Source organism: Emys orbicularis, chromosome 12 (assembly GCF_028017835.1).
Source record: "Emys orbicularis isolate rEmyOrb1 chromosome 12, rEmyOrb1.hap1, whole genome shotgun sequence".
NCBI lineage: Eukaryota > Metazoa > Chordata > Testudines > Emydidae > Emys > Emys orbicularis.
The window spans coordinates 41,589,423-41,661,511 of NC_088694.1; the positions used below are offsets into that span (position 1 = coordinate 41,589,423).

General features: G+C 44.4%; 1 protein-coding gene and 2 pseudogenes across 1 annotated transcript; 2 read left to right on the forward strand and 1 right to left on the reverse strand.

The window, feature by feature from the left end:
* Nucleotides 1-28,603: 28,603 nt before the first annotated feature.
* Nucleotides 28,604-29,355, forward strand: LOC135886207 (olfactory receptor 11A1-like; annotated as a pseudogene).
* Nucleotides 29,356-34,045: 4,690 nt separating this feature from the next.
* Nucleotides 34,046-35,017, reverse strand: LOC135886636 (olfactory receptor 5A1-like). The gene has a single exon (XM_065414412.1). It carries the CDS (start codon nucleotides 35,015-35,017, stop codon nucleotides 34,046-34,048), a length of 972 nt encoding a protein of 323 aa, XP_065270484.1.
* A 23,149-nt stretch (nucleotides 35,018-58,166) lies between these two features.
* Nucleotides 58,167-59,166, forward strand: LOC135886208 (olfactory receptor 10A7-like; annotated as a pseudogene).
* Nucleotides 59,167-72,089: the final 12,923 nt, after the last annotated feature.

Below are 72,089 nucleotides of genomic sequence, written 5' to 3' on the forward strand. Positions count from 1 at the left end.
GGCTAACCCAGTTTGAGTCTCCGGTTTGTTCACATGTCAGTTTCACTGCAATCCATTCCTTCCCCCCCCCACCCAATTTTATAGGGATAATACCGATATTTGGGGCTTTTTTTAATATGGGCTCCTATTACCCCCCACCTCCTGTCCCAAATTTTCACACTTGCTATCTGGTCACCCTATCCCCTAGCTAGCTGAGACTCTGGTGGAATTTATGAATGAAGGGATCACCCTTCACAGGAGCTGGTCAAACTGGCTTGACCCCTTTCACTTTACACAGCAGGGGGCTCCTTGCCATAGGAACTAACCCTCCCCTTCCTTTGTCCAACATTACTCTGTGGCTCTGACTTTCCTTCCTAATCAGCCCCAATGGGACTGCTGCCGCGACCTGCATTTCCCAACAGTGTTTCCATTCTAATGGCCTCCATGGGATCCATTAAAATGATGAGTAACTTTGTTTCTGCCGCTGGCCCTTAATTCCTTGAGAGGTTTGTCAGATCTCCAGACAGTGCCCAGATCTCAGCTGGGCATAACATTTCTCAGAGTGCTGATTAAGACATGAGGAGTTATAATGACCTCAGTGTCCTCCTGCAAATCCCCATAGAGCCACAGGTGCTGCATGGCTAGTTGGGGAGATTTCTCTTTAGTAGCTCTGTGTTGCTAATGGCAGTGATTTTAATGAGCACATAACGAAGCAAGGATTTTTTATTTAATTATTATTTTTATCCTAAGCAAGAGTCAATGAAATTAACATGTTTCAAATGACACTGTTCAGGGTTCCTTCATGCTGGGGATCTGTCACTGCAGATCTGCAATCAGACCTATAGAAACAGCTGCATCCTTAAGGTCAAGCATTTTACACACTATGGACAGACTGTTTATTGCCACTTGTCTGGTCAGCCACCAGGGACTGAGATAGCTCTTGTTACAGTCTATCCTGTTGCCACTGCTGCCCTTAGCAGAGTGTCACAGTCACACTGCAAGCCCCTTGTCAGCTCAAATTCCCATCTGCTTTGCCTGTGACATTAGCTTCCCACAGAGTCAGAAGGAATATCCTTTAGTTACCAAAAATCATGTTATATTTTTAAATTAAATTTAATGTCCATGACTGTGAAAAGTACCCACACAGCAGCCCCTGCCTACGTAAGAACATAAGAACAGCCATACTGGACCAGACAAAGGGTCCATCTAGCCCAGCGTCCTGTCTTCTGACAATGACCGGTGCCAAATGGATCAGAGGGATTGAACAGAACTTAACAATTATTGAATGATCTGTTGTCCAGTCCCAGCTTCTGCAAGTCAGAGACTTAGGGACACCCAGAGCATGGGTTAGCATCCCTGGCCATCTTGGCTAATAGCTACTGATGGCCCTATTCTCCATGAACTGCTCTAATTTTTTTAACCCAGTTATACTTTTGGCCTTCACAAAGTCCCCTGGCAATGAGTACCACTGACTGAGTGTGTGTTGTGTGAGGAAATACTTCCTTTTGTTAATTTTAAACCTGCTGCCTATTAATTTCTTTGGGTGACCCCTGGTTCTTTTTTTATGTGAAGGGGAAAATAACACTTCCTTATTCACTTTCTCTACACCATTCATGATTTTATAAACCTCTATCATGTGCCCTCTAAGTCTTTTTTCCTAGCTGAACAGTCCCAGTATTTTTAATCTCTCCTCATATGGAAGCTGTTCCATACACCTAATCATTTTTATTGAGCTTCTCTGTACTTTTTTCTATTCTAATATATCTTTCTGGAGATGGGACAACTAGAACTGTAATGGTACAGTTAGCTTTTTTGATTGCTGCTGCACATTGAGTTGATGTTTTCAAAGAACTATCCATAATGACTACAAGATCTCCTTCTTGAGTGGTAACAACTAATTTAGACCCCATCATTTTAAATGTATAGTTGGGGTTATGTTTTCCAATGTGCATTACTTTGCATTTATCAACACTGAATTTTATCTGACATTTTGTTGCCCAGTCACCCAATTTAGTGAGATCCCTTTGTAACTCTTTGCAGCCAGCTTTGGACTTAACTATCGTGAATAATTTTGTATCATTTGCAAACTTTGCCATCTTACTGTTTACTCTTTTTACCAAATTGTTTATGAATATGTTGAACAGCACTGGTCCCAGTACAGACCCTGGGGGACCTGCTACTTACCTCTCTCCATTGTGAAAACAGACCACTTATTCCTACCCTTTGTTTCCTGTCTTTTAGCCAGTTACCGATTCATGAGAGTGTGGTTAGATGTTGATAGAGGTTTGGCTGCGCGTGTGTGTTCCCTCTGTTTGCCACCTCAGCCCTGCACAGACAGATGGCATGGCAGACCTTGAGCAAACTGCCCAATGACCACAAGATCCATTAAGGGATGAAGGCACACAGCCAGGTTTATTGTCAAAGAAGTATGGCACTAGTATCCCACAGCCTCTACAGGACCACTAACACATGTATACCCATAACAACGGACCAGCTCAGTGAACAGCGGGACTTTCCATTCCTCCCTAGGCCAGACAACAATACTCCCTCTGAGGTACATTTTTATACCCAATACAGACAAGTTAGTACTGCCCCTCTGACATAGTTAATTACTGCCCCCTGATGTGGCTAGTTATCACTCGTCACCTTGTACATGTGTTTGCGTAAGTACTTTGTAACTAGCACTTCTTAGGAATGTGTATTTCTGCAATATCAGCCCTGTTCTTGCCAAATTCTGTAAACTTGCAAGCAGACAGAGCCTGATGTTTGCTCACAGCCTGACTTTTGTTAACTTTGCTTTATATTAGAAAAGCTTGGCCACTACTTTAACTCAGGCCTTATACCAGGCCTCTGATACAAGGGCATATATCTTAGGCTCTCTTTCTACTACAGAGAGGTCTTATCCCATGACAGCTTACTTTGCTTAAGAGACTTTGGTGAGGGAAGTTGTCAAAGGGTTTCTGAAAATACAAGCACACTATATCCACTGGATCACCCTTGTCTACATGTTTGCTGACCCCTTTAAAGAATTGAAACAGATTGGTGAGGCATGATTTCCATGTACAAAAGCCATGTTGACTCTTCCGAAATAAATCATGTTCATCTCTGTGTCTGATAATTCTGTTCTTTACTGTTTCAACCAATTTGCTTGGTGTTCCAGTTACATTTACTGGCCTGTAATTACCAGGATTGACTGGAGCTGCTTTTTAAAAATTGGCATCACATTAGCTATCCTCCACTGAAGCAGAACTCTGTGTAACCTCAAAAGCTTGTCTCTTACACCGACAGAAGTTGGACCAGTGAAAAATATTACCTTACCAAGTATAGATGGGCAGTTAGACAGATGGATAAATAATTGGGTGGAGAAAAAGCAGGAGGTAAAATGGACAGACATCTTGATGGACAGAGAGCAAGATGGACAATTTGGTGGATTGGCAAATGATTATACAGATGAATAATTAGATGGACAGTTAGACGGACTGATAGATAATTAGAGAGAGCAGTGGGAATACAAGCTCACTTACTCACACATACACACACTCATGCTCCCATCAGGCAATATGTTTCAAAAATGACCCAAAGGAGATAATTTCTATGGGCCAGAACTCAGAAGTTAGTTCACATGCCATGTCTGTCTTCCCTTAATGTGACTTCTGAGCCTACCAGTAAATAGGCCAATTGGCATCATACACAGTATTGTAGTTTTCATGTGGCTTCCTGTCAACTTCTTCTTCTTCTTAGCATATGCGCTACATCCCTTAGGTGGCATGTGATCAGGATTCTTCACCAAATTTGGTCCAGTGGTTGGCTCATTAGCTTCTCCAGCCTGAGGCTGGGTAGTGCAACATGAATGCTGATCCATGCCCCCTCCTGTCAACTCATAACTAGTGATAGATCCGGGCTGTGAAATTCAGTCCTGGGGCCTGGGACACACCACGTATATTGGCATTCTTCAGATCTGAAGTTTTTCTCTTAGATCCTGGAGTCCAGGAAACCTGTTTCTGCTGTGAATTAGACCAGGACCACTAAGCAATTCACAGAGAGGCCAGGACAGAGCTGTAAGATAGTGACACTATCCAGTTGCTGCCAGGGATGCATATGCTCCCACTGATATATCAGGCCGTGGTGCATTTAGCATCAGCAATTTGCAGTGGTGGTACTGTGGAGCACAGTTCTGCCTGGACATCAATGCTCCATGGGACAAACCAGGGAGAAATGTGGAACTTCAGGACACAGCTTCAGCTGGCGAATACGGATGGAACTCAGTTGGCTTCCACAGAGCTACATTCATATCCACCAGCTGAGGACCTGGCTTTAGCTGTCCATGCTACGCAGCAGATCACAGTTCACACACATAGAGCAGGCAAATATATTCACTCTCACACACACGTATTAACCAAAAATTCATTCATTTATGCATATACACACAAACAGGCATGTGCGCACACACACATGGGCACACTGCAAATCCACACAACACATACACTGCAGACCCACATATGGAGGTGCATATGTACAGATTCACACATTGAAATGCATGCACTCAAACACAGCCACACAAATACAGTGCACATACACTATCTCTCTCTCTCTCTAAGGCATAAGCACACGTACAAAGAAAATCATTCTGATACATAAACCATCAAATACACACCTGTCTTTTCACAAAGATATATAAAGGCTGTTTTTTTCCCCCCACACATTCACATTAATTCACATATGTAGTCTTATGATTTAATTCTCCATTCAGATTAGTTTACAAAAGTGTAACAGTAGTCATACCAACAGATTTCCTCCTGATTATGCCAACTAAAGGAAATGCACATAAAGGTATATGCTGTAAACCTAAAAAAACTTCCACACTTGCCTACCTCTCACCCTCTGCTGCCCCTAGTGCCCATTATACACTATAGTCGCCACTTCCCCATCCCCACCCTCTGCTGCCCCTAGTGTCCATTATTAAGTATAGTCCCCAGTTCCCTGCTCCTCGCCCTAGGCTGCCCCTAATGCTCATTATACAGTATAGCCGTCCCTTCCCAACCACCATCTTCTGCTGCCCTTAGTGACCATTATGTAGTACAGCTGCCCCTTCCCCACCTCCACCCTCTGCTGCCCCTAGTGCCCATTATACAGTATAGCCGCCCCTTTCCCACTTCTCACTCTCTGCTGCCCGTAGTGGCCTTTATGCAGTACAGCTGCCCCTTCCCCAACCCCACCCTCTGCTGCCCCTAATGCCCATTATACAGTATAGCAGCCCCTTCCTCACCCCTCACCCTCTGCTGCCCCTGGTGTCCGTTATACAGTATTGTTCCCTGTTAACCGGTCCAAACCCCCTGCTGCCCTTTGTGCTCATTATAATGTATAGCTGCCCCTTCCTCACCCACATTCTCTGCTGTATCCTAGTCACGTTTTATTATAGTAACACCATTCACATCCCTTAGCCTCTGATTCTGTATAGTACCTGCAAACATAGAATCATAGAATCATAGAATATCAGGGTTGGAAGGGACCTCAGGAGGTCATCTAGTCCAACCCCCTGCTGAAAGCAGGACCAATTCCCAACTAAATCATCCCAGCCAGGGCTTTGTCAAGCCGGGCCTTAAAAACCTCCAAGGAAGGAGTTTCCACCATCTCCCTAGGTAAAGCATTCCAGTGCTTCACCACCCTCCTAGTGAAATAGTGTTTCCTACTATCCAACCTAGACCTCCCCCACTGCAACTTGAGACCATTGCTCCTTGTTCTGTCATCTGCCACCACTGAGAACAGCCGAGCCCCATCCTCTTTGAACCCCCCCCCCAGGTAGTTGAAAGCAGCTATCAAATCCCCCCTCGTTCTTCTCTTCTGGAGACTAAACAATCCCAGTTCCCTCAGCCTCTCCTCATAAGTCATGTGCTCCAGACCCCTAATCATTTTTGTTGCCCTCCGCTGGACTCTTTCCAATATTTCCACATCCTTCTTGTAGTGTGGGGCCCAAAACTGGACACAGTACTCCAGATGAGGCCTCACCAATGTCGAATAAAGGGGAAAGATCACGTTCCTCGATCTGCTGGCAATCCCCCTACTAATACAGCCCAAAATGCCATTAGCCTTCTTGGCAACAAGAGCACACTGTTGACTCATATCCAGCTTCTCATCCACTGTGACCCCTAGGTCCTTTTCTGCAGAACTGCTACCTAGCCATTCGGTCCCTAGTCTGTAGCAGTGCATGGGATTCTTCCGTCCTAAGTGCAGGACTCTGCACTTGTCCTTGTTGAACCTCATCAGGTTTTTTTTGGCCCAATCCTCTAATTTGTCTAGGTCCCTCTGTATCTGATCCCTACCCTCCAGTGTATCTACCACGCCTCCCAGTTTAGTGTCATCTGCAAACTTGCTGAGAGTGCAGTCCACACCATCCTCCAGATCATTAAGAAAAATATTAAACAAAACTGGCCCAAGGACCGACCCTTGGGGCACTCCGCTTGAAACCGGCTGCCAACTAGACATGGAGCCATTGATCACTACCCGTTGAGCCCGACGATCTAGCCAGCTTTCTATCCACCTTACAGTCCATTCATCCAGCCCATACTTCTTTAACTTGGCGGCAAGAATACTGTGGGAGACCGTATCAAAAGCTTTGCTAAAGTCAAGGAATAACACATCCACTGCTTTCCCCTCATCCACAGAGCCAGTTATCTCATCATAGAAGGCAATTGGGTTAGTCAGGCACGACTTCCCCTTGGTGAATCCATGCTGACTGTTCCTGATCACTTTCCTCTCCTCTAAGTGTTTCATAATTGATTCCTTGAGGACCTGCTCCATGATTTTTCCAGGGACTGAGGTTTGGCTGACTGGCCTGTAGTTCCCCGGATCCTCCTTCTTCCCTTTTTTAAAGATGGGCACTACATTAGCCTTTTTCCAGTCATCCGGGACCTCCCCCGATCGCCATGAGTTTTCAAAGATGATGGCCAATGGCTCAGCAATCACATCCGCCAACTCCTTTAGCACCCTCAGATGCAGCGCATCCGGCCCCATGGACTTGTGCACGTCCAGTTTTTCTAAATAGTCCCAAACCACTTCTTTCTCCACGGAGGGCTGGTCACCTCCTCCCCATACTGTGCTGCCCAGTGCAGCAGTCTGGGAGCTGACCTTGTTTGTGAAGACAGAGGCAAAAAAAGCGTTGAGTACATTAGCTTTTCCACATCCTCTGTCACTAGGTTGCCTCCCTCATTCAGTAAGGGGCCCACACTTTCCTTGACTTTCTTCTTGTTGCTAACATACCTGAAGAAACCCTTCTTGTTACTCCTAACATCTCTTGCTAGCTGCAACTCCAAGTGCAATTTGGCCTTCCTGATTTCACTCTTGCATGCCTGAGCGATATTTTTATACTCCTCCCTGGTCATTTGTCCAATCTTCCACTTCTTGTAAGCTTCTTTTTTGCGTTTAAGGTCAGCAAGGATTTCACTGTTAAGCCATATATCCCCTGATTTTCAATGGTCTCCCACCTCCTGTTGTCATTTCCATTTGTGATAAATTAGCGCAGAGTGGTTGGGTAACTCTATCAGCTCACTCTTTCCTCCTCATACCAATTATAGCATTGGACAGCCACTTGACATTCCCTTTTCATGATGTAAAACCCAGCCGATGTAAAAAGCAGTTGGCTAATCACCCCCAACATATGACAGTTCTGTAAACTCTTGCAGTGGGAGGCGAACAGAGGTTGAAATATATATACTTAGTTGAAATATACATATTATGGTCTGAAAAGACATTTGCTGTGTCACTAAAGAGAGAAGACAGATCTCCATCTGATGTGAATCAGAAATACTCCACTGAAGTCACTGTTTCAGGTCCCCATCTCGTGCAAATCAGGTTAGCTACACTGATGTTAATGGGCCAGATTCTGAGCAGGGTGTAAATCTGCGTAGCTCTGTTCATATCATTGGAGTCCGATCCTTGAGGGATGTAAATTGACACAGGTCAGATTAAGTCAGTGGAGTTATGCCAATTTACACCAGCTGAGGATCTGGATGTAAGCATCCAGATGAGTGGCTCTGTCATTGTTAGACTAGTGGTTCTTTGCCATTTTTATCCTGAGTGCAACTTAATAAGTAAATGAGCAATAGCGTCTCACAAATCAGTCTCACCTCACAAAGCACTGGTGCCTCTACTGCTGTGTGCAAATTAGTGAATCTCTAACCTATAAAATAGAATATTAGAATATCAGGGTTGGAAGGGACCTCAGGAGGTCATCTAGTCCAACCCTCTGCTCAATGCAGGACCAATTCCCAACTAGATCATCCCAGGCAGGGCTTTGTCAAGCCTGACCTTAAAAACCTCTAAGGAAGGAGATTCCACCATCTCCCTAGGTAACCCATTTGAGTGCTTCACCACCCTCCTAGTAAAAAAGTATTTTCTAATATCCAACCTAAAGCTCCCCCACTGCAACTTAGAATCATAGAATGATAGGGTTGGAAAGGACCTCAGGAGGTCATCTAGTCCAACCCCCTGCTCAAAAGAGGGCCAATCCCCAGAAAGATTTTGCCCTAGGTCCCTAAATGGCTCCCTCAAGGATTGAGCTCACAAGCCTGGGTTTAGGAAACTGATGCTCAAATCACTGAACTATACCTACTCCCTTCCAACACTTGCACCAGGACTTGAGACCATTACTCCTTGTTCTGTCATCAGGTAGTTGAAAGCAGCAATCAAATCCCCCCTCATTCTTCTCTTCTGCAGACTAAACAAGCCCAGTTCCCTCAGCCTCTCCTCATAAGTCATGTGTTCCAGCCCCCTAATCATTTTTGTTGCCCTCTGCTGGACTCTTTCCAATTTTTCCACATCCTTCTTGTAGTGTGGGGCCCAAAACTGGACACAGTACTCCAGATGAGGCCTCACCAATGTCGAATAGAGGGGAATGATCACGTCCCTTGATCTGCTGGCAATGCCCCTACTTATACAGCCCAAAATGCCGTTAGCCTTCTTGGCAACAAGTGCACACTGTCGACTCATATCTAGTTTCTCATCCACTGTAACCCCTAGGTCCTTTTCTGCAGAACTGCTACCTAGCCATTCGTTCCCTAGTCTGTAGCAGTGCATGGGATTCTTCCATCCTAAGTGCAGGACTCAGCACTTCTCCTTGTTGAACCTCATCAGGTTTCTTTTGGCCCAATCATCTAGTTTGTCCAGGAGAGCTCAGTGATTTGGGCATTGGCTTGCTAAACCCAGGCTTGTGAGTTCAATCCTTGAGGGGGCTATCTCCTCCCCATGCTGTGCTGCCCAGTGCAGCAGTCTGGGAGCTGACCTTGTTTGTGAAGACAGAGACAAAAAAATCATTGAGTACATTAGCTTTTTCCACATCCTCTGTCACTACGTTGCCTCCCTCATTCAGTAAGGGGCCCACACTTTCCTTGACCTTCTTCTTGTTGCCAACATACCTGAAGAAACCCTTCTTGTTACTTTTAAAATCTCTTGCTAGCTGGAACTCCAAGTGTGATTTGGTCTTCCTGATTTCACTCCTGCATGCCTGAGCAATATTTTTTATACTCCTCCCTAGTCATTTGTCCAAACTTCCACATCTTGTAAGCTTCTTTTTTGTGTTTAAGATCAGCAAGGATTTCACTGTTAATCCAAGCTGGTCACCTGTCATATTTACTATTCTTTCTACACATCGGGATGGTTTGCTCCTGCAGCCTCAATAAGGATTCTTTAAAATACAGCCAGCTCTCCTGGACTCCTTTGCTCCTCATGTTATTCTTCCGGGGGATCCTGCCCATCAGTTCCCTGAGGGAGTCAAAGTCTGCTTTTCTGAAGTCCATGGTCCATATTCTGCTGCTTTCCTTTCTTCCTTCTGTCAGGATTCTGAACTCGACCATCTCATGGTCACTGCCTCCCAGGTTCCCATCCACTTTTGCTCCTCTACTAATTCATCCCGGTTTGTGAGCAGCATTTCAAGAAGAGCTCTGTCCCTAGTTGGTTCCTCCTGCACTTGCACCAGGAAATTGTCCCCTACACTTCCCAAAAACTTCCTGGATTTTCTGTGCACTGCTGTATTGCTCTCTCAGCAGATATCGGGGTGATTGAAGTCTCCCATGAGAATCAGGGCCTGTGATCTAGTAACTTCTGTTAGTTGCCGGAAGAAAGCCTCATCCCCCTGGTCAGGTGGTCTATAGCAGACTCCCACCACGACATCACCCTCGTTTCTCAACAGTCTCTCCGTCACATTGCGTCTGACGAATGCGTCTGATGAAGTGGGTATTCACCCCACGAAAGCTTATGCTCCAATACGTCTGTTAGTCTGTAAGGTGCCACAGGACTCTTTGTTGCCTTTTACAGATCCAGCCTAATATGGCTACCCCTCTGATTCTCTGGCACATTGTGAATCCTAGCTCCTGGCAAGCAGCAGACTTCTCGGTTTTCCCAGTCGGGGTGACAGATAGATGACTTAGGCCTGGTCTACACTAGGGGGGGGGTGTCGATGTAAGATACGCAACTTCAGCTACGGGAATACCACAGCTGAAGTCAACGTATCTTATTCCGACTTACCTCCCATCCTCACGGTGTGATATCGATGGCCGCGGCCCCCCATCGACTCCGCTACCGCCGCTTGCTCCGGTGGAGTTCTGGAGTCGACAGAGAGCACGTTCGGGGATTGATATATCGCGTCTCGACGAGACGCGATATATCGATCCCCAATAAATTGATCGCTACCCGCCGATATGGCGGGTAGTCTGGATGTACCCTCAGTCCCCCTGAGGAGGGAGTCCCCGACCACCACCACCCACCTCCTTCTCTTGGGAGTGGTGGTTGTGGAACCCCCATCCCTAGGACAGTGCATCTCATGCGTTCCAATAGGTGGAGTCTCCTTCTGCTCCCTCACCTCAGATGTATCATCTAGTCCACTCTCCACATTAGTACCTGTGGAGAGAACATGAAAACAGTTGCTCACCTGTATCTCCATTGCTGGTACATGGACGCTCCTCTTTCTCCTTCTGGAGGTCACATGCTGCCAAATTTCTTCACCGTCCTTCTGTCCCCACTGCACAGCCTGCTATGATTCTTCAGAACGTTGTGCCTGTAGAAGCATATCCTGACGTCTGTCCAGGAAATCTTCATTTTCTCTTACACAACACAGGGTCGATACTTGTTTCTCCAGACCTTGAACCTTCTCTTCCAATATGGAGACCAGCTGGCACTTTGTACAGACAAAGTCGCTTCTGTCCTGTGGACGAAAGACAAACATGGCACAATCTGTGCAGGTTACAGCGGCTGAACACTCACCATCCATATTACCTTCCTTCTAGGAGCTTCCTCAGCTGTTGCAGTAACCACTCAGAGAAGCCCACAAGATGAAAGCCTCAGTGGGCTCTCCCCAGGCAAACTCCCAGGCAAACTCCCTCTGTTAGCTTCTGCTGTTCGCCACTCAGCTGGATCGCTGCTGACTGCCTTTTTATAGCAGTCACTATATAACTATAAATAATAGTAATAATAGAAGTTATAAATGTAACCCAACTAAAGCTTTTTATTTATTGCCCTTTATTTGGATTTGTAAATAATAAAAGTGCAATCATACAAAATCTGTGTGTGCCCTCCTTTAATTTACAAGTGTGTACAAATTATACAGGGGATGCTTTACATTGTTTGTTAGATATCTCTGACAGCAAACGAGAGGGAGATTTAGAGAGAGAGAGAGAGAGAGAGAGAGAGAGAGTGACTGATAGATACATATGGTAGCTCTGTGTAAGCTGAAAGTTTCTCTCTTTCACCAACAGAAGTTGGTCCAATAAAAGATATTACCTCACCCGCCTTGTCTCCCTCCAATACTACAGTATCAGACTCAGCAATGATGTATGCAGAGGTAATACCTCCCACCTATGCCTACCCAGTAATCCCCTGCTTAACAGCTCATCCTCACTTTACATCAGTGATGCCCAACCTTTTTCATCTGGTGGGTGCCCGACGACGAGCCACAGAGGACCGTGGCGACGGACGAGCATCTGCCGAAATGCCACCGACAACTGGCGTCATCCAGAGATGTCACCGCTGAAATGCCGCTGAAAGTCTGAGCTAGGTGCCTGGGCTGTCTATAGAATGTATGGAGAGAGATAGACACCGTACAGCGTGATCCACAAAAGCACTTACAGTAGGTGGGGAGATGCCTAAGCTAAGCGGTGGGAGCGTCCTTAGCCCTGCCCTTAGTCTTTTGGAGATAGCTGGCTGCATGGAGGTGCCTCTCTCTGCTTGAGATTCACAGCCAGGAGCCCCTCTCCTGGTAACAGGCAGCTTGGGCACCCCAGTTGTTTCTTGTGACACTGAGCTAGGTGCCTGCCTCACTACCCACACAATGTCTGGAGCAGGAGGGATGGAGCCGCCGCTCACCTTATAACTTTTAGCCCAGTTGTTAGAACACTGATATGGGATGTGGGGGACCCCCGTTCAATTTCCACCTCTCCCTGAGGGTCAGTCAGGATTTGAAGAGGTCTCTTCCAGCTTCCAGGAGAGTGCGCTAATGGCTAAGCTGTGAGGTACCCTGACAGAGGACTCCCTTGGTCTCAGTCCTGTTGAAGCTATTTCATCATGGATACCTGACTAAATGGGTCTCCACCTCCCAGGGGGTACCCTATGCACCAACCTGCAGAGACATTCTCATCTCTCTCTCTCACCCAATATCTACATATCCATATCCCCATGGTTACGGCACACATCTCAAACACAAGAAACATTCATGCAAATCCTTTCCCCCCTTAGCATGAGAATCATAGAGTCATAGAATATTAGAGTTGAAAGAGACCTCAGGGCCTCATCTAGTCCAACCCCCTGCTCAAAGCAGGACCAACCCTAACTAAATCATCTAAGCCAAGGCTTTGTCAAGCTGGGCCTTAAAAACCTCTAAGGATGGAGATTCCACCACCTTCCTAGGTAACCCATTCCAGTGTTTCACCACCCTCCTAGTGAAAAAGATTTTCCTAATATCCAACCTAGACTTCCCCCACTGCAACTTGAGACCATTGTTCCTTGTTGTGTCATCTGTCACCACTGAGAACAGTTGAGTTCCACCCCCTTTGGAACCTCCCTTCAATTAGTTGAAAGCTGCTATCAAATCCTCCCCCACTCTTCTCTTCTACAGACTAAATAAGCCCTGTTCCCTCAACCTCTCCTCATAAAGCATGTGCCCCAGCCCCCTTATCAGCTTGACAAAGCCCTGGCTGGGAGGATTTAGTTGGTGTTGGTTCTGCTTTGAGCAAGAGGTTGGAGTAGATGACCTCCTGAGGTCTCTTCCAACCCTTATCTTCTATGATTCTATGATTCTATGTTAACAAAACCATCCTCAAGACAGACCCCAGGGGCACTCTGCTTGATACTGGCTGCCAACTAGATTTCGAGCCATTGATCACTACCCACTGATCCCTATGATCTAACCAGCTTTCTATCTACCTTATAGTCCATTAATCCAATCCATACTTTTCTAACATGCTGGCAAGAATACTGTGGGAGACAGTATCAAAAGCTTTGCTAAAGTCAATATATGTCACGTCCATCGCTTTCCCCATATCCACAGAGCCAGTTATCTCATCATAGAAGGCTATCAGGTTGGTCAGGCATGACTTGCCCTTGGTGAATCCATGCTGACCACTCTCCTCTCCTCTAAGTGCTTAAAATGGATTCCTTCAGGACCTGCTCCATGATTTTTCCAGGGACTGAGGTGAGGCTGACCGATCGGTAGTTGCCCAGATTATCCTTCTTCCCCTTTTTAAAAGATAGGCACTACATTAGCTTTTTTCCAATCATCAGGGATCTCCCCCAATTACCATGAGTTTTCAAAGATAATGGCTAATGGCTCTACAATCATATCAGCCAACTTCCTCAGTGCCCTCGGATGCATTAGATCTGGGCCCATGGGCTTATTCATGTCCAGCTTTTCTAAATAGTCCTTAACCTGTTCTTTCACCACCAAGTGCTGATCACCTCCTCCCCATACTGTGTGCCCAGTGCAGCAGTCTGGGAGCTGACCTTGTCTGTGAAGACCGAGGCAAAAAACAGCATTAAGTACTTCAGCTTTTTCAACATCATCTGTCACTAGCTTACCTCCAACATTGAGGGTCCAACACTTTCCCTGACCTTCTTGTTGCTAACATACCTGTAGAAATCCTTCTTGTTACCTTTAACATCCCTTGCTAGCTGCAACTCCAATTGTGCTTTGCCCTTCCTGGTTAAACCCCTCCATGCCTGAGCAATATTTTTATACTCCTCCATAGTCATCTGTCCAAGTTTCCACTTCTTGTAAGCTTCCTTTTTGTGTTTAAGCTCACCAAAGACTTCTCTGTTAAGCCAAGCTGGTTGCCTGCCATATTTGCTATTCTTTCTGCACATCAGGATGATTTGTTCCTGTGGCTTCTGTCAGGGTTCCCTCCCCACTCTGAACTCTAGGGTAAAGATGTGGGTACCCGCATGAAAGACCCCCTAAGCTTATTTATACCAAGGCACAAATTCTTCCTTGTCCTTGGACGGTATCGCTGCCACCACCAAGTGAGTTAGACAAAGATTCAGGAAAAGGACCACTTGGAGTTCCTATTTCCCCAAAATATCCCCCAAGCCTCTTCACCCCCTTTCCTGGGGAGGCTTGAGAATAATATACCAACCAAAAATAGGTAAACAAGGTGTCGGAGAAAAACACAGTTCTCACTCTTTGGTTGGTTGCAGCAAAGTCAGATACTTTATTCTCAAGCAATTGCATAGAGGGAGAGAGTGCACTAGGACACAGGGTTTCCCCCTCCTAGGCAGGTCTCTCTACAGGTAAACAATTGCAGCAAGCATTTATACCTTTTGTTACAGACAATAATGAGCAACAGCTGCATTTTGTTTATACATAGGTCATCCTGATAACTTATTTTTCTCACTTATTTAGACTCTAGTCTATATTCCATCTTATCTACACAAGGTCGCAACAACTTCTCACACAGTTCTCACTTCTACAAGTCTCATGTTATTACGGTTACAGTTAGCCTGACTCTTGCTAACAGAAGAGACTGTTTGCATTGAAATCCCCTTCCAATCCCTGTCAGGCCTTGCTCTACTTCCACAAAGGTGATCACAGACCAGACCCTTGGGCTTTTAGGACACTAAAAACCAAGCAGGTTCTTAAAAACAGAACTTTATTATTAAAGAAAAAGTAAAAGAATCACCTCTGTAAAATTAGGATGGAAGGTAATTTTACAGGGTAATAAGATTTAAAACACAGAGGATTCCCCTCTAGGCAAAACGTTAACGTTACAAAAATCAGAAATAAACCTCCCTCTTAGCAAAGGGAAAATTCACAAGCTAAAACAAAAGATAATCAAATGCAGCACTTAGCGTACCGAGAGGAGGTACGCAAAGTGCTCCATTAGGGGGGCTGTGTTGGTGAGTATCTGAGTGTCTGTTGCTGGGACAGTTTGTCAGTTTGACCGTGTGCTTGATTGCTTGCTTGTTTGTTTGAAAAGTGTGAATTGGGAGTGCTTTGTTCCAGGTGGGCCTTGAGTGGGCCTGACTGGTATATAAGGGCAGTCAGCAGCGAACCAGCTGAGCGGTGAACAGCAGAGGCTAACAGAGGGAGTTTGCCTGGGGAGAGCGCACTGAGGCTTTCATCTGCAGGTTTCTCTGAGTAGTTCTTGCATCAGCTGAGGAACCTCTTAAGAGGAAGGTGATATGGAAGGTGAGCGATCAGCAGTTGTAACCTCACAGGTTGTGCCATGTTTGTCTTTCTTCCACAGGACAGAAGCGACTTTGTCTGTACAAAGTGCAAGCTGGTCTCCATATTGGAAGAGAAGGTTCGAGGTCTGGAGAAACGAGTATCGACTCTGCATTGCATAAGGGAAAATGAAGATTTCCTGGACAGACGTCAGGAGATGCTTCTACGGCCACAATGTTCTGAAGATTCAGAGCAGATGCAGCGGGGACAGACGGATGATGAAGAAGTTTGGCAGCATGTGACCTCCAGAAAGAGAAAGAGGAGCGTCCATGTACCAGCAATGGAGATACAGGTGAGCAATCATTTCCATGTTCTCTCTACAGGTACTAATGCGGAGAGTGGAGTAGATGACCCATCTGAGGGCAGGGAGCAGAAGGAGACTCCACCGATTGGAAGGCAAAAGTTGCACTGTCCTAGGGATGGGGGTTCCACGACCACCACTCCCAAGAGGAGGAGGAGGGTGGTGGTGGTCGGGGACTCCCTCCTCAGGGGGACTGAGTCATCTATCTGCCGCCCCAACCGGGAAAACTGAGAGGTCTGCTGCTTGCCAGGAGCTAGGATACACGATGTGACGGAGAGACTGCCGAGACTCATCAAGCCCTCGGATCGCTACCCCTTCCTGCTTCTCCACGTGGGAACCAATGATACTGCCAAGAATGACCTTGAGCGGATCACTGCAGACTACGTGGCTCTGGGAAGAAGGATAAAGGAGTTTGAGGTGCAAGTGGTGTTCTCGTCCATCCTCCCTGTGCAAGGAAAAGGCCTGGGTAGAGACCGTTGAATTGTGGAAGTCAACAAATGGCTACGCAGGTGGTGTCGGAGAGAAGGCTTTGGATTCTTCGACCATGGGATGGTGTTCCAAGAAGGAGGAGTGTTGGGCAGGGACGGGCTCCACCTAACGAAGAGAGGGAAGAGCATCTTCGCTAGCAGGCTGGCTAACCTAGTGAGGAGGGCTTTAAACTAGGTTCACCGGGGGAAGGAGACCAAAGCCCTGAGGTAAGTGGGGAAATGGGATCCTGGGAGGAAGCACAAGCAGGAAAGCGCAAGAGGGGAGGACTCCTGTCTTATACTGAGAAAGAGGGACGATCAATGAGTTATCTTAAGTGCCTATACAAAAATGCAAGAAGCCTGGGAAACAAGCAGGGAGAACTGGAAGTCCTGGCACAGTCAGGGAACTATGATGCGATTGTAATAACAGAGACTTGGTGGGATAACTCACATGACTGGAGTACTATCGTGGATGGATATAAACTGTTCAGGAAGGACAGGCAGGGCAGAAAAGGTGGGGGAGTTGCATTGTATGTAAGAGAGGAGTATGACTGCTCAGAGCTCCGGTATGAAACTGCAGAAAAGCCTGAGTGTCTCTGGATAAAGTTGAGAAGTGTGAGCAACAAGGGTGATGTCGTGGTCGGAGTCTGCTATAGACCACCAGACCAGGGGGATGAGGTGGACGAGGCTTTCTTCTGGCAACTAGCAGAAGCTCCTAGATCACAGGCCCTGGTTCTCATGGGAGACTTTAATCACCCTGATACCTGCTGGGAGAGCAATACAGCGGTGCACAGACAATCCAGGAAGTTTTTGGAAAGTGTAGGGGACAATTTCCTGGTGCAAGTGCTGCAGGAACCAACTAGGGGCAGAGCTTTTCTTGACCTGCTGCTCACAAACAGGGAAGAATTAGTAGGGGAAGCAAAAGCAGATGGGAATCTGGGAGGCAGTGACCATGAGATGTTCGAGTTCAGGATCCTGACACAAGGAAGAAAGGAGAGCAGCAGAATACGGACCCTGGACTTCAGAAAAGCAGACTTTGACTCCCTCAGGGAACAGATGGGCAGGATCCCCTGGGAGAATAACATGAAGGGCAAAGGGGTCCAGGAGAGCTGGCTGTATTTTAAAGAATCCTTATTGCGGTTGCAGGAACAAACCATCCCAAAGTGTAGAAAGAATAGTAAATATGGCAGGCGACCAGCTTGGCTAAACAGTGAAATCCTTGCTGATCTTAAATGCAAAAAAGAAGCTTACAAGAAATGGAAGATTGGACAAATGACCAGGGAGGAGTATAAAAATATTGCTCAGGCATGCAGGAGTGAAATCAGGAAGACCAAATCACACTTGGAGTTGCAGCTAGCAAGAGATGTTAAGAGTAATGAGAAGGGTTTCTTCAGGTATGTTAGCAACAAGAAGAAAGTCAAGGAAAGTGTGGGCCCCTTACTGAATGAGGGAGGCAACCTAGTGACCGAGGATGTGGAAAAAGCTAATGTACTCAATGATTTTTTTGCCTCTGTCTTCACAAACAAGGTCAGCTCTCAGACCGCTGCACTCGGCAGCACAATATGGGGAGAAGGTGACCAGCCCACTGTGGAGAAAGAAGTGGTTCGGGACTATTTAGAAAAACTGGACATGCACAAGTCCATGGGGCCGGATGCGCTGCATCTGAGGGTGCTAAAGGAGTTGGCGGATGAGATTGCAGAGCCATTAGCCATTATTTTTGAAAACTCATGGCAATCGGGAGAGGTCCCGGATGACTGGAAAAAAGCAAATGTAGTGCCCATCTTTAAAAAAGGGAAGAAGGAGGATCCGGGGAACTACAGGCCAGTCAGTCTCACCTCAGTCCCTGGAAAAATCATGGAGCAGGTCCTCAAGGAATCAATTATGAAACACTTAGAGGAGAGGAAAGTGATCAGGAACAGTCAGCATGGATTCACCAAGGGGAAGTCATGCCTGACTAACCTAATTGCCTTCTATGATGAGATAACTGGCTCTGTGGATGAGGGGAAAGCAGTGGATGTGTTATTCCTTGACTTTAGCAAAGCTTTTGATACGGTCTCCCACAGTATTCTTGCTGCCAAGTTAAAGAAGTATGGGCTGGATGAATGGACTGTAAGGTGGATAGAAAGCTGGCTAGATCGTCGGGCTCAACGGGTAGTGATCAATGGCTCCCTGTCTAGCTGGCAGCCAGTTTCAAGCAGAGTGCCCCAAGGGTCGGTTCTGGGGCCGGTTTTGTTTAATATCTTTATTAATGATCTGGAGGATGGTGTGGACTGCACTCTCAGCAAGTTTGCCGATGACACTAAACTAGGAGGCGTGGTAGATACACTAAGAGGTTAGGGATCGGATACAGAGGGACCTAGACAAATTAGAGGATTGGGCCAAAAGAAACCTGATGAGGTTCAACAAGGACAAGTGCAGAGTCCTGCACTTAGGACGGAAGAATCCCATGCACAGCTACAGACTAGGGACCAAATGGCTAGGTAGCAGTTCTGCAGAAAAGGACCTAAGGGTCACAGTGGATGAGAAGCTGGATATGAGTCAACAGTGTGCTCTTGTTGCCAAGAAGGCTAACGGCTTTTTGGGCTGTATAAGTAGGGGCATTGCCAGCAGATCAAGGGACGTGATCGTTCCCCTTTATTCGACATTGGTGAGGCCTCATCTGGAGTACTGTGTCCAGTTTTGGGCCCCACACTACAAGAAGGATGTGGAAAAATTGGAAAGAGTCCAGCGGCGGTCAACAAAAATGATTAGGGGTCTGGAGCGCATGACTTATGAGGAGAGGCTGAGGGAACTGGGATTGTTTAGTCTCCAGAAGAGAAGAATGAGGGGGGATTTGATAGCAGCCTTCAACTACCTGAAGGGGGGTTCCAAAGAGGATGGAGCTCGGCTGTTCTCAGTGGTGGCAGATGACAGAACAAGGAGCAATGGTCTCAAGTTGCAGTGGGGGAGGTCTAGGTTGGATATTAGGAAACACTATTTCACTAGGAGGGTGGTGAAACACTGGAATGCGTTACCTGGGGAGGTGGTGGAGTCTCCTTCCTTGGAGGTTTTTAAGGCCCGGCTTGACAAAGCCCTGGCTGGGATGATTTAGTTGGGAATTGGTCCTGCTTTGAGCAGGGGGTTGGACTAGATGACCTCCTGAGGTCCCTTCCAACCCTGATATTCTATGATTCTATGATTTCCTTGCTATTACTTACGATTTGTAATCTTTGATGCTTATTTCAGATATGGTTTTAGGAGATGTGTTTTTCCTGCCCTGGTCTCTGTCTGTCCTAGAGAGAACAACAAAGAGAGCACAAAACAAAACCTCCCCCCACAGATTTGAAAGGAACTTCTTCCCTTTTTGGTCCTTTTGGTGAGGTGCCAAACAGGTTATTTGAGCTTCTTAACCCCTTACAGGTACAGGAGGGATTTTATGCTACCCTTAGCTCTATATTTATGACACGCGCCCCCAAATCACAGATGGTGCTGGACAGCCTCCTCCACACTAGCTGTGATTTCTTCCTGGAGCTGTAGGAGAAAACAGAGTTAATAGGAAACATGCACTTCTAGATATACTACTGATTATATAACACTAGCAATATTTTTCACATTTCAAGGATGATTTTAACCAGTTGATTCTGGGAAACTTTCACGGGAGAGGGCATCAGCCACTTTGTTAGAAGTTCCTGAAATGTGTTGCATTTCAAAATCAAAATCTTGGAGAGCTAAACTCCACCGAAGAAGGTTTTTGTTATTGTCCTTGATGGTATGAAGCCACTTCAGTGCTGCATGGTCAGTTTGCAGGTGGAAACGCCGTCCCCAAATGTATGGGTGTAGCTTTTCCAAAGCGTATACAATGGCATAACATTCTTTTTCAGTGATTGACCAGAGGCTTTCCCTCTCCGACAGTTTTTGCTGAGAAACACGACAGGTTAGAATTCTTGATCTGGTCCTTTCTGCATTAAAACTGATCCCACACCACGCTCTGACATATCTGTGGTTACTAGGAACAGTTTATCAAAGTCTGGGGCCCTTAGCACAGGGTGAGACATGAGTGTCACTTTAAGCTAGTTAAAGGCCTTCTGACACTCTTCAGTCCAGTGAATTGCATATGGCTGTTTCTTTTTTGTTAGGTCTGTCAGTGGGGAGGTGATTTGGCTGTAGTGTGGTACAAAGGATTGGACCTGTTTCTTTGACTTTGGGATAGGCCACTTTTGGATAGCATTCATTTTGGCCTGTACGGAGTTGATAGTTCCTTGACCCACCTGGTGTCCAAGGTAAATTTAGGCCTATTTGACACTTTTTAGCCTTAACAGTTAGTCCTGCCTCCCTTATGCTCTCGAAGACTTTTTGCAGATGCTCCAGGTGTTCTTCCCATGAATCAGAAAAGATGGCCACATCATCAAGATAGGCGACAGCAGATTCTCCCAATCCCACTAGGAGACAGTCTACAAGTTTTTGGAAGGTGGCGGGTGCATTTCACATCCCAAAAGGGAGGACATTAAATTCATACAGCCCTGCATGGGTGATGAAGGCTGACCTTTCCTTGGCAGATTCATTCAGTGGCACTTGCCAGTATCCCTTGGTTAAATCTAAGGTAGAGATGAACTGGGCATGTCCCAGTTTCTCCAATAGCTCATCTGTGCGTGGCATTGGATAGTTGTCTGGGCGAGTCACAGAATTTAGCTTAGGGTAGTCCAAGCAAAAGCATATTTCCCTATCTGGTTTGGGAACTAGAACCACTGGAGATGTCCATACACTGTTAGAGGGGCGGATTACACCCATCTGTAGCATGTCCTGGATCTCCCCTTCTATAGCAGTTTTGGCTTGAGGAGACACCTGGTAAAGTTGGCGTGGTATGTCCCTTCGGTCCATCTCGGGGAGCTGAGAACATCGGCGTGAAGCTAGTGCTCAGTTCTTTGATCTGCTGTCACGGCACACATCCAAGGATCATGGAGAGGATCACCTCTTCCACGCCACAGTCACTTTTTCCTTCATAGTAGACACCTGCAGGCCACTCAGTGTCATCTTGTCCCTGGGCTGTAAACTGACAAACCTTTAATTCTCTGGAATATAAGGGCTTTAGAGAAATAACATGGTACACTTTAGGCATTAGGTTTGAGGTGGGGGTTGCTATGAGATAGTTGACAGCTCCCAGGCACTCTTGGACCATGAATGGCCCTTCCCATGATGCTTCCATCTTATGGGCCTGGAGCACCTTCAAGACCATGACCTGGTCCCCTATGTTGAAGGAACACTCACTGGCATGGTTATCATACCAGGCCTTTTGCGATTCCTGAGCATCTTTTAGGTTTTCTCTAGCAAGGTATAAAGAGTCTCGGAGGGTGTTTTGTAGGTTGTTCACAAAGTCTAGAATGTTAATTTCTGGAGAAGGCATAAACCCCTCCCATTGCTGCTTCACCATCTGTAATGGTCCCTTAACCTCATGGCCATACACAAGTTCAAATGGTGAAAGCCCTAAATTGGGATGTGGTACAGCCTTGTAGCAAAGAGAAACTGCTGCAACACTAGGTCCCAATCATTGGAGTGCTCTTTTATGAATTTACATATCATGGCCCCCAAAGTTCCATTAAACTTCTCCACCAGGCCATTTTTTTATGGTGGTAAGGGGTGGCAACCAAGTGGTTCACCCATGAGCTTCCCAAAGGCTTTTTATGGTCCCTGCCAGGAAATTAGTTCCCGAATCTGTAAGGATGTCAGAGGGCCAACCTACCTTGGCAAAAATGTCTGTTAATGCCTGGCACACGCCTTTAGCTCTGGTGTTGCTTAGAACTACTGCTTCTGGCCATCGGGTGGCAAAATCCATGAAAGTCAGTATATACTGCCTTCCTCTGGGTGTCTTTTTCAGAAAAGGACCCAGAATATCCACAGCTACTTGCTGAAATGGAACCTCAATTATGGGAAGTGGCTGGAGAGGGGCTTTTACCTGGTCTTGGGGTTTTCCCACTCTTTGCCACACCTCACAAGACCGGACATAGGTAGAAACATCCTTGCCATTCCCTCCCAGTGGAAGGATTTCCCCAAAGGGCCTTTGGTCCTGTTCACCCCAGCATGGCCACTAGGATGATCATGGGCTAAGCTTAGTTGGAACTACCAACTGTCTCTGAGGATGCTAGTTTTCCTGGTGCCCACCAGCAAGAGTTTCCTTGTATAAAAGTCCTCTTTCTACAACAAACCGTGATCAGTTAGAAGAGCTGAGAGGCAGTGGGTTGCTCCATGCCACCGTCCAAGCTCCCTGGAGGCTTTCATCTGCTCCCTGCTGGGCCTGGATCTGTTCCCTTGGTGCTGGGGACATCAGTTCCTCACTGGATTGTGGACTTGGGCTTGGTCCCTCTGGAAGCGATGTAGGTGATGGGGCTGTTCTGTTGACTATGAACCAGGGCCGCCCAGAGGATTCAGGGGGCCTGGGGCAAAGCAATTTCTTCCATAAAAAAAAGTTGCAATACTATAGTAACATGTATTTGGAAATGTAAAATATAACCAGTGAAATACATTCAAAAATTAATTTTTAATAATTTGAAAATACACAAAATACATTATTTAAAAACATTAAATGCTTTAAATGGTATGTATACATTTGCAATTACATAATGCTTCTTATGAGGTCGTTTTTTTACAAATTGTTCTGAACATTAATTATACAGCTGCAAAAATTTTCCTCGCTTTCATTTTGGTAAACTCATTATTAATGTCATCATAATGTATATCTTTGGCCATTTCATATTCTATGCTCAAAGTGAGCAAATGGTTCAGCCTGTCTTCCCCGGTGGCTGAATGCATACAATTTTTAATCAATGTTAGCTTACTAAATGCATGGTCTCCCGATGCTACCGACACTGGCAACACTGTTAGTAGGCGTAAACAAATAAAAATCTGTGGAAACACATTTTCCAACCCTGTTTTGAAGAGAGCATTAAGAGGTGTAAGTGCAGAGGTTATATGTCCATCGACTCTTAAATTGGAATCGTCTTTTATTTTGTAAAAGATTCTAAGTTCCTCTTTAAGATCTTCTCTCTGGAGGTCTTTTGGATATGCTGTGGCCAAACGTGTCAACAACATTTTCTATAGAAGATTCATCCACTTTATCTGGCAGACACAAAATGGGTGAAAATAAATTAGAGACTTCAGCCATTCTTTCACCAAGACCTCCTAGCTCTGATAGAAGCAAATCCTTTGTCAGGAAGAACACTTGTACTTTGAACTGAATATCAGGAGAGTCAAACGTATAGTCTGTATCCCCTGTGTCATCAAAGAGTCACTTGTTCTTCCGGATCTTTCAGTCACTTTTCATTTTTGGGTCAATGCTGAGGCTTGAAGCGACTTGTTTGGCTTCTTCAAAAAAAATTGGCCAAGAATCTTTCATTGTTTTAATTTTTTTGACTAAGTTGCTCATGGGTTTAGCTCCCTCTTCCATTGTTATTTTGGCACTTTGTAGGACCTTGATCTTATCATCAATACACTGAAGCACTTTAAACCATATTGTAGTAAGAAGTACAAATTCAAATGACTTAAGCCACTGAATCAAACAGTCAACATCTTCCTGGATTTCAGGAGGTAAACGAAGCTCCTCTTCAATTTTAATTAAACTTTCCAGCAAGCCTGTGTGATTTTTGATTAGGGGGTGAACAGCATCAACTCTTGCACTCCACCTAGTTTTAGATACAGAGTGAAGAGATATATTCGTAGTGGTCTGCAAAATTTTCCATCTTGCAGGGCTAAGAGCAAATACTTTATAGAGTTTCTGGACATTTCCAAAATATGTTTTTACCTCTACGCTGGTTTCCATAGTGTGGGTGCCACAGAGGTTCAGTGTGTGAGCGCTGCATGGAGAAAAATAGGCTTGGGCATTTTCTTCCAAAATTCTTGTCTTTACTCCCTGAAAATTTCCTGACATGTTAGAGGCATTGTCATATCCCTGCCCTCTGCACCAAGATAGTTCTAAGGGCAGGTCTACACTAACCCCCCAATTCGAACTAAGGTACGCAACTTCAGCTATGTGAATAACGTAGCTGAAGTTTGAAGTACCTTAGTTCGAACTTACCTCCGTCCAGACGTGGCAGGCAGGCTCCCCCGTCGACTTTGCGTACTCCTCTCGCCGAGCTGGAGTACCGCCGTTGACGGCGAGCACTTCCGGGTTCGACTTATCGCGTCCAGACAAGACGCGATAAGTCAATCCCAGAAGTTCGATTTGCTTGCCGCCGAACTACCGGGTAAGTGTAGACCTACCCTAAGTCACATTCTTTTAAAAACCTCTTTATCTGTTCTGCTATATCTGCACCAGTCTTCTTTTCAAAATCTACTAGTTTAACAAATCTTTCATGCACATTCTATTTTTTTGCATCATATATCTGAGAATAAAAACTAACTTCTCTGTGTGTGAAACATCAGGTTTACCATCAACAACAATGCTGATATATCGGGCTTTTCTTACCTCTTCAAGAATAGAGTTTAAAACTTTCTCCCCACACAGTTTCAAGAACTCATTCTGACTATGCCAAGACAGATAGTGAGCCTGCATTCTTCGACCAGACTCGTTGCATTGAGCTACCATCTCTAGATGTTGTTTCACCTCAGTATTGTACCTGTCCACAAGCTTCAGTGTTGAAAGAAAAGCCCACAGTCGTCATAATCAACAGTAGAATGGCTACCATGAAATGGCAGATTATTCTTTGCTAGGAAAAGAATTACGTCAACAACGGCAGTTAATATTTTGCACCATTATTCCTCCTCCTGATTAATACTATGCTGTAATGCTGCATCAATGCCTCTTTTATCACAGAGTGTCTGAAATAATTCCTTCCATTTAATGTAATTGTTCAAATGTAAAGTGTTTTCTTCATGACTCTTGATTTTCTTGTAAATCATTTTCCAATTATCGGCAATTCCACTTTTGACAAATTTTGAATGATGTAATTGGTTAGTTTGAGTTTCACTTCTGTAGAGACTGCAGGGAAAACAAAATATTGCTGCAGCATCTTTACTCCACACCATCCAATCTCTTTCAATACATTCACCATTACTCAGATGTTTAGAAAAAACTGTTATCGGCAATTTCCTGCCAAAAGAATCACGAGGAAAGTTTTCAGGCTTATGTGGTGGACCCTTCAATACAATAAGATCTCTTTTCTTTATATCTAGGTACTTCCAAGAGGCTGGGTCATTACTGCACAACTCTTCTTCGTCATTCCCATCTACAGCAGCAGGACCAGTCGACTGTACCAGTTTCTCAGTTATAGCATTGTTACCTCTGTGTTCTCCATTGTCTATCGAAAGAGGCTGGATTTCCTTCTCTTCCTCCGCAACAACCATAACATTGTTTTCTGAATGAGGTAATATTTTGGATTCCTCACACACCTCCTTTTCTTTTTGGCTTACAACACCACTTTCACTTCCCAGCTCTGAAGAGCCTTGAATGTCAGCATCACTCAACTCAGTCAACTGACTTGACTTGGATTGTGCCTGAAGAAATTTGTGAAGAGTTATTTTTCCCTTTTCTTCTTGCATCTGTCTAGCTTTCTTCTGCTTTCTCTTCTCAAATCCTGAAAGATATGTATGTTTCATTTTTCTAAACCCTACGATCATTGACTATGTGATGATACCTGCAAACAAATTAATTCCCTTGGTATCTTTCATTTTATTAGGTAGTGTGACACTGTACTCCATAATGCTTTATGGGAATATGACATAACTGGAATATGATCTACTGAATCTATTTATGCTACATATGCTATGTAACATATCGATATAAAGTTTATGATCTACTGAATCTATTAATCCTATCTGCATGCATGTATCATTTTTGTATTTGAAGTTATAAATATTGGCTGTGTAGTGGCTTGATTTCTAAATTACCTTAGTAGAGTATGTAAACAATGGATGCTACCTGTAAAAACTGTGAGTCATGCATGGACATGTGACTTGCCCAGGTAACTGCTAAACTCCATCTTGGAGCTGGACTGTGCATAGGAGTGAGGAGGGGGTCTCCACCCACAAGAAAAAGTCTATTTAAATCCTGGGAGACCCCTCCATGGTGGTCTTCAGCTGGCTAAAGAGAGAGCCTCCCTACCACCCAGGATACTTGAAAGAAACTGGAACAAAGGGCAGTGACTGCAAGGGGTGTGAGTGATTGCTGGACCCAGGCTAAAAGGAGATTAGTCTGTAAAAGGGAGCATTCTGGAACTGGTGAGGATCTTATCTGTATTCAGTTTGATTAGACATAGATTTGCACATTTTATTTTATTTTGCTTGGTGACTTACTTTGTTCTGTCTGTTACTACTTGGAACCACTTAAATCCTACTTTCTGTATTTAATAAAATCACTTATTAATTAACTCAGAGTATGTATTAATACCTGGGGGAGCAAACAACTGTGCATATCTCTCTATCAGTGTTATAGAGGGCGAACAGTTTATGAGTTTACCCTGGATAAGCTTTATGCAGTGTAAAAGGGACTTATCTGGGTTTAGACCCCATTGGGAGTTGGGCATCTGAGTGGTAAAAACAGGAACACTTCTGTTAGCTGCTTTCAGATAAACCTGCAGCTTTGGGGCAAGTAATTCAGACCCTGGGTCTTTGTTGGAGCAGATGGAAGTGTCTGGCTCAGCAAGACAGGGTGCTGGACTCCTGAGCTGGCAGGGAAAGCAGGGGTAGAAGTAGTCCGGGCACATCAAGTGGCAGCTCCCAGGGGTTTTCTATGATCCAAACCATCACAGATAGTTAATTGAAAAATTCGTTATGTACTCCGTGTGGTGCGGAACAATTTGAACTGTGACTCCCTACCACTTATCCAACCCCCCCGGCCCCTTACCATGCCTCTTACCCCCGCCTCTCCCCTCTCCCGGAGCCTCAGCGAGCTGAGTCCAGGAGCGGCCCTGGACAGCCCTGTGGGGCCTGGGGCCTTGGCCAAATTGCCCCACTTGCTCCCCCCCTTTGGGCAGCCCTGTTTTATTGCAGTGTTAGATAACAATTTTGGGTTAATATCTTAATCTGTATGAGATGGAAACTGATAAGGAGAAGGAAGAAGAAGAGGAAAATGAAGAAGAAGAAAAAGAGGGAGGAAAGGATAAGGAAGTTAGAGAGAAGAAAGATGATGAATTAGAGGGAATGAGGATGCCAGTTGAGGAGCTACTAACTGGTGAGATGTGGCAAAACCAAAAATGATTAAAGGTCTAGAAAACATGACCTATGAGGGAAGATTGAAAAAAACCTGGGTTTGTTTAGTCTGGAGAAGAGAAGACTGAGAGAGGACATGATAACAGTTTTCAAGTACATAAAAGCTTGTTACAAGGAGAGGGAGGAAAATTGTTCTTCTTAACCTCTAGGACAAGAAACAATGGGCTTAAATTGCTCAAGGGAGGTTTAGATTGGACATTAGGAAAAACTTCCTAACTGTCAGGGTGGTTAAGCACTGGAATAAATTGCCTAGGGAGGTTGTGGAATCTCCATCATTGAGGATTTTTAAGAACAGGTTAGACAAACACCTGTCAGGAATGGTCTAGATATTACTTAGGGCTGGTCTACACTAGGGGAGGGATTGATCCAAGATACGCAACTTCAGCTACGCAAATAGCGTAGCTGAAGTCGAAGTATCTTGGATCGAATTACCTGGGGTCCACACGGCGCGGGATCAATGGTCGCGGCTCCACCGTCGACTGCGCTACCGCCGCTCGCTCTGGTGGAGTTCCGGAGTCGACGGTGAGTGCGTTCGGGGATCGATATATCGCGTCTTAACGAGACGCGATATATCGATCCCGGATAAATCGATTGCTACCCGCCGATACGGCGGGTAGTGAAGATGTACCCTTAGTACTGCCATAAGTGCAGGGGACTGGACTAGATGACCTCTTGAAGTCCCTTCCAGTCTTATAATTCTATGATTATAACATTATTTGATCATGAAAGGGTGATCACAAAAGTGTGTCTTGCAGTGTCTCCTAGGACTGAGGTTCAAAGGCTCAAGGACGCCTCTCTTAAACCAAACTGCTCAGGTTAAATCAAACAGCTATTGACAGATTCATCCTCTTAGGATTCTCCGATCTCTGCAAGTCTCAGGTGCTGCTCTTTCTGTCTTTTCTCATTATTTACATTGCAATGATCACAGGAAATGTCTTGATTGTGGTAACAGTTCTGTCCCAGCATCACCTTCATTCCCCCATGTACTGGTTCCTCAGCAATTTGTCCTTCCTGGAAATCTGCTACACCACAAATATCGTCCCCAGGATGCTACTTGGTTTCCTGTTGGAGAAGAGTATAATATCATTCCCTGGCTGCATGATACAGTTCTACCTCTTTTGTTCATTGGGAACCACGGAGTGCTTGCTCCTTGGTATGATGGCTTATGATCGGTACCTGGCTATATGCTATCCGCTGCACTATGCAGCTGTCATGACTGGCAGGGTCTGCACCCAGTTAGCAGCTGGTTCCTGGGCATGTGGTTTTCTGATACCCACGATAACAGTATCTGTGATGTCCCATCTGACGTTCTGTGGTCCTAATGAAATCAACCATTTCTCGTAAAACTCTCCTGCACGGACTCCTACTCAGTCGAAACCACTGTTAGCATCTTGTCCTCAGTTGTAACCTTTGTCCCATTTCTCTTAATCCTGGTGTCCTACACTCACATCCTCAGGGCCATCCTGTGAATCCCTTCCACCACCGGGAGGCAAAAGGCCTTCTCCACCTGCTCCTCCCACCTCATTGTGGTCACCACTTTCTATGGGACCCTGATTGTCATGTATGTGGCCCCTTCAGCAAACAACTCACCAGCTCTTAACAAGGTCTTCTCCCTGCTGTACACCACAGTGATCCCCATGTTTAATCCCATCATATACAGCCTCAGAAATCAGGAAGTTCGAGAGAGTGTGAAGAAACTCCTAAAGGCAATGGTTTTGAAGGGTGGCAATTGAAGATCACATTGTGCAAATAAGAATAGGAGCTTCTATCTATCTAATCTAATCTATCTATCCAATACCCCCTACACCATGGTGTTTGGGGGTGATCATCCTTCTTTTTTAACCCCTTTTGAAATCAGCCACAAACATTGCAATGACCTTGAAAACCCTGACAATTAGGGGAATTGGTGAGTAACCTGTGATGAAGGATTTCCGGAGCTATCTCTAACCCTTGGAAATGAGAGAAATGTTGGGGAAGTTGATTGTAAATTAAGAATGGCCCTGTAGCTGAAATAGAGGACTGACAGTTAAGAGATTTTGGCACTGGTCCTGACTCTGCTGGCAGTCTCATTTTGCAAGTCACTTCCTTTCTCAGTGCCTCAGTTTCCATAAGTGTAAAATGTGTTGTTATTAATCTCTGTAATGTATAGCTTTAAAATACTTGTGTATTAGACTTTATAGAGAGGACATTTTATTGTTGTTGTCACAGTTTCAGGGTTAAATGCACCATTGGCCCTCTTCTCCCACACCTCCAGACTTCCTTGAGGGCATCCATTTAAGGTTTTAGGCTTCCCAGTTGCCACTTCTTTAAACTGGGGGGTTTAAAACTTGCAGTCCCCTGCACCTCAGTAGGTCTGACCAATGTCCAGCACCAGTGGTTAACTCTTTCTCCAGAGTCTATAACAGTGTATAGCAGTTGCCAACCCCTTCAAAAAGCGAAATACATTTATTCTTAGAGGAAAAGCATTACAACAGAGAAAACATGTAAGAAACAATAAAAGAATCTATATCAATGGTTCTCTGCCCAGGGCCTGCAGGCCTCATGTGGCCCAGTTAGCACACACCTGCAGCCCAGCTGTTTGCTAAAGGCTGAAGGGCTGCACAGGACCGGGTTACTGGCTGCCTGGCTGCCCAATGCTGTGAGGTCTGGGATGCCCAGCTGAGCAGGGTGAGGGTGAGGGGTCACCGGCTGGCCCCACATTGCAGGGGCCAGCCCCACATGGCAGGGTCCGGCAGAGTCCAGGGCTGCTGCCCAGCCAGCGCCGAATGGTGGAGTCCTGGCACTGCTGGCTGGCTGGCACCGCGGAGGATCCTGGGTTGGTGTTGGGGCTGCCAGCCGGCCTGTGGGGTCAGGATCCAGGCTACCGCCCGGCTGCCCTGGCCCCATGTGGCCAAGCCCAGTGTTGGGGCTGCCACCGCGCCCTGCACAGAGGGATCCAGGGTGCCTGCACTCCTGGTCCCAGGTTGTGGAGGGGTCTCTGGGTGGGAGGCACTGGGCATAGAGGATCTGTGGGGGGACAGAGTTGGGGGACACACTGTGATTCTCAACCTGTGGCCCAGATAACACATTGTGGCCTGCATATGCATCCCACAATGATAAATAGGTTAAGAACCACTGATCTATATCTATGCCAAAAGTTTACCAGAGGTCACCCCCCACGCTCCAGCCTAGACTGTGGTAAGTGTCAGATTTTCAACCCCCACAACTGGTTTTGTCCCCTTCATTACAAGTACAAGTCAGTTTTCAAATCAGGAATCACACCCCAACTGGACAGTTCCTCTATTTCTTTATGCAGTTAAGGCCTTTGATCTCTGGCCCCTTGGAACAGGTAATCACCAGCCAATTACTCTCTCTTCATCAAGGGCATAGCTGGGATTGTTCATTAACCCACCCCCAGGGATTCCCCAGGAAACCCACTTAGAGCTTATATTGTCCCAAAAGTCCATGTCAGTCTGGCACATTTCAATACAGTCATTTGAACTTCTTGCACTACACAGGTCCCCCGTTTGTTACAATTACTACTACTACAATGGAAGTGATGCACCGAGTAACTGCAGATATACTTACTAGCAACTGAAAGCCCATGCTGTCATGAACTGAGGCAGCTGAGTCAAATAATTCACCCTCTGTACAGCCAATGAAATTGCTGCATGCAAATTAGCTGTAGGGGTACGGTGGTTGGTTGAAATACCTCCAATATCACAAAAGTCTAGGACTCTTGGGCTGAATGTAGCTGAAAAGCACATGCTGCAACACAGGTGTAATTCTGAAAGTCTAAATGGCTGAGCACTTAAAAATTGGGAGATAACAGACGAGAAAACCTACCCCTGGCTCCTTGTCCCAGTCCCATTCTACTTGCCCACTCAGTCCCAGGTCTCCACTGCTTAAGGCTTGTCATCCCAGTCCCAGTCTCCTTGCCCAGACAGTCCAATTCCCTCTTCCTAGCTGGATGCGAGAAGGACTGTCTGGCTGGAGTAATGGGGTGAAGAGCCTGGCTAGGGGGTAGGAGCCCTGTTGGAGGAACTTCCTGGATCGGTGGGGTGAAGGGATGGCTTGACGGGATGGCCAGATTGGGGGAGAACATCATGGAAGGGGACTGGAAGGGAGGGGCCTGGCTGGGTGGGATTGGCCAAAGTGGGAGACAAGGATCCATGCTGGATTTGCTAGACAAAGCATAAATATACAGAGGCTTGTAAGGATTAGATTTTAATCAGTGAATGTTGATAAACATTGATTTCATCATACACATATATGCAAAACTGCAGTGAGGAAAATGCCATCAATAATAAAAAATTTCCAGGTAGGCAAAGAAAAATGCTGCTTGAGATCTACTTATGAGTTTGAGTTAAGGATATTTCCTTTCCTTTGTAAATTTAGATGTGTGATGTTGACAAGTCTCTGTGTGTTAACAAATACAAAGCTTTAAAATTTTGAAACTTAACATCCATGGTCATAAAAATAATGATATCTCACCCCCCCCCAGTCACCACAACAACCCCTCTAATTTCTTACCACCGTGAACATTAAAAATCAATAAACAATAAAGAATGCTTAAAACACATAGTTTTGTGCAAATGAGAACATTAAAAATCAATACAGATTTGAATAAAGCTTAAAAAACAATGTTATCAGTCAAAATGGTTAACAAAAGCCTACATGAAAATAAAATTACAAAAACACTTATATACATATATATATATATGTGTGTGTGTAAAATAAAATAAAAATACTGTATATATAATACATAAAAATTACAAAATATATATATAAAAAAAGGTTTCAGAGTGGTGGCCGTGTTAGTCTGTATCAGCAAAAACAATGAGGAGTCCTTGTGGCACCTTAGAGACTAACAAATTTATATGGGAATAAGCTTTCGTGGGCTAAAACCCACTTCATCAGATGCACGGAGTGGCACCATACAGTAAGGAGGGATAAATACACAGCATATGAAAAGATGGGAGTTGCCTTACCAAGTGGGGGGTCAGTGCTAACGAGACAATTCAATTAAGGTGGAGGTGGGCTATTCTCAACAGTTGACAAGAAGGGGTGGAAATCACTTTTGTAGTGCTAATGAGGCCAATGTAAACAAGGTGGCCCATCAACTCCCATTTTTTTTAATAAAAAAAAGAAAAAGTTGAAAATAATAAGGTGTTTGTTGAAAGTCCATGGGATCTTTGCTCCTAAACACATGTCAGGAGCTTTGTATAAAGCTTATATAGGGTAAACTCATAAATTGTTCACCCTCTATAACACTGATAGAGAGATATGCACAGCTGTTTTCTCCCCCAGGAAATAATTACTTGCTCTGGGTGAATTAATAAGTCAGAAGTGATTTTATTAAATATAAAAAGTAGCATTTATGTGGTTCTAAGTAATATCAAACAGAACAAAGTAAAGTACCAAGCAAAATAAAACAAAACACTCAAGTCTAAGCCTAATACAGTAAGAAATTAAATGCAGGTAAATCTCACCCTCAGAGATGTTCCAATAAGCTTCTTTTACAGACTAGACTTCCTCCTAGTCTGGATCCAGCAATCACTCACACCCCTGTAGTTACTGTCCTTTGTTCCAGTTTCTTTCAGGCATCTCTTTGGGGTGGAGAGGCTATCTCTTGAACCAACTGAAGACAAAATGGAGGGGTTTCCCAGGGCCTTATATAGTCTCTCTTCTGGGGTGGAAACCCCTTGTCTCCTCCTATGCAGAATCACAGCTATGAGATGGAGTTTTGGAGTCCCCTGGGCAAGTCACATGTCCATGCATGACTCAGTTCTTTACAGGCCGACACCATTGTCCACATGCTAGTAAGAATGTTCCCAGGAAAGCTCAGATGTGGATTGGCATCTTTCAATGTTCATTCTTACTTAAGTACTCCCAATTACTTGAATAACCCCTTCACACTATGCTGGCCAAATCTGTTTTATGTTCTTCCTACAGCAAACATTTTAAATATAAGCACAGAGCCAACGCTCATAACTTCAGATATAAAAATGATACATGCATACAAATAGAATGAATACGTTCAGTAGAACATAACCTTTGCAAAGATATGTTACATGACGTATGTAGCAGAAAACATATTCCAGTTATGTCATATTAACATTCATAAGCATATTTCTATAAAGGATTATGGGGTGCAACGTCACAACACTATTCAGACAAAACATTAACAACATCCCCACTTGTTACAGGTGTCAAATAACTATTAAAGGAACAGGGCAGTATTATAGAGGAGGAAACTGAGTCATAGAGAGGTTATGTGAAATACCAAAGGTCACACAGTGAGTCACTGACAGATCTAAGAACTGAACCCATATTTCCTATACTCCCAGCCAACTACTGTGTTATAACCAACAGAAATATTGTTTGCCTTCATGGAGTTAAATGACTAATTAAGAATAAAGGACACAAGCCCATTTCAGGCAGTCACATCTTCCCACTCTTTTCTTTCCAACAAGAAGCAAATTTTCTACCTACCAGCCTCTTCAGGGCTTCACGTACTTCCCTGTTTCTCAGACTATATATGAGGGGATTCACCATGGGGGTCACCATGGTATAGAAGATGGAGAAGACTTTATTCAGATCTAGGGAGTGGTCAGCGGCTGGTACCACATACATAACAATCAGAGTCCCATAGAATGCGGTGACTACTATAAGGTGAGATGAGCAAGTGGAAATGGCCTTTTGTGACCCAGCGGTGGAAGGGCGGTTGAGGATGGCAGATAGGATATAAATATAGGACACCACCGTTAACAAAAAGGGGACCAGTGTCAGAGTGGAAGACAAGAAGAAGGAGACCTTTTTGAAGAGGTAAGTATCTGAGCAGGCCAGTTTCAGGAGCGGGGAGAAATCACAGAAGAAATGATCTATTTCATTGGGGCCGCAGAATGTTAAGCTCGACATGAACAGAATGGTCACCAAGGTGATCACAAAGCCACTGATCCAGGAGGCAGCTGCCAGGCAAAGGCACATGCCCCTGCTCATAACAGCTGCATAGCGGAGTGGATTGCATATGGCTAGATACCGGTCGTACGACATCATGGACAGGAGGAGACACTCGGTGCCACCCAAGGAACCGAACAGATAAAACTGGGCCATACAGCCAATGAAAGAGATTGATTTTGCCTCAGTGAGGAAGCTGGCTAACATACAGGGGAATATGTTGGTTGTGTAGCAGATCTCCAGGAAGGAGAGGTTACCCAGGAAAAAGTACATGGGGGTATGAAGGCTCCGCTCAGCAGACAGTGTGATGAGCAGGAGGGTGTTTCCTGCCAGGGCTACGAGGTAGAAAAGTAAAAACAACACAAAGAGTAGGATCTGTACTTCACGGCTCTCTGAAAATCCCAGCAGTATGAACTCCGTGACCGACGTTTCATTCCATAGGAGGAGCTTTGCCATATAGGATTTAGCTGGAGAAAAGTGACATGAGAACGCAAGTAAGTATTACGGAGACAAATCTGAAGTTCTTACTGTGTGTTTACTCATTCCTCAGTAAGGGCTAGATTCTGGCCTGACTCGTTTGGTGAAATTCACCCCTGTGCACTGGGGCCAGCACAAGAACTATTCTACGCTTTGGCCCCAAGTGCACTTTGATACAGTTCATCCCCATCTGTGGTCCAGCAGGGGCACTGTATCTATGGCTCCTGGCTCCTCAACCATCATCTCTCTTGGGCAGAGACTCATGTCTCCCTCCCTCCTGACCCCCAGCATATTTCCAGTCTTCACAGTTCCCTGACTGTTCTGTGAATGTCCCAGCAAGACCATCTGCCTCACCAGGCCTGCTTTGCCTTCGTTCTTCAGAAGCTATAAACAGTATAATTGCTCACTGTTCAATTACCACACCGCCCTTTCTAAGCAAGCACATTGATTCTGAAGGTGAGATCATTACAGAGAAAACACTAAGAACATAAGAACGGCCATACTGGGTAAGACCAAAGGTCCATCTAGTCCAATATCCCATCTTCCTACAGTGGCCAATGCCAGGTGCTTCAGAGGGAATGAACAGAACAGGCAATCATCAAGTGATCCATCCCCTGTCGCCCATTCACAGGTCTGGCAAACACAGCCTAGGGACACCATCCCTGCCCATCCTGACTAATAGCCATTGATGGACCTATCCTCCATGAACTTATCTACTTCTTTTTTGAACCCATAAAAGAAGCTACAAACCTTCTAATGACCTCACTAGAGACCACCCCAACTCCAACCAGGGCTCTGGCCAGTCCTTCAAATACCACTAAGGGTATTTTTTGTGCTTACAAATTCATAACTGCCTTGGTTCAGAACAAGTACACCATGCATCTATGACTCACTTCTTTATACAGTTTCAGTCTTTGACCTGCCCTCATTTAAGAGCTGATCTATAGACAAAGGGTCACCTTTTCCCTCAGCATGGGGGTTACATTAGCATACACCTCTGCTTAGAGATTTCCTGGGGAACCCATTTAACTTAAAAAGTTCACGTTGTTCCAAATAGTTCTTTGAAGCTCATAACCCTTCCCAAGGTTTTCATTAGTCAGGTCTCCTCCTTAGAGACATTACATTCATCCCACAATAATACATAACCATTTGCATTTTTAATACAATGAACTCCTAAAATTACTTAGTTCAATAGGGTTTAATGTAATTCAGTATGGTCTGCCCAGGATATTGCAGGAAATTGCCATGTATGTCACACATTTATGCTCCATTTAAATTGCACTTGGGACTTTTGTAGCGCATAGGCTTTTTGCTGGACAATCTGCACATCCATTTCATGCAATCATTTCATCCACTGAGTGATATTCTACCCCGTGACTAGTCCCAAGTGCTATTCAAAATGACAAAGGATGGCTTTCTTGAAAAGCCACTCCCAGAGCTCAAAGATCAGAGCCTGAAACCATTACTCCATTTTTTCCCCTGGTTTATACAGCCAAATTCCCACTGAAGTAATCATGAGTTTGCTTGAGCTAGGATTTTAGGAATGGCCCATTATTTATGCAACCTTCATCCACTTTGGAAATCACAGTGTGGGGCCCTGGGTTTTAGAGATGCTGATACCAATTATTTCAGTTGCAGTCATGAACTCTTACTATAGCTGGTTGACATTTTCTGAATTTCAATTTTTTGGACAAAAAAAAAGGATGAAATGTTTCCCAGACTTTTCATGGTAAATTTCCCCCCTTTTGGCAGCAGCTGTAGTACTGATCCCTTCTGAAAACTGGCCTCTAGATCCCGTCATCTAGAAATAGACATCACTTATCAGAATCAAGAAAAATTAACAAGTGTCAATACATTAACTTCCCGTCATACCTGGCCAGATCCTTATCCAATTTAAATCCACTAACGCCAGTAGAGGTAATTCATTTTTACACCAGTGCAAATGAGATCAGAATCTGGCCTGTGTTTTCTTCATAGAAATGCACTATATAGGCCCTGATCAGATTCACATGTTCAGTAATTATTCGGGACAGTTATCAGTCACCTTTCCTTCCTGATGTTTTCCTCTTCTTTCCATAAGAATTGCAGGTAGAAGGAGAGAATGAAGGGGATGGATTTAAACCTCTTGTCTTCAAGTATCACTCTGTCTGGTAGACAACAAATGAAAAAGTAACCTCTCCTTCTACCTAACAATGTGATATTTATAGCAGACAGCAAGATCTCCTTTAATGCTCTTGAGAGGCATAAGAATTACTGAGCTGGAGAGCTAATAATTTTATTTTGAAGACTGAGTAAACAGCAATTTTAATTACAATTGTAACCTCAGATGAAGCAGTATTGCAATAGCCAATCCATTATGGGAGGTCTCTAGTGGATGCAGAGAGTGGTCTGCAGCATGAAATCCTCACTGAAACATGCCAATCCCACTGTATTCCTGCTGTACTAGTGAAAAACACTTATGCATGTCATTAGCTTAACACATGAGTAATCCCATTGAATTTAGGCATAAAATGCCCCACATGCAAAAGAGTGAGTAGAAAGGCCTATTGAGTGTGTAACCCACTGCCTGCTTGGTGTGGCACTCTGTTCCCGTCTAGTAGCACCTAGACCAGCTAGAGATTATAGAGTTTACAATAACCTGAGCTAAGAGGTGCATGGCTTTTAGCTCCTGCAGTAGAGGCTCATGCACTAAGCTTTAGAGGTCCCAGGTTCGATCCCACCTGCTGATGACCATGATCTGTTGGTGTTACAAGTGCAAGGCTGTTCTTGTGTTTAATGTATTGTATGAAAATACATGAGCTATCAACTCAATTCTCGCACATGCTTCAGACTGTGGGGCCCTGGAGGGGAAATAAACCTGTGTTGACTGCACAGTCCCCATTAGAAATTAAAAGCAGTTGAGCCCCATACGTGGCCTTGAAAAATCCCACCCTCTGTAATATGGGGACAGATTTATTGTAGGGTTATGTTTATAAATACAAAATGGTCATGCAGACCCTAGCGTAACAAAGTGGGGCTCTTTACCTCAACCTAGGAGCTAGACCATGTACAGCTGTTTACCAGTCTGCTTCTGCTTCTGAGCAGGCACGGCTGGTACTTTAGTTCAATCAGTAGACACACATGTTTTTTGATCCAGAGGTCTTATGATCAGTTCCCCAAGATGACCCAGACAAGGGTGCCCTAACACTAGGTTAAGAGGAGCTGTAGAAGTAGATAGGTTGAAAGTTACATCATGTTTACAGAATGTTACTTCCAGCTGGGGCAGACATACCCCCACTCGTTTTGACTGAGCTAGCACAGTAAGGTAGCAGTGTAGCAACAGTGGTGGGGGCAACAGGGTGGGTTGCCTGTCCTGAGGACATCACTAGGGTCTCGGTGGGATTCTGCTTGTCTGTGCTGCCAAAGCTGCCCTTCTCTTTTTAGCCAGCTTGCTTGCTCAAAGCTAGTGCAGGTATGTCTAACCCAGCTGCCGTGTAGACGTTTCCATAGGTAGAAGTGAAACTTGTAAGGATGCCTATCAAAGAGTATTAGGGAAAATACAGTCTAAGAAAGCAAGAAAAACACGGAGTGATGGAAGATCACAAAAAGGATGTTAGACATATTTGGTGATTTTTTTCCCATTTTACTAAATTTGCTATTGTGATATTCCTACCCCCTCACACGCACGTGGGTCCATCCCCGCAGCTTAATTATATTTGCCTTGTGTCAAATATCGGAGACCCTTTCACTCTATCACCTGTCTTTGCCCATTTTCAGCTAGCGCCACCCTCCTCAGCCTCAGACTGACATTTACCCAGGTCAGAGGCCACAAACAAGGACAAATCAGGCCTGAAGCTGAGCTATTCTAAGAAGACAAAGTGATTTAGGAACCCAATTCCCATTGTTGAGCACCTAACTCCCTTAAACTCTTTTGGGCACCTAACTCACTGGGGAGCTTTTGAAAACCCTAACCTACAGCAGGCTTTAAAGGCTTTGTGCTGGTTTCACTGAATTTTCCCCCAGTGTATACAGTGATTACCACCCATCATCATTAGCACCTCATTGCTGGCAACGATCATGACTAGAGTGGGTTGGAAATTGGAAAGACTTTCATGACATTTTTTTTTCACATTTTATATTGAAAAATATTATCTAAAATATTCCTGTTAGAAAATTTTCATTTCTCTGCGCTTTCTGGGTTTATTCTTGTTTGGATGGTTGGTTTTCCCTCCCCATCCCCTCCTGTCCCTTTCTCTTGTCTCATCTTCCTCCTTCCATGCCCCGCTGCCCCGCCGCCCCCACATTTCCCCTTTTTTTACATTTTCCATTTTGCCACTGAGAAAGGGGAGTGGGGAAAGAGAGGGGAAAGGGGGGGAATAAAAAGAAAGAAGAGAATTAAAAAAATAGTTTTCAATTTAATTGAATAATATCCTAATCAATTGGTTACAAAGTGATCAAAGACCCAAACCCCTGGGTGTTTGGACAATGGAAAAATCAGTCAGGTTCTTAAAAGAAGGATTTTATTAAAAAGAAAAGGTAAAAATTATCCCTGTCAAATCAGGATGGAAAATAACTTTACAAGGTAATCAGATTCAAAGAGCCCAGAGGAACCCCCTCTAGCCTTAGTTTCAAAGTTACAACAAAACAGGGATAAACCTCCCTCTAGCAAAGGTAAAATTCACAAGTTGAGAAAACAAAGATAAACTAATACACCTTGCCTGGCTGTTACTTACAAGTTTGAAATATGAGAGACTTGTTCAGAAAGATTTGGAGAACATGGATTGATGTCTGGTCTCTCTTAGTCCCAAGAGCGAACACCACCAAAACAAAGAGCACAAACAAAATCCTTCCCCTGCCCCCTCTCCCCCAAGAGTTGAAAATACCTTGTCCCCTTATTTGTCTTAACCCTTTACAGGTAAAAGGATTTTGGTGCCTCTGGCCAGGAGGGATTTTATAGTATTGTATACAGGAGGCTTGTTACCCTTCCCTTTATAGTTATAACAGGCTTGTTTGCCTGCACATCTACCAATGTGATATAGGCCATCAGGTGCCAGCAATGCCCCTCTGCCATGTACATTGGCCAAACTGGATAGTCTCTACGCAAAAGAATAAATGGACACAAATCACATGTGAAGAATTATAACATTCAAAAACCAGTCGGAGAACACTTCAACCTCCCTGGACACTCAATTACAGACCTAAAAGTGGCAATTCTTCAACAAAAAAAGTCAAAAACAGACTCCAACGAGAAACTGCAGAACTGAAATTAATTTGAAAACTGGACACCATCAAATTAGGCCTGAATAAAGACCGGGAGTGGATGAGTCACTGTCACTCACACCTTCTTGTCAACTGTTTAAATGGGCCACCCTGATTACACTGGCCTCATTACCACTACAAAAGTGATTTTTAACTCCCTTAGTATTTTACTGTTAAGAGTAGGCCACTTCCAACTTAATTGAATTGTCTTGTTAGCACTGACCCCCCACTTGGTAAGGCAACTCCCATCTTTTCATGTACTGTGTATTTATATCTGCCTACTGTATTTTCCACTCCATGCCTCTGATGAAGTGGGTTTTAGCCCACAAAAGCTTAGGCCCAAATACATTTGATAGATCATAAACTCCATTTCATGTCACCCTCTATAAATGAACTCATGAAAGCCACAGAGTTCCTGACAGCTTTTTTCAGGGCCTCCATGACCTCTTTGTTTCTCAGGCTGTAGATGAGGGGGTTGGCCGGGGAGTCAGGATAGTGTAGAAGACAGAGAACACTTTGTGAAATTCTCGCAGCATCTTGGTTTTTGGTAAAATATACACAATGATTAGTGTGCCATAGAAAGTAGTAACCACAATAAGGTGAGAAGAGCAGGTGGAAAATGCCTTTTGCCTCCCAGTGCTAGAAGAGATTCTCAGGATGGCAGTTATGAAACAAACATAGGATGTCAGGGTTAATAGAAATGGTGGTAAAGTGAATAGGAAGGAGCCCAAGAAGGTCACAAGTTCCATCTGGTGGGTGACACTACAGGACAGTTTTATCACTGGAGTGAGATCACAAAAGAAATGGTCCATTTCTTTAGGGCCACAGAAAGTTAATTGTGACATTAAAATATTATTATGGTAACAACCAAAAATGCACTTAGCCAAGACCCAGTTGCTAGGTGGAGGCAGAACCTGTCATTCATATGGGTTGAATAATGCTGTTGTTTTACATATTGCTAAATACCGATCATAAGACATTGCAGCTAGCAGGTAACATTCTGTACCTACTAGAGAACCAAAGAAATATAATTGCACCAAGCAGCCACTAACAGAAATGGTTCTGTCCCCGGTCAGGAGACTGGCCAGCATCCTGGGCAGGATGGTGGAGGTGTAGCAGGTCTCCAAGCAGGACAAGTTCCCCAGGAAGTAGTACATGGAGGTGTGAAGGTGCTGATCAGCTGCAACTAGCACAATGATGAGGATGTTCCCAGCCAAGGTCACAATGTAGATCACTAGCAACAACAGGAAGAGAAGGATCTGCAATGCAGGGAGATCCCCGAATCCCAGGAGGATGAATTCTGTTATGGTCGTTTGATTTCTCCACTCTATGTTTGCCATTGTCATATCTAGGGAACACAAACAAATCCAAAAATACAACTTGAAGAGAATAAACCTAAACCACATCTTCTTTTAAATTCCAGAAACGTTCAAAACTCATCATTCCCTGCTATTTACCTTTTCAACAATTGGATCAAAACCCCAGACCATGGTATTTATTTGCCTGGTATCTCTCATTTTGGAACGAATCATGCATATTCTGCCATCCAAACTCCACCAGTAAAAGATCAAATAATGGCTCAGGCTACCCAACTTACAGGTGGTTGGGAAATTGCTTTTTTTGTTTGTTTGTTTCTTTTTTCCTGAAAAAAAAAAAGATGAAAAAGAAAAAAAAAAGTTTTAGTCTACAGTTTTTGCTCATTGTTTTCAGTGTTTGGGGTTTGGTTCTTCCAAAGAAAATAAAAAGAGAAAATTTAGCAGAATATGGAAATTTTCACAAAATATTCCATTTAATTTAAAAAGCCATTTTGCTTCAAAAGATGAACCTCAGTGAAAAAGTTTTCACTAGCAGTATACAGAGACTGAAGTGTTGTCATAACAGTTTTGATTATTTGCTCACCTTCTGTCATGCGCTAAATATAGGAGCAGAAAAAAGCTTCCCTTCAGTGAAGAGTCCACTGCTGACGATATTCATTATTTGATATTTTTGGGGATTCCCTTATTGCTCTTTAGCGTTTTTCACTCTTGTAGGTATGATATGATTGTGATTGGTGTGGGATATTTACCTGAATAGAAGTGACAAGGACAACACCAACATCTGTGTAATGCCATTCTCAGGGATCTAGTCACGCTCCCCATGTGGGACACATGTCAGAATGCTGTCAGAGGTTACAAATGCTGAATCACATATGCTCTAAAAAGTCAAGTTTCGCGAATCCCCTCCTAAAAATCAATATTTCCAGGGATTTTCTCCTTTACCTGAGTATAAATTATAAAAGCAGTGATTTTGGAAATATAAAATGTGTTTTTATGACATGCTTATTACATATTATTTATTATTAATTATTATTTATCATTTGTGGCAAATTGCCGGCACTATTATGATGGGTCCCACGCTTTCTCCTCTTGTGGGGGGTTCAAGGTGCTGTTTTTGCCCCTGAACTAGGGTATCAACTGTCCCACTAGTGTCCCAGAAAAGGGGAGTGAAGAGGGAGGGACCCGAGCCCGCCCTCTACCCCGGGTCCCAGCACAGGGTCCCTAGGGATAGCGGCAAACCACTTGAACTAGCGATTCCTTCCCCTGGGTTACTTCCCTCTCTGGCCCTTCAGCTTGTGGGGCTTCCATCCTAATTTCTTTTCTTTTAGCTTCTGGTATTCGGTATGGTCTTAACAGGAGTACTTGTGGCACCTTAGAGACTAACAAATTTATTAGAGCATAAGCTTTCGTGGGCTACAACCCACTTCTTCGGATGCATCCGATATGCATCCGAAGAAGTGGGTTGTAGCCCACGAAAGCTTATGCTCTAATAAATTTGTTAGTCTCTAAGGTGCCACAAGTACTCCTGTTATTTTTGCGGATACAGACTAACACGGCTGCTACTCTGAAACCTATGGTCTTAACGTCACTCTTACTCCAGGACTGGTGATGATATGATGTTGGACCAGTGTTGTACGGCCTGGCTGTGTACAGAACATGTCTTGCTTCCATTGGATCATATCAATGACCTCTGTTCATTGTTCTGGGGTTAATTCGGGGGATATCCTCACCCGTCCCTGTGGGTCATCTGTCCAGGGTGGAGCTCCTTGAATGACCAGGCACTTCTCTTGGTCACGCCAGGGCTTCAGTAAGTTGACGTGGTAGATCTGCTCTGGCCTTCGGCGGTCTGGTTGTCTGACCTTATAGTCCACCTCCCCAATGGCTTCCACTATCTCATACAGCCCATGCCAGCTGGCCAGGAGTTTGCTTTCTGCTGTAGGCACTAGCACCATCACCCGTTCTCCCAGCTGAAATCTCCATACGTTCGCCCGGCGGTTGTAATATGTCCGCTGGGCCTCTTGTGCTTTTTCCAAATGTTCTCGTACTATGGGGGTCACTCGAGCTATTCGCTTTCTCATCTGTATCACGAGCTCAATGACATTCTTTCCTGGGTTGGGTTGTTCTTCCCAATCCTCCTTGGCGATATCTAATATTCCGCATTGGTGGCGTCCGTATAATAGCTCAAGGGAGAGAAACCAGTGGACGCCCGGGGAACTTCCCGTGTTGCAATTATTAGGTACTGTAGAAGGGTATCCCAGTCTTTTCTGTCGTGTGCTACCACCTTCCGGATCATACTTTTAAGGGTATGGTTAAACTGCTCGACCAGGCCATCTGTTTGTGGATGGTAGACTGAGGTCCGTAGGGCCTGGATGTGGAGCAGGACACGTAAGCCCTTCATTAATTTCAACATGAAGGGGGTTCCTTGGTCAGTCAGGATCTCCTTAGGGATGCCAACTCTGGCAAAAACTTGGAGTAGTTCTTTTGCTATTGCCTTGGATGTGGGGTTTCTTAAAGGAATGGCTTCTGAGTACCTTGTGGCATAGTCAAGGATGAGTAGTACATTTTGGTGGCCCCGTGCCGATCTTTCTAGCGGGCCCACTAGGTCCATGGCTATCATCTCGAAAGGGACTAATAGGCAAAGGTACTAATGGGGCCCACAAGTGGGGTCAGGGGCTATGCAACTGGCATTCAGGGCAGGAGGCACAATAGCGTTGGACCTTCGCGCGTATTCCTGGCCAGTAAAACCTTCTTAGGATTCTATCCAGTGTTTTGTCTTCTCCTAGATGTCCCCCAAATAAATGACTGTGAGCTAATTCTAGTACTGCCCTTGTGTGTTTCCGTGGGACTAAGAGCTGCTCTACTTCTTCCCCTCGTATTTGAGCTATCCGGTACAACAGATCGCATTTGAACACATAATATTGCCTTGGGCCTTTGGTCTTTCCCTCCACAGGTACACCATTTACTTCCACTACCTCCTCTCTCACATTCGCATATAGTGGATCATTGGCTTGGTCCTGTCCGAAATTCTCACGTGCGGTACTGATCTGACCTAATTCCAGGGGACCTATTTCAATTCCACCCCCTGGGTTGCTCCTACTTGGGCTAGGACCCGCCTCTGAGTCCTCACTGGCCTGAATTGTCTCCTGGCCTCCTGAACAGGTTCGCCTACCAACAAGGGAGGCTTTCTGGTTCCCTGCTAGAATCCTGGTCCCTGATCTTTTATCTGCCCTCCTTTCCCAGCTAGGCTTTTGGGTTTTCCCAGGGGATGAAAATAACTCTGGGGCAAATCCAGCAAAAATTGGGGTGAGGCTATCTGTAGGTGCCTCAGTCTCAGCCTCGGGGTCGCTACCCTCCTCTGGCTCTACTGGGGGAAGTAGGCTCTCAAACCCTGGGAAGTCCCTACCAATTAAGACCGGGTAGGGGAGCCTGGGGACCACCCCTGCAGTTACCCTGGTAGTGTTCCTCTGGATCTCAATCTGTACTGGGATTGTGGGGTAAAAATTTACGGTGCCATGAACGCATGTTACCCCTGTGGTTTTTGCCCAGGTTAGTTGGTCTTGCCCCACCAACTTCCCCGAGACCAGCGTGACAGCACTCCCAGAATCCACTAATGCTATGGTCTCAATACTATTCATTTTTACCAACCTTGTATACCCATGCGGGTCATTGCAACCCCTACCATGTCAATTAGGCCACATTGCTCCCTGTGATCCCCCAGATTACACTGCATAGGCTCTTCCCGGTTGGTGCATTGGGCTGCTATATGCCCCAATTCCCCACATTCGTAACACTGATCCCTTATCCTGGTTGCCGCCCTCTGCCTGGGGCTATTTGCCCCCCCCAGCCCTCTTTTTCCAAACCCCCAGGTCCCTTCTTGGCCTTGGGCCATTCTTCAGTATCTTTCCTCCCAGTTATGGTTCTCCTGGCGTTCTCGACAGTCCGGAGCCTTTGGTTTGGGACTGGCTTCCTGGTTTGCCGTGTCTCACCCCCTGGGGTCTGAAACAGTTCATGGGCTGCTAGCTGTCTTTCCATGAGGGAGACCAACTCATCATAGGTGGTGGTAGCCCCCTCATATACTGGTCCAGTACCAGGAGCTCCATCATTTTCTCAGAGCTGAGGGCCTCAGGGCGCAGCAATTTCTGCGTCAGGTGGATCAGGTCAAACAATTGTGATTGGGGTGCCTTGTCCTCTGTATACTGCCACTCATGGAACATCTGGGCTTGCAACGCCGTCATTACTCTAGATCTGGCCAGGATCTCTGCCTTAAACAGGGGGTAATCTGCTGCAGTCTCCGCGACCATATTGTAGTAGACCTTCTGGGCCTCCCCACACAGGAACAGGGCGAGGATACCAGACCACTGATATCAGGGTCAGGCCTCCCACATGGCTGCTCTCTCAAAAGCCAGGAGGTATGCTTCCAGATCATCCTCCTGTGTCATTTTCTGCAGGCAGTGGCTGGCCCGTATGGTCCGGGTCCCGTCGTAGCTGTGGTTCTGCTCCAAAAGGGCCTTCATCTGGTTCACCAGCTTCTGCAGCAGGGCTCGGCCCTGGGCAGCCTGGCTCATCAACAGACGATTAGTCTCCTGCTGCATCCGAGTTGCCTCCTGTTGGGCGGTTGCTTGGACCCGTGTAGCCTCCTGCTGGGCCGCAGTGGCTTGTATTAGGGCCTTGACCACGTCCTCCATCTTGGGGATGGGATGGTTTTGGCTAACCCTGATTTAAGTCCACAGTGTGACTATCCCACCCTTGACACCACGTGTGGCAAATTGCTGGCACTATTATGATGGGTCCCACGCTTTCTCCTCTTGTGGGGGGTTCAGGGTGCCGTTTTTGCCCCTGAATTGGGGTATCAACTGTCCCACTAGTGTCCCAGAAAAGGGGAGTGGAGAGGGAGGGACCCGGGCCTGCCCTCTACTCCGGGTCCCAGCCCAGGGGCCCTAGGGACAGCGGCGAACCACTTGAACTAGCGATTCCTTCCCCTGGGCTACTTCCCTCTCCGGCCCTTCAGCTTGTGGGGCTTTCTGCCCTCTCTCCAATTGGGCCAAGTTTCTCCCAACCCCTTGTGTCTGTAGAGTCCCTCTGCTCTTCCCAAGCCGGGTTTCCATTTATCTAGGGTCTTGGTCTTCTGGCCCACCACAGCACTTCTCCAAACTGCTCTCCTCCAAACTGCTTTCTGCTCCAACACCAAACCACTCTGCTTCAACTCCTCCAACTGTCTGATTGAAGCAGGGTTTTTTTTTATCAGGTGACTGGCTTCAGGTGCTCTAATTGGCTTAATTGGTTTCAGGTGCTTTAATTAATCTGTAGCAGCCTCTCTTCCCTCTACAGGCAATAAGGCTCTCATCATCCTGGGGTTTACATATCTCCCATCTATCACTCTCTTGCTGCCCTCTGGCCAGGCTATATCACACATTACAGTATTTGTATTACATTATGAAAATGGAAACACTCTTCCAAGATCTCACTTTGAATAAGCCTGTTATAAGACAAGGCTCCTATGTTTCATCAAGGAGAATCAGATGTGAAACAGCATGAAGGTATTGAAAAAGCCAACGCAAAGAGTTCCTCTTACACAAGCATTCAGGTCTCGAGCAGTCCAGGCAAACAATGCATGTTACAACAAAGCTTAAACTTGTTCTTCATAATAATTTTAAAAACAATACTAGCTGCCTATTTAATTTTAAAAACAGCAAAAAATATCCACCTCCTTTTCAATTTCTTATAAGGAGTCTTGAAGTTTAAATCTCCTCAGTGTGATAGATATGCTTGCTTTGATCTACTTAGCTCTTGGAGGCCCAGGGGCTCCGGGCTGCTGGCCCATGCTGCCCGAGGTCCCTAGGGACAGCTCTGTCTGCCATTAGGGAATTTTTTTCCCGAGAACCCCTGTAACATTTCGCAAACCCCCAGGGGTTCACAAACCCCAGTTTGGGAACCTCTGTATCATATCATCGGATGTACAACATCTCCACATCTTCCTTGATATTCATAATTTTATTCAGCCCCATGGTTTGTTAATATTATTATTAATAATAATAATGTAATTATTACTGAGTGCATGAGTGCAGGTGACTGGGCTAGGTGGACTCTCAAGCTCCCTTACAGTCCTATGATTCTATGATTCTATTTTCTGTGACCAAACTCATTTATTTTTAACACTAGGGATTGGCCATACTGCCAAAACCAAAAATAAAGCAGCAGCAGATCCTACCCAATGACAGACACAAAGACACAGTCATATACACACAGAAAGAAACACAACAAATCACACACACACACACACACACACACACACACTAGGATTGCCAACCCCAACCATTCAAAAATCATGAGTCAGGCCCCCAAAATCACATGAGGTTGGTTGAAAATTATGAGATAAACAAAAAACAAACAGAAATTGCAGGGTGCTTTTTATTTGCATTCTTGTTTCTGAGCCTTTCGGGGTATGTGGTCACATTTTCAAGCGTTCCCCCACCACTGTGATCACAACTGCAGCAGGGTCACAGACAGAGTGAAATTCACCTGTAGCAATGGCCAAGACAGACTCATGTCCCACTCACAAGCCTGAGGATTTTAGAAAACGTTTCCACTGCAATCACAGGGTGTGACGGCAGCACGGGTAGATATACCCACACTATCTTTTATCTAGCAAACATAAGGACCAAAAGCCATGAAGCAGGGGCAGCACGGACTGTACAAACCTGGCCCAGGACTCTGGGTACATACTTGGGTGGTTAGCCTGCTGTTGGCCAATAGATGTGTTATACATACTGCACACTATATTTATATGTATTGCATATCACATGATAAACATTAGCACAAAGTTATGCTAAATTGTATTAGGTTCACTCTTGCTCCCTTGTGAGAAGAGCTATATGTCCCACAATACATGGCAAGGCTAAATGGAGTGTTTGGCACTAGAGAATATAAACCCTATCAAAATCAGGATACGTGAGTGTTCTACCCTGGTACAAGGTAAGGAATGCCTTCATGTCTCACTGGTTTGGAATGTTGTGTTCAAAAATAAGAGCTATAGGATACATCATGGTACCAGAAAAAACAAAGTATAAAATCATGACTAGTGTGGACAAAGTAAATAAGGAAGCGTTATTTACTCCTTCGCATACCACATGAACTAGGGGGTCACCAAATGAAATTAATAGGCAGCAGATTTAAAACAAACAAAAGGAAATATTTTTCACACAACACACAGTTAACCTGTGGAACTCCTTGACAGGGGATATCATTGTGACATTGCACTCCATATGATTTTATGAAAATATGCTAATGAGTGTGAATATAATGAACTGGAATGTGGTTTGGAATCTTGATGGCTCCCATTAACCAGGACAATTGGTTGTAAATGGCTCTGTTTACTTGTAAGCCTTTTTGTATATGTGGGTGCCAACAAGTGGGTAAGGAAGTCTTACAGTGACATGTGATCATGCCACCTGAACTGGAATCCATCTTTAACCTGGTGCTTTTCCATTTAGAAGGATGGGTGAGAACCCAGAGAGAGACAAAGGATTCCCGCCTTTTGCAAAAGATATATAAGGGGATGGAACAGAACAAAGAGGGAACCAGTCATGAGAAATCCCCTAGTTACCACATGAGTTGGAGCTAACAAGAACTGTACCAGAGAAAGGATTGGGCCCAGACTAGGAAGGAGTCCAGTCTGTGAAAGAAGCTTATTGGAACATCTCTGAGGGTGAGATTATCTGTAATCAGTTTCTTAATGTATTAGGTTTAGACTTGCATGTTTTGTTTTATTTTGCTTGGTAATTTACTTTGTTCTGTCTGTTATTACTTGAAACCACTTAAATCCTACCCTTTATACTTAATAAAATCACTTTTGTTTATTAATTAACCCAGAGTAAGTGATTAATACCTGGAGGAGCAAACAGCTGTGCATGTCTCTCTATCAGTGTTATAGAGGGTTGACAATTTATGAGTTTACCCTGTATAAGCTTTATACAGAGTAAAACAGATTTATTTGGGGTTTGGATCCCATTGGAAGCTGGGTGTCTGGGTGATGAAGACAGGAGCACTTGTTAAGCTGTTTTCAGTTAAGTCTGCAGATTTGGGGATGTGGTTCAGACCCTGGCTCTGTGTTGCAGCAGGCTTGCGTGTCTGGCTCAACACCACAGGGTTCTGGAGTCCCAAACTGGCAGAGAAAATGGGCTCAGAGGTAGTCGCAGCACATCAGGTGACAGTCCCAAGGGGGTCTCTGTGACCAAACCCGTCACAATCATGAAGGCCAAGACTATAACAGGGTTCAAAAAACAACTAGATAAGTTCATGCAGGATAGGTCCATCAATGGCTATTAGCCTGGATGGACAGGGATGGTGTCCCTAGCCTCTGTTTGCCAGAAATTGAGATGAGGCCACAGGAGATGGATCACTTGATGATTACCTGGTCTTTTCATTCCCTCTGGACCACCTGGCATTGGCCACTGTTGGAAGACAGGATACTTGGCTAGATGGACCTTTGGTCTGATCCAGTATGGCTGGTCTTATGTTCTTAAGTAAAAAGCTGATTGGTGAATTCTTGTCTTGGGTGATCTATAGAGTTCTTGTAACTGGTATACAATCAATATAGCTAATTCAGGGGGGCATACTTTGGGAGTGTACCTTCTGTGCAAGATGAACTGACATGATACACGGAACAGTTTCTCAGAAGTATCAGTAACATAGTAACTCTTTCCTGTACTGCACTGTTATTGACTTTTAGCAGTAAACTTAGGTATTTTTAGTTATTTAGACTTTTGAACACTTATGATCATGAACTACACATGTGTTCAATCTTCTTCTTTCGTTTGGCTGGTGTAGAGCAGCAACTACCATGTCCCCTGAGGTTGATCGAGCCAGATGGCTCCATCAGGAGTAGCAGAATTTATTGCAGGGATGCGTCCTTCATATATATAAACTGGGCAGTAGGTGGTGATGATGTTTGATGGTTTGTCATGGGGATCTGCCACACCACACCAGGGAGTCCTTGATTTTCCATTTGTGCATTAGATGTCTGCATCTAGCATGGTTGGTTTGGATTCGGTTCAGAGTTAACCAAGATGTCTGTGTTCAATCAATTGACTGTACTATTAGTCAGCACCACACTGAAGTGCATGCTATTGTGGCGTCACTTGGTACCAATGCTAGCTAGATTAAAGCTAACACAGGTATGATGATGATGATGATGATGATGATGATGATGATGTTTTGTATTGCGATTGCACCTTGGTCCCCAGTCATGGACCCAAACCCTATTGTGCTAGGTGCTGTACAAACATAGAACAAAAAGATGATCTCTACCCAAGGAGCTTTCAATGTAAGTACAAGACAAGAGACAACATGTGGATATAGATAGGCCAACAGGGGAGTACAAGGAAACAATGAGATAATATTGGTCAGCGTGGTAGGTAGTGGTCTCAACTCCCCAGTTTTCTAACTGTTCTCAAAGTTTTTTTTGCAGATATTATGGTAAAGGAGATTTTTAATCAGGAATGTGAAGGAGGATAATGAGGTAGCTTTGTGGATGTTTATGGGGAGCTCCACCCAGGCATGAGGGGCAGCATGGGAGAAAACATGAAGCTGCTTGTTTCAAAACTTAATAAGAGGGCAATGAAGGCTGGCATTGATAGGCTGATCAGAGGTGGGAGTCGACATCTTGATAGTGAAAGAAAGATGGGGATAGGCCAGGAAGGGCCTTGAAAATGAAGACCAATAGATTATGTTTGATGTGATGAAGAATAGGGAGCCATTGGAGGGATGCAAAGAGAAGGGTGACATGGTCAAAGACATGAGGTAGGAAAAGTGTCCTCAAGAAGAGCTACTCGGCTTACCAACTGGCCTCATGTAACTTGCATGACCTTCAATTTGAGAGCAGATTTCAGTTGTGTCCCACTACAGAGGGTATCAAAGTAATCTGCTTTTGAGCTGACCAAGTCATAGAGGGGTCCACATCTCAGAAGAAAGAAGGCTTCTTCTCTGGATGTGGATAGACCTCTTGCCTGGTGTTGGCTGAAGCTACTGGGAATCTAAGTCCCTACCTCCAGTTCTGAACTCAGGTAACAACTGGTGGGTGCATTCCCTCAGTCAACTGAGGAAAGGATGGTCTTGTGCTTCAGAAGACTTGGAGGAGACTTGGGAGACCAACTCTGCCAAAGATTCACTTGTGACCTTAGGCAAGTCATATGGGGCCAGATTTTTAAAGGTACTTTGGCGCCCAATGGAATTTTCAAAAGCATCTAGCTGCTTAACAATGGGTGATTTCAATGGGTGTTATGTGCATCGGTACTTTTGAAAATCCCATTAGGCTCCTAGACACATTTAAAAATCTGGCCCTACGTGCCTATCTGTATCTTTAGGTGCCTAAATACCTTTATAGACATGGTCCAAGGATAATTTTGAAAATGGGACTTACGATCCTAAGTCATTTAGTTGCTTTGGGCAATTTTAACAGTAGGCAAAAAATTTCAAAAGCAAGAAAATAACTGTGGGTGCCTAAGTCCTCATTTAGGTATTTGAGGATTAAAATTTCAAAAGCATTTCAAATTTGAGACAAAATTAACCTTTTTTCCCCATCACTTCCCTCTAAACCAAGTTAGTTTTTTTCATCAATGTTTTGAAATACAACATTTTCAACCAGAAAAATAGGACACATTTTTCGTGGCCACATGCATGAAAAATTATCTATTTCTTTGTATCTGCATTTCAAATTTGATGGAAAATGTCAGTAACAAAATGTGAAACTCCAAACATTTCAACTAGCTGTATGCTGAGTAGGTGGTGAGTTATGGTGAGGGACAGAGGGACATGTTTATCTTAGCAGGTCTCCTATCTCCTTTACTTTCCCTTTAAGGATTGAAGATTATTTCTTTGACTGTTTGTATAGTCTAGAGAATAAGCATGTTATTAACTTTCCCCTTCTCATTAATTTTGAAAACCCAGCAACAAAAGAGTCAAGATGCCCCTTCCTATTGGAAGGATAAATACTGAGTTAGGAAAGGTACTCATTTGCTGTCACTGGATATAACACAAGATGTACCACGCGGGACAAGAGAACCAGGTCTCGTTTCTGAGAGAATTGAAGCACATGAGATAGATAGGGAGTCCAGACAGCCTGCAGAAATGACATATGTGATACTGAGTGAAGGAGTCAGATCAGGGTTTAAATATTGTGTCCATCATTCTTTAAGATAGAGTAACCATTTAATCACTCCTTTTATTTGCAAATATGAGAATCAGACATGGAAATGAAGCTTAGGGATTAAGTGATCTTGTTCATCCACCACCACCCTGCCCCAGAGCAGGATTTTATCATATTGTTGCACTTCCTTCACAAGCCTGCTGAGGCCCTGGATAGATATGACTATATGGTAAACAGCCGTAAAGGGCTTCAGTCTCCAATGAAAATTTCAGCTTTAAGCATTCATAGATTCCAAGGCCAGAAGGGACCATTGTGATCAGCTACTCTGACCTCCTGCATAACCCAGGCCATAGAACTTTCCCAAAAATAATTCCTAGAGCAGATCTTGTAGATAAACATCCAATCTTGATTTAAAAATTACCAGTGATGGAGAATCCACCATTACCCGTGGTAAATTGTTCCACTGGTTAATTACTCTCACTGTTAAAAATTTACACCTTATTTCCAGTCTGAATTTGTCTAGCCTCAAATTTCAGCAACTGGATAATGTTGGACCTTTCTCTGCTAAATTGAAGAGCCCATTATTACATATTTGTTCCCCACGTGGGTACTTATAGACTGGCATTATGTCACCTCTTAACCTTCTCTTTGTTAAGCTAAATAGATTGAGCTCCTTGAGTCTATCTCTATAAGGCAGGTTGTCTAATCCTTTAATCATTCTCAGGTCTTTTCTCTGAACCTTCTCCTATTGTCAACATCTTTCTTGCACTGTGGGCAACAGAACTGGACACAGGATTCCAGCAGCGGTCGCACCAGTGCCAAATACAGGTAAAATAACCTCTCTACTCCTACTCAAGATTCCCCTATTTATGCATCCAAGGATTGCATTAGCCCTTTTGGCCACAGCCCTGCACTAGGAGCTCATGTGCACCTGATTATCCACCACCACTCCAATCTTTCCGGAGTCAGTCCTTCCCAGGATACAGTCCCACATCAGTGAGTATGACCGACATTCTTTGTTCCTAGATGCATATATTTACATTTAGCCATATTAAAATACAAGTTGCTTGTGCCCAGTTTACCAAGTGACCCAGATCACTCTGTATCAGTGGCTTTTCCTCTTCTTATTTACCACTCCCTCAAATTTTGTTTTGCCTGAAAACTTTCTCAGTGAAGATTTTATGTTTTATTCCATTGATGAAGCTGAGAACTGTCTTCACTTCCCTCTAAACCAAGTTAGTTTTTTTTAGCTAATACCTATTTTCTTCCTTGAGTGTGTCTTTTTGGGTGACTAGTAAAGCAACCTTAAATGATTCACATTTTTTTTGATTAAATGATTCCTCCCAGCTGATTTGTCTCATAATTGTTTTCAGCTTTGTGTAACTGGCCCTTTTAAAGCCCCAAATGTATATATATATACTGCTCTAGACGTTATTCTTTTTGTACATTGTATGTGTGATTAAGTCATGATCACTTGTACTTAAGTTACCATGAATTTTTAGTTCTGTGATCAGTTCCTCTTTATCTGCCTAGACAAGATCTAATATAGAATCCCCCCATATAGGATGCAACACCTTTTGCATTAGGGAATTATTATCTATAATATTTAGACATTCAAGGGATGTTTTAGAATGAGACCTGCAGCAAATGTCACTCAAATTGGAGTCACCTATGATCATTCTTTTTTTTTTTTACACATTGTAGACAGGCGGATTCATTCTGTTCCCTAGTGTGATTTGAGGTTCTGTCACAGTCCCCATCTTGTGCTTTATCTATTAGAATATAGATCCATAAGAATTCAAGATCATTTTCTTCCAAGTTAGCAGTAACTCGGGAACAGGCAATGCCATTTTGATGTAGAGTGCCATTCCACCCTCCCTTTTGCCCATTAACCATTAATTTTAACAATCCAATCACAGGAATCATTAAGTGGCAGATGTTTCAGCACCCACTATCGATTGTCAAAGAGGCCAAGGGAATTTAGGCACGAGCTCACACTGAATTTCAGTGGGAAGATTTTCACAGGTATTTGGGTGCTTACATTTGTAGATAGATGCCTAGTGGGGTTTTCAAATGTGCCAACATTGATCTCCCAGTGATATCACTGAAGTCACAGTGAACTCCTAATGTAACCATTCATTGAAATCAATGGGAGTCAAGCCCATGCTGTGCTTAGGCATTTTTGTCAATCCCACTAGGCCCCTATCTGCCCCTTTAGGTACCTAAATACATTTGAAAAGCTGGCCATAGGAGCCTAGGCTCCTTTGAAATTCCTAGTCAGGGAGAGAAATTGTTGCTGCTGGGGGCTAAAGACTTTTGAAAATCTAGTCACTTATATAGGTGATTGAATCGGGATTCCACTCTCATTCTCATGCTCTTTCTCTTTTAGATTGTTTTATTATTCTTATTCTTATTAATTATTGTTATTATACCAATCACTGTAGAATCTATGTCCTGACAAACTAATTTTCAGCTTCGGACATCTCTGATTACGTCTGGGTGAAATCATTGATATCCCACCTGAAGCAGAAAATGCAGGCGCAAGAATGGCTGAAAGAAACATATGGGTGGTGATAGCAGGAAGGAAACTAGATCTGCAAATCCTCACTGAAGAAAGAAAAGAATGGCTCATCCCAACTCTCCGCTGATTCTCTGATACAAAACAGCTATAGACATTGTGAAAGAGAGCTGGATTTTTTTTTACTTAAACTGAAGGGAAAGTGTGTGCATTAAAAACTGTGCATAACACCTTTGGAAACTATGACCTATTTTTTACTGGCTCAGAAGAAGCAATGGGATTGATTCCTCTCTCAGTCACCCTCGTGTAAATCAGGAGTAACTCCATTGAAGCCACTGGCCACTCCTGGGGATGTGTTGTACTTCATGATTTATGGCATCAACTGATCATCTCTACTAGGAAGGTGTGACAGTCTGTAACCCTATATTCACCCCTTTTAGAGGACTATGATAAATCTTGTACAAAGTAGGCCTTGTGAGGTATCATTTATAAACTCATAATCCGCTGATTATTATTGTCTTGTTAAAATATGTGGGGTAGCATTGTATGTAGGATTATAAGATTCCACTGTATGATGTTACCAAGACATGTTCCAACATATTATGGAGGACAGTCACAAACCAGTTCCACAGAGACAAAAGGCTAGCCAAGGGCTCAGCCAGGTGTCAACAAGATCAAATGAATCATCAACAGATTAAGTGACCACTTTTTGGCAGGAGAGAGGGTGTGGGCAAAAAAACTACATTTTGAAAAAGAAGCAGCTTAAGCTTCTTGTCCACACAAACTTTCTGTCTCCTGAACCTGAACAGGAGATGATTCTTGTTGAAGAGACATAACAATACAAGGTGAGAGCAGATACCCAGAATCATCTCTCCCTTTCTTTGGGCTAACAGCATCAGCAATACCTGAAGAACAAAGGAGCAGAATTGGACTGGGGGAGGGATCCTGACTGAAAGATTCAGCCAGTAAGACTGTTGCAACTTGTGGTGAGAGAGACATTTGCTTTGAATTCACTTAGATTGTTAAGTTAAGTATTAATTTTGGTTTACATTTTATTTCTTTGTAACCATTCCTGACCTGTATGCCTTATTATGTGTAATTAAGGCTACATTTTAGTCACAGGTATTTTTAGTAAAAGTCATGGACAGGTCATGGGCAGTAAACAAAAATTCATGGTCCGTGCCCTGTCCATGACTTGTACTATATACCTCTGACTAAATCTGAGTACTCTGGGGGGGGCGGCCTGGGGATGGTATGGGTGCTCTGGGGGTGCCAGATAGGGACCCCTGCTGCTGCTGTGGGGGGTTGGCAGGCTCACTACCTGGCTCCACACAGCTCCCTGGAAGCAGTGACATGTCCCTCGGCTCCTAGGCAGAGGCACAGATAGGAGGCTCCGTGCGCTGCCTCTACCTTGAGCGCTGGCTCCACAGCTCCCATTGGCTGGGAACCATGGCCAATGGGACCTGCAGGGGCAGCACCTGTGGGGGAAGACACTGTGCAGAGCTGCCGGGCTGTGCCTCCACCTAGGAGACGAGGGAGGGACATGTCGCTACTTCCAGGGATCCTCCCAAGGTAAGTGCCACTCAGAGTCTGCAACCTCTTCCATGCCCCTACCCCCTGCACTAGCCTTGAGACCCCTCCCATACTCTAACTCCTGCTGCTGCTGGGGGGCCCCGAAGGCTCGAGACTGCCACAGCAGCGGCCAGTGCGTCTGGTCATGGGGCTGCCCGAGCTGCTCAGGTGGCCCCCAGACCAGCCTCACTGGCCACTGCAGAAGTCACAGAGGTCCCGGAAAGTCATGGAATCCATGAGTTCTGTGACCTCTGTGACTGACTCGCAGCCTTACTTGTAATGACTTAAAATCTATCTTGCTGTAGTTAATACATTTGTTTTATTCTTTTATCTAAACCAATGTATTTGGATTGAAGTATTTGGCATTTCCATTTTAGATAATGGGATTTGAGTGTATCACTTTCATAGAATCATAGAAGATTAGGGTTGGAAGCACCTCAGGAGGTCATCTAGTCCAACCCCCTGCTCAAAGCAGGACCAACCCCAACCAAATCATCCCAGCCAGGGCTTTGTCAAGCCGGGCTTTAAAAACCTCTAAGGATGGAGATTCCACCACCTCCACCTTTCTATTGATGAAGTGACAGACTTTATATGAGCTTGTCTAGAAGGAGAGAGCTGGGCTGTACAAGACGCACATTTCTGGGGGGAAGTCAGGGACTGGGAGTTTGCTGGTGTTCTGAAGTGTAATTCAAGAGTGGCTGTTTATAGCAGTCGTACAATATAGCTGGGAGTGATTTACACGCTGGAGATTGTGTGTGGTGGCTAGGTGTGGTGGCTTTCACAGTGAAGCAGTGTAAAAGGCACCCCAGATTGGAGAATGGAGGGGACACAGCTGTTCAACAGTCCAGATTGTACCCTGGGGAATGTCACGGAAGGAAAAATGTATATTGAATTTAGAGTTTTTGATTGTAAAAATTGTCTAAGGCAGTTGAGTGTTCATATTCCACTGTGAGGAGATAGGACACCAAAGAAGATGAAAGAGTTTGTATGGCACCAGCCAGGTGTGTGGATAAACAGGGCATCTGCTTGAACTCTTATAAGAGGAGATGGGTTACCAGAAGTAAAATGAATTTGTATAGTGGGAATATCAGACATTCAAACTGCTGGGAGCCAAATACATGGTTGGTTAAAATGTCAAGATACAGGAAAGTTCACCTTTCTGATCTGGGGTCTTGACCCACCTATTGGGAAAGTAAATAGCCCAACACTTGGGTAAAGAACCCAGATCCCAGAAGAGAGGTGAGGATTTTGGTATTCCTGGGATTAAATAAAAGATGCTTGGCTAAAATTTAAAAGTATCTCCTTAAATTTAAATGGCTGAGATTATTTTCTTTCCCCTAGATGCAATCAGCGGCAAACACCGAGTGCGGAAATCAATCGATAATCACAGAATTCATCTTCCTGGGATTTGAGAATATTCAGGAACTGCAGGTTCTTCTCTTCCTGGTATTTCTAGTGATCTACATTGTGACTGTGACCATGAACATGCTCATCATCGCTCTAGTTATGGCTGGTCAGCACCTTCACACCCCCATGTACTTCTTCCTGGGGAATTTGGCCTGCTTGGAGACCTGCTACACCTCCATCATCCTGCCCAGGCTGCTGGCCAATCTCCTGACTGGGGACAGAACCATCTCTGTCATGGGCTGTATTACACAACTGTATTTTTTTGGTTCTTTGGCAGCTGCAGAATGTTACCTCCTCGCAGCAATGTCTTATGATCGGTATCTGGCAATATGTAAACCACTGCATTATGCAATCTGTATGACAGGCAGGTTCTGCCTTCAGCTCACAGCTGGGTCTTGGATAAGTGCATTTCTGGCTATTAGCATAATAGTGTCGTTCATGTCACATTTAACTTTCTGTGGCCCCAATGAAATTGACCATTTCTTTTGTGAACTCAACCTGGTGGTAAAACTCCTGCAGTGACACCAACGTGGTGGAATTTGTAGCATTCCTATTTGCCTCCATTTTCACTCTGCCCCCATTTCTATTAACCATTATCTCCTACGTTCTTATTATAGCCACCATCCTAAGAATCTCATCCGTCACTGGAAAGCAAAAGGCATTTTCCACCTGCTCCTCTCACCTCATAGTTGTTACAATTTTCTATGGGACACTAATAATTGTCTATGTGTTACCGAAAAACAACACACTCAGAGATTTAAACAAATTGTTTTCTGTCTTCTATACTGTCTTAACTCCTATGGTCAATCCCCTTATATATAGCCTGAGAAACAAAGATATAAAGCAGGCTCTGAAAAAATATTCCAGTATGTTTTTGGCTTTCCCAAGAATTCAGACAATCAGAGCTAATCCATTTAGGATAACATCAACTTGAAAGAACAAAAAAATGACAATTTTTCAGAAACCAAATTGTTCAGAAAAAGTTTAGTTCGTTTGTTTTTGAAATTTTCTTCTTTTTTTTTTCCATTGGAACTTGCCATGAAAATTTGTTGTTTGTTTGTTTGTTTGTTTTTCTTTATTTTTCACTTTTTCACTTCTTGGTTTTTTCCTTTCTTCCCCCTTTTTTCCCTAAATCCCCCTTTTCGTTGGCAAAACAGGGAAAACAAAAACATGGGGAAGGGGAATTAAGGGGAAAGGAAAGGGGAAGGGAAAAAATCTAGCGACATTGTGGAAAAAGCAAGAAACAAACATCAAACCACATAACAAATGATTTCTTCAACTCCATATTTCAATAATAAATTTCATGACAATTTCTGATCAGTTAAAATGTAGTCGTTTTCAAAATATGCTGAAAGAAAATGATCATTAAGAGCTTGGGTTTTCATGAGAAATCTTTACCATTTTTCAAACAGCTCTTTGTGTTAGATAAAACTTTGTGCAGGGTATGTAAAATTGGATAGTGCGGCTAGGAGTTTTCAAAGTATCCAATGTGGTCATTCCTAAAGAAGGAAAAGATCTTACCAACTGTGCATCAAACAGACCGATTTCTTTAACTAACGTGGATTTTAAAACAATCAAAAGCCTATAGGCTTGTCTGTCTAACCTAGAGCTTACCATCACTGGAAAAGCTTAGGATGCACCAGTTGTTTTAGCCCCATCTGGAAGGGCCTGTCTATGGACTTGTCTACACTAAAGCTGTAAGTTGACCAAAGTTACGCTACTTCAGTCATGTAAATTATGTAACTTAAGTCCACGTAACTTAGGTCGACTGACAGCGATGTCTACACCACGCTGTGTTGACAGGAGACACTCTCCTGCCGACTTACCTTCCACCTCTCAGGGAGGTGGAGTAAAGAGATCCACGGGAGACCATTCTGCCATCGACTTAGCTTGTCTTCATCAAACCCGCTAAATCGACACCACTGTGTCGATCGCAGCAGTGCCGATTTATCCGTAAGTATAGACAAGCCCTATGTGTCAGTCTGTTTCCCTCCAAAGACTCCCTGACAACTCTCTCTCTCTCTCTCTCTCTCCCTCTCTCTCTTTAAAACAGTTTCTGTCCTTTTGATCTGTCTTTTCCCAGCCTGGGCCAAAGAACCATATAACTGAGCAGGATCCCCTGTAAATAACATATTCACAGCTCAGTTTTAATTAGAAACCTAGACTGATACAAAATTAACATGGCACACATTAAATGGATTAAAAACTGATTAACTGACAAGTCTCAAAATGTAATTGTAAATGTGAAATCATCACCTAGTGGGTGTGTTTCTAGTGGTGCCCTGCAAGCCTTAAGCCGTTTAACCTTTTTTGAAAAACCCATACAATCTTCACTGGTAAAGTTTTCAGATGACTCAAAGATTCGGTGAGTGGGTAAATAATGAAAAGGACAGATCACCTATGCAGAGAAATCAGTATCTCTTGGCAAACTAGGCACAATCAATAAAAATACATTCAAATACGGTCAAATGTAAAGTGGTACATCTAGGAGCAAAAACATAGGCCATACTTACAGCATGAGGGACTTCATCCTGGGAAGCAGTAACTTGGAAAAAGACTTGGAGGATTAGCTAAACATGAGCTCCCAGTGCAGTGCTGGGACCAAGAGGATAATATGATACTAGGCTGTATAAACAGGGGAAATCTCGAGTAAGTGTAAGTAGGATATACTGCCTTTGTATTTGTCACTGGCATAACCACCACTGGAATAACTTGTCTCGTTCTGCTGGGCACAATTCAAGAAGGATGTGAACAAATTGGAGAGGGTTCAGAGAAGCGTCACAAGAATGTTTAAGGGATTGGAAAACCTGCCTTACAGTGACAGACTAAAGGAACACATTTTTATCAGAGAAGGTAATCAACCATTGGAACAATTTATCAAGGGTTGTGGTGGATTCTCCATCACTGGAGATTTTTTAAAACAAGATTGGACATCTGTCTTAAAAATATGCTCTGTTTTACAGGCATGAACTCAGGGAAGCCCTGTGCAATGTGTGACACAGGAGGTCAGACTAGAGATGATGGCAGTGGTTCCTTCTAGCCTTTTCATAGATTCATGCAAAAGTTGGGCAGGAAGAGGCCTCAAGAGATCAAGTCCAGCCCCCTGTGCTTAGGCAGGACCAATTAAAACTAGATTCATAGATTCAAAGATTCCAAGACCAGAAAGGACCATTGTGATCATCTAGTCCAGGAGTGGGCAAACTTTTTTGCCTGAGGGCCACATTGGGGTTGCAAAACTGTATGGGCCTCCCCAAACAGCCGCATCCCACTTCCCCACCCCCTGACTGCCCTCCTCAGAACCTCCAACCCATCCAACCCCCCCTTCTCCTTGTCCCATAACTGCCCCCTCTCAGGACCCCTGCCCCTAACCACCCCCCGGGACCCCACCCGCTATCTAACCCCTGCTCCCAGTCACCCAACCCCTATCCACACCCCTCCCCCCTGACAGGCCCCCGGAGATTCCATGCCTATCCAACCCCCCCGTTCCCCATCCCCTGACCGTCCCCACCCCAGAACCTCCACCCCAACCAACCGACTCCTGCTCCCTGTCCCCTGACTGCCCCCCGGAACCTCCCTCCCCTTGTCCAACCCCTCTGGCCCTGGTCCCGGCCCCCTTACTATGCCGCTCAGAACAGCATGTCTGGCAGACACACCGCCAGGCCGGAGCAAGACACTCTGCCACTGTGCTCGGCAGGAGCTCACAGCCGGCCACCTAGAGCACTGTCTGCGCAGTGGCCGGGGAGGGGCTGGGGGCTAGCCTCCCCAGCCGGGAGCTCAAGGGCTGGGAAGGATGGTCCCGTGGGCCGGATGTGGCCTGCGGCCCGTAGTTTTCCCACCTCTGATCTAGTCTGACCTCCTGTAGAGCACAAGCCATGGGACTTCCCCAAAATAATTCCTAGAGCATATTTTTTAGAAAAAAAACATCCAATCTTGATTTTAAAAGTGCCAGTGATGGAAATCCACCATGACCATTGGTAAATTGGTCCATTGGTTAATTACTTCATCATTAGAGAATTACACCTTATTTCCAGAATGAATTTGTCTAACTTCAACTGCCTGCCATTGGATCATGTTAGACCCTTGTCTCCTAGATAGAAGAACTCATTATTAAATATTTGTTCCCCATGTAGATACGTATAGACTTCAATTAAGTCACCCCTTAACCTTCTCTTTGTTAAGCAAAATAGATTGAGCTCCTTGAGTCAAACGCTATTAGGCAAGTTTTCTAATCCTTTAATCATTCTTGTCGCTCTTCTATGAAGCCTCTCCAATTACCAACATCCTTCTTGTACTATGGGCACCACAACTGAAGATGGTTTTCCAGCAGCAGTCACACCAGTGCCAAACACAGAAGAAAAATGACCTCGCTACTCCTATTTGAGAATGCCATCTTTATGCACCAAAGATTGTATTAACTCTTTTGGCCACAGCACTGAGCTGGGAGATCACGTGGAGGTGATTATCCACCACGACTCTGCAAATCTTTTTCAGTCACTGCTTCCCAGGATAGAGCCTTTTTCTTGTAAGTATGGCCTACATTCTTCATTCCTAGATGGACACATATCCATGTAGCCACATTACAACTCAAATTGTTTGGTTTTGCCCAGTTTACCAAGCAATCAAGATGGCTCTGTATCAGTGACTTGTCCACTTCATTATCTACCACTCCCCCAATTTTTGTGTCCTCTTCATACTTTATCAATTATGATTTTGTTTTCTTTCAGGTCATGGATAAAAATGTTGAATAGTGTAAGGTCAAGAACCGATCCCTGTGGGACCCAACTAAAACACACCCACTTGATGATGATTCCATGTTTACAGTTACAGTTTGAGACCTATCAGTTAGCCAGTTTTTAATTCATTTAATGTGTGCTATATTAATTTTACAATATTCTATTTTTTTTAAAATGCCATGTGATACCAAGTCAAATGCATTAGATAAGTCTCAGTATATTGAGTAAACACTATCACCTTTATCAACCAAACTTGTAATCTCATCAATATAAGGTACAAAGTTATTTTAACAGGATCTATTTTATTTTATAAATTTATGTTGATTGGCATTCATTACATTACTATCTTTAACTCTTCATTAACTGAGTCACATATCAGCCACTGCATTATCTTGCCTGCGATCAAGGTCATTCTGACAGGCTTATAATTAACTGGGCCATCCCGTTTATGCTTTTTAAATACTGGCATAACATTAGCTTTCTTTCAGTCTTCTGGAACTTCCCTAGTGCTCCAAGACATTGAAAATTAACATTACTGATCCATCAAGCTCCTCAGCCAGCTCTTTTAAAACTCTTGGTGGCAAGTTATCTGGACCTGCTAATTTTAAAATGTCTGACTTTGGTATCTGTTGTTTAACGTTCACTGGAGATATTAGTGGAATGCAAAGAGTGTTAACATCACTACTAAGGGGCATAAGAGAGTTAGGTGCCCGCCTCCTATTGACTTTCAATGTGAGTTGCATGCACTGATTTGAAATGAAAATATGGTCCATGGACCTGCAGTGGGAGTTCTGTTAAATCTCAGCCAAACTCCACTGTACTGAATCGAGTTATTCTGAACCTTAACTGGTGGTAGGATGTGGCCATTTGCCTTTTCCTGGCCCTGTCTCCAGAATTTCTCCTCACAATCCCACCTGCTGATCGCAACTTGCTCTTTCTGATGTATTCACACTGAGGGAAAGTGGTGGAGAGAGAGAGATGAATTAATACAAAAAGGAATTATTAGACAGACAGATCTCATAGATTTCTTTGTGAAAGGATGTTGTGTGGCCAAGATTTTCATGTCTGGGAACCTAAAGATAGGTTTCTAATCCATGAGTTTCGAAGGGGCCTAAAGGTGTGATACATAAGAGAACTCAGTGAAACTGAATAGAGAAATCAAACAAGTCAGCAAAAAGCCAGCTATCTTCCTTAAAGTCCTTCAGGGTTTGTATGTGTTTGCCATTGTCCACCATCATAACTAGGGAGGGTTCTCAGAGTCCTTTCACCAGAAATCCTTAAAATATGACAGCATGAACTGTCTGGGAAACATTTCAATTTTGTCCTTCTCTTGAAATAGTGTGTGCTCCTACCAACATAGGCTCAGATTGTCAAAGAGGCCTATGGGAGTTAGGTGCCTGACTCCCACAGAAAGTCAATAGAACTTGGGTGCCTAATTCCCTTAGGCTTCACTGAAAATCCCAGCCTAGATCTCAACTAGTTGATTGAGTCCAGTAAGCTAGTTCAACCTGATGATATGGTCTTGATGCAATTATCACTGGGTGAAATACTTAGTACTGTAATGGTAGAAAGTTGTATTCTTCAGTCTTCCTAATTGCTCTATAAATTGCAAAATGCATCAATTCCCCTATGACATTAATTTTAATATGATTATCACAAGCAATCTCAATGGAGAATCATGCATCAGCATGATCCAGGGAGGCTGATTTCTTCTATAAAGCTGATAATAATCAAGAGAAAGGCAAAGGAAGATTTTGTGTAATGCAGCATAGCCGGGCCAGACCAGCCTGTCAAGGAAAGTGGAGGGGTCTTTACAAAGAGAGTGAAAGCCTATGATGAAGATGAAAGACAGAAGACCGAGGGTGGAAACTGGATCATGATTCCCAAAATCAGTCACTAGCAATACAACAGCCACCCCTCATACTCTGAGACATCAGTCACTCCTTCCCAGTCATAACTAAAGGTAGGAGTGAATGAAAATTGTCCACCAACATTTTCTCTTGTTACAGGAAATTAGATTTTCAACTAAAGGAATGTTTGCATGGAAAATGTCTGCTTTCGTCTTGTGATGAGGCTGTGGGAGTCTTGTACTTAATGTGGTGTCAGCCCCCGGACACCACTAGCCTGTTAGCCACCCAAGCAATCACCAGGGTTTGGCAGAAGCATGTCATAAGCTTTTATTGGATACCTCCCAGGCCATCATTTGTGAATGAAAGTGGCCTGCTAGGTGTAGTGAGTTTGTCAGGCATATCTGGAGTTGCTGTTACTGAACAGTGACTCCCATGGAGGGGTTCTTAGGGTCACAGAGGATTGAGGGAAGAAAAGGGTTAAGAGTAACTAAAAGGCTATAACAACAATAGAATCATTCCCCCAGATCGCACCATTCACAACTATGCCCCAGCCCCAGCCACCTCCCTGGCATCTTCCCAGGCAGATGGAATGCCCAGGATGAATCCAGAGATGCATGTTGCAGCATCGTAAATGCTGGTCGGCTTAAAGAAAATGCAAGGGCAGGGTCCTTTCCTGGGTCCCTGGTCTGGAGTCCCATGGAGGTCCTGGTTGGCTCTAGGTAGCCGGCACCAGGTAGGATCTGTGCCTCTGGATCCTGGTCTCCTCAGGCTTGGATCTGCCTGATCCGTGCATAGGGTCCCACATCTGTTCAGGGTCTGCCTTTTTGGGGAGGGGGAGCTAAGCAGAGAATCCCTGAGCTGTTCTGCTTCTTATTCCAGACTCAAACTCTAAGCAGGCTGGGAAGTGGTGTCCAGAGGCTCTGGAGTCATTATTGTTGTAGTCCATGAGTAGGTCCCCTAGAAGCTCAGTCCAGCATTCCAGGAGCCGACAAACTCCGAAATCGGCCCATTTATAGATTACATAGGAACACAGGACATGCACATAATTTCCAGGTCCTGATTCTGATCGCACTTGTTCAGCTGTCCAGTGGGATTCTCTCCTACAGAAGTTAATGTTGTAAAGAACAATTTAAGTGGGGTCAGAATTAGACCAAGGCAATTTCTCATGTGAGGAAAGGCTGCAAGATTGGGCCCATTAGTATTGGAGCAATTCCAACACTCTTGCTTAGCTCCTTAGACCTTTACTGAGTGGTATAAAACTCCCCACTGGCTAGCATACCTTGAGAAACCAGTCCCTATGTTGCTCTGTATAGCTTAATTAAAGTCCTTATTCAGCAAATCACTTGGGGCCATATTTTTAAAGGTATTTGGGCACCTAGCAGGATTTTCAAAAGCACCTAGGCACCAAGAACTCATAGATTTCAATATAGGTCCTAATTGCCTTTGCACCAATCTGCAATTTTAAGCACCTACTGCTTTTGAAAATCTGGCCTTCATCACTTGCTTAATCCAGTGCAAATTCAGGGTTTCACAATTCTGCCTTTGAAAGCCCTGCCTCTCCTATATAGTATTTTTATATTTACCTAGATGACCCACATACAGAAAGTATAAGTGGGCAATCAAATGGTCGTCACCAAGTTCATCATCTTGGGATTCGGGGATCTCCTTGAAATGCAGATTCTTCTCTTCCTGCTGTTTCTAATGATCTACATTGTGACCGTGGCCAGGAACATCCTCATCATTGCTCTAGTTGTGGCTGATCAGAACCTGCACACCCCCATGTACTTCTTCCTCGGGAACTTGTCCTTTGTGGAGACCTGCTACAGTTCCACCATCCTGCCCAGGATGTTGGCCAGTCTCCTGACTGGTGCCAGAACTATTTCTGCCTGTGGCTGCATCATGCAGTTTTATTGTTTTGGTTTCTTGGCATGTACAGAGTGTTATCTCCTAGCAGCAATATCTTATGACCGGTATTTAGCTATATGTAAACCTCTGCATTATGCAGCCCTTATGAATGGCAGAACCTGGGTTCTAGCAGTTGGGTCATGGCTATGGGCATTTGTGGCTAGTACCATAACTGTATGTTTGATGTCACAATTAACATTCTGTGGCCCCAGTGAAATCGACCATTTCTTGTGTGATCTCAACCCATTGATTAAACATTCCTGTCATGACACCAACCTAATCAAGCTGCTGAGTTTCATACTTTCCTCCATAGGTGTCCCTTTCCCATTTCTATTAACCCTGGCATCCTACATTTTTATCATCACCACCATTCTAAGAATCCCTTCCACCACCGGGAAGAAAAAGGCATTTTCTACCTGCTCCTCTCATCTCATGGTAGTGTCAATTTTCTATGGGACTACAATCATTGTCTATATTTTACCAGACACTGACACTCTTAGAGACCTCAACAAAGTGTTCTCTGTCTTCTATACTGTCCTGACTCTCCTGGTCAATCCCCTCATCTACAGCCTGAGGAACAAAGAGGTCAAGGAGGCCCTGAGAAAGATCACCCATAAATTGGTGGTGCTCACAGGAATTCAGAAGGAGTGACTGCTGTGGGAACAAATCCATCTGGCTGAACTAGCAGTGGAGATAGCATCTAGGTGTCCTCAAGCTCATGCCCATTGGTGCTTCCATGGGGAATGTGAGGACATACTAAGTTTTGGGATGGCTGCATTCCCATTAAATACTAGAGCTCCTATTTACTACTGCCCTCACTGCAAACATAACTGTGATATGCTCTGCACTCCACACAGCAAATTTCAAGATTCCAGTTCCGTATTTCATCTGCTCTTCTGCTGTAACTGAGTTGGGAAAACACATTTTGCATAGCCCTGGTTTTGGATTCCAGTGGGTGGGTTTGGATTGTTACACTATTTGGTCTCTCCTGTGTGTCCTGGATTCCTAAATGCTCCCAAATTTTGTATCTGGGAAGGCTGTATTTTTGTAATATGTGTTCTCTTGCAAAGATTAATAGGTTTAGAAGACCTAAATAGTTTCCTATCAATCAATCAATCATCAGTCAATAAATGATAAACATGTTTTTGTTGAAACATCTCTTTATAAGAACAAGTCATTGTTAAATAAAAAAAATTAGAGGTATGTGTGGAAAAAATGCTACTCAATTCTGTATTTGAAAAACGTCAGGCTCTATTCTCCTGAAGCAGATTGGGTAAAATTATCAAAGTGCCTAAATGCCTTAAAAGCCCAAATCCCATTGACTTTCACTGGAACGTAGATTCAGGACCTTGTTCACTTTTGAAAATAGAACTTAGGCTCCTAAATCACTTAGAGGCTTTGCGAATTCTACCCATTGAGTAGTACCTTGGGCCTTAGACGTCCATTCAAAGTAATATACAGGATCTAATTCAAGGCATAACAGTAGAGGGAGCTATTAAGCAGCGGTGCCCACAGTATAATTAAGTTCAACAACCTAGGAGCAGGTAGGGTACCAAATAGTGATAGTTTTGGTTTTGTGGCTGAATGTTATCTGCTAGCAGCAATGTCTTATGATTGGTATTTATCAATATGTAAACCACTCTATTATGCAGCCCTCGTGAATGGCTGTAGCATAAGTACCTTTCTGACGATTACCATAGTAATATCTTTGTTGTAATGAATAAAGTTCTGTGGTCACCAATGAAATTGACCTTTTCTTTTGTGACTTCACCCCATTGATCAATCTCTCCTGCCATGGCATCACCTGAATGACTGGTGACCTTCAGATTCTCTTCCATAGACACCCTGCCCCATTCCTACTGACCCTGGCATCGTATGCTTGTGTCATTACCATCATCCTGAGAATCCCTTCCACGACCACAGGCAAAAGGCATTTTCCACCTGCTCCTCTCACCTTATTGGGGTTACAATTTTCTATGGGACCCAATAGCCAGTTTGCTACCAAATGCTGTTACACTAACAGACCTGAACAAAGAGATCTCCACCTTCTTGTACCCTTCAATCCCTTCATGAAGGCAAAGGAAACCTGGAGAAAAAGCTGTCAGGAAATCTGTAGAGTTCAGCAGAATTTAGGCCAGTTAAAAAAAAAAAAACAGTTTAAGGAGCAGTTAAAGTCACCCCTTGGTCACAGAAGAGTCTAGTGCAGGGTTTCTCAAACGGGGGTCGCTGCTTGTGTAGAGAAATCCCCTGGCAGGCCGGCCGGTGTGTTTACCTGCCCCGTCCGCAGGTCCGGCCGATCGCAGCTCCCACTGGCCACAGATTGCTGCTCCGGGCCAATGGGAGCTGCCGGAAGCGGCGCGGGCTGAGGGACTTACTGGCCGCCGCTTCCAGCATCTCCCATTGGCCCAGAGCAGCAATCTGTGGCCAGTGGGAGCTGCGATCGGCCGGACCTGCGGACGGGGCAGGTAAACACACCAGCCCAGCACGCCAGAAGCTTTCCCTAAACAAGCAGCGACTCCTCTTTGAGAAACCCTGGTCTAGTGACCTCGGCTGGGATTTTCAGAGGCCTAAATGAGCTTGGCGTTCAACTGCCACTGAATTTTATGGTAGGGTTTTCTAAAGCACCTCAGTGATTTAATTGCCTGAACAGAGAAAGGAAAGTAAGGAAGGTGTAGAGGGTGGCATTTTCAATAGTGACAAAGAGCCAGATTTTTAATAATATTTAGACACAGATGCAGATGGGGCCAAATGGGATTTCAAAAGCACCTAGGCACCTAATTTCTTCTTAGTTCATTGGGAGTTCACCACCTAGTGCATTTTTAAGTGCCTATTCACCTATCTGCCTCTTTAGGCAAATAAATACCTTTAAAATATATGGCCTAAGTGACTTAGGTACACAAGTCCCATTGACTTTCAGTGAGGAGTAGGACCCGTAACTCATTTTGGCCTCTAGGAATAACTGAATGGCATCTGTTAGGGGGATTTAGAAACTATAGACTTTCCCCTTTCCGCCACTCTTCTGGATGGATATACAGGGCCCTGGGCCAATTGTGTCTCTCATTAAGTTGTTGGGTTGGTATTGACAACTGCATTTGTACCTATGGGTATAAGAGTCTGAGCATTCAGGGCTGTGGAGTGGGGACCCCAGTGAATGAGTCAAGCAAAGTTGAGCAATACACGCGAAACCATGTAGATGAACCAGACACATAGCGCAATGGGCAAGAGCTAGCCCAGGGGTGATGGCATTTCAAATACACAGTTCAATTACTGATTCATTGCAGCATGATAGTCTCCTAGCAATTTTCAATTTAAATAGATAATAAAATCTCTTTTCTCAAGCCATGACAATAAAATCAACGCTCTAGCACAACTCAATCAGTGACGCTGTTGCACATCATCTAGACATTCCTCTCCTTAGTGCGTGGACAATGGACAATCTTTGAAGAAATTGTTTATTGTCCTTAGTTTAGTGATGGAGTTTCTGTTGTGGAGAGTTGTTGCAAACAACAAAAGACTTTGCTCTCTGCCTGAATCTCTCTAACTAGAGTCAATGTTTGGCAAAGAGTTGTTCTCTGTAAACCAGATATTGGTATCTGGACTGCTATTTCTGAAAGAGGGGGTTGCCTTCATGCCATTTATGACCATCTCTGTTCCAGAACTGGCATAAATAAACTTCAGTAAGAATTTACCCAGACTCCACATCACTGAGATTTCCTCCAACAGGAAATGAAATTGCAACCACCCAACATCTGCTACTGCTCAGCAGAGGGACAGACAATAAAGTCAGTCTCACTTACTTCTTTATGCCACTTTTCTTTCTATCCACAGAATAGTCTATTCCTAACTCCCTAGAGAGGGCTTTGAGTTCTGGCATAGAAGTGATTCATGCTAGCGGTCTCCTTGTCTCTTGAAACTGCCTCTGATTTCTGACCTAGTCCCTGACTCTTGTCTCTTTTCCGCACAACCAGCTTTTAACACTGTCAGGAAAGACTATTTAGACCATGGCCTGACTCATCATTGTGCTGTTCCAGGTTTACACTGGACATATCCACTGGGCATCAGTCCATTTTCAAACAGTGTCAGAGCTCGCTTGCATGGTTTACTACTCCCTTGCATCACCAGTGATTTTGGTGGGTGATCTGAACTGGGAACTCTGGGCTTGCCTTGTTTTGACATTATTTAGCAAGAAATAATCAAGGACAGGATTTTCAAAAGAAAATGGATTATGGTGCCTAAATCTATTGTGCCCAAAGCCCACTGATGGTCAGGATCCCCTGCGAGAATAACATGAGGGGGAAAGGAGTCCAGGAGAGATGGCTGTATTTTAAAGAATCCTTATTGAGGTTGCAGGAAAAAAACATCTCGATGTGTAGAAAGAATAGTAAATATGGCAGGCTACCAGCTTGGCTTAACAGTGAAATCCTTGTTGATCTTAAAAGCAAAAAAGAATCTTACAAGAAGTGGAAGATTGGACAAATGACCAGGGAGGAGAATAAATATATTGCTTAGGCATGCAGGAATGAAATCAGGAAGGCCAAATCACACTTGGAGTTGCAGCTAGCAAGAGATGTTACGAGAAACCAGAAGGATTTCTTCAGGTATGTTAGCAACAAGAAGAAAGTCAAGGAAAGTGTGGGCCCCTTACTGAATAAGGGTATGTCTACACTATGAAATTAGGTCGAATTTATAGAAGCTGGTTTTATAGAAATCGTTTTTATACAGTCGATTGTGTGTGTCCCCACATAAAATGCTCTAAGTGCATTAAGTCGGAGGACCGCGTCCACAGTACCGAGGCTAGCATCGACTTCCGGAGTGTTGCACTGTGGGTAGCTATCCCACAGTTCCCACAGTCTCTGCCGCCCATTGGAATTCTGGGTTGAGATCCCAATGCCTGATTATGCAAAAACAGTGTCGCGGGGGGTTCTGGGTACATGTCGTCAGGCCCCTCCCCCTCCCTCAGAGCAAAGGCAGACAATCAATTCACGCCTTTTTACCTGGGTTACCTGTGTAGATGACGTACCACGGCAAGCATGGAGCCCGCTCAGCTCAGCTCACCATCACCATATGTCATCTGGGTGCCGGCAGACGTGGTACTGCATTGCTACACAGTAGCAGCTAATTGCCTTTAGGCAGTAGACGGTGCAGTATGACTGGTAGCCGTCATCGGCTATCTGGGTGCTGGCAGACGTGGGGCTGCATTGCTATACAGCAGCAGCTCCTTGCCTTTTGGCAGTAGATGGTGTATTACGATTGATATCCATCATCGTCGTATTCCTCAGTGAGTTCGGTCAGAGGCACCTGGGCAGACATGTTTTGTCTCCTGGAGACTCAGTCCTGCCAGCAGTCCTATTGAACCGTCTTGACGATGA

Bases quoted from the DNA above. Each gene is read 5' to 3' on its own strand.
- LOC135886636 (XM_065414412.1), bottom strand. From the start codon at position 35,017: ATGGCAAAGCTCCTCCTATGGAATGAAACGTCGGTCACGGAGTTCATA.